We start from the raw sequence: 65,093 nt of genomic DNA, 5'->3' as shown, positions 1-65,093 counted from the left end.
TCCCTTCCCATCTCCCCAGGAAGGGGGAGGAGGAGGCCTGCCTTATCCTCTAGGGACATCAGGCCCCCAGATCATCTGGAAGTCACTCTATCCTGGCCTTTCCTGGAATGCAACAAGGAGAGCTGACCACCTTCCCACCCAGTCTCCAGGAAGTTGTAAAGGGTCTGGGAACTTCTCCAGCTGACTTCTCAGGAATTATCTTCCTCCCTGGAAGGAGACTTCAGATGAACTGTAACATGAAGGCATTCCCTTTTCTGAGATTGAGAGACTGGCAATAAAATTCTAGGAGAAACTGCCCAAAATGCACTGGATGCTGGGTCGGGACCTGGGTTCTGTTTCCAGCCCTACTACTAAAATCATTGTGCGACCCTAGGGAAATCACCTGAGTTCTATGGGCCTCAATTTCCTCACCAAGAAAATAAAGGGATTAGGCTAAGACCCCATCCAGACCTAAAATTTTACTGTTCCCCTCTGCACTCATTATCCTAAATGAATGGAAGTCCTATATTAGGAAAACAGCTTCTTTGGCCTCCCATCCAAGGTTCAATTGGCTAGGGGAAGGAAACCAACATTTAAAAATTTGTATGTGTTTTAGATCCTATACCACATTTACATAAATTGCCTCATTTAATCTTCACAATAACTCTTTGGAGAAGGTATTGTTGCTTTCATTTTACAGAGAAGGCACCTGAGGCTCAGAGAGCAAATTGCCCATAAACATCCAAGAAGTAACAAGTAAAGCCAGGATTTGAAGCCAGGTCCCATGAAATCTCAGAATCTCTGCTCTTTCCATCCTGGTGCCTCTAATGGTATAGAAAGAGAAGACAATCAAGAAGCAAACTATAGCGTGGCGACTCTAGTTAATAATACTGTATTGCATATTTGAAAGTTGCTAAGAGAGTAGATTTTTAAAGTTCTCATTACAAGAAAAAAATTTTGTAACTATATAAGGTGACAGATATTAGTTAGACTTACTGTGGTGATCTCACGATACTGGATCATTACATTGCACACCTGAAACTAATATAAATGTTATATGTCAATTATACCTAAATTAAGAAAAGAAACAAACATTTTCATAATCTGTTTCTCATTGTTAATTATTCAAATAGTATTTATTGAGCAACTGCTGTGACAGATCACGTTAGAGCCCACAGGACCCAAAAGGAATGCAAGATGTTGGGTTGGCCAAAAGGCTCATTCTGTTTTTTCCATAAGATGGCTCTAGTAGCACTTAGTTGTCTTTAACTTCATTTGAAACAATTTTGTTAGATTGTATGTGACAGCTGTCATGTCAGCGTGCATTTAAAAAAAAGACATCAAAATTGGTGAATTTTTGTGTAGCCATTTTAATATTGAAGATGGAAGGAAAAAAAGCAACATTTTTCAGCATATTATGCTTTATTATTTCAAGAAAGGTAAAAACGCAAAAAAAGATTTGTGTAGTGTATGGAGAAGGTGCTGTGATGGATTGAACGTGTCAAAAGTGGTTTGTGAAGTTCCATGCTGGAGATTTCTCGCTGGACAATGCTCCATGGTCAGGTAGACCAGCTGAAATTGATAGTGACAAAATGGAGACATTAATTAAGAACAATCAATGTTATACCACGCCGGAGATAACCAACATACTCAAAATATCCAAAGCAAGCACTGAAAATCATTTGCACCAGCCTGGTTATGTTAATGATGTTTGGGTTCCACATAAGTTAAGCGAAAAAAACCTTGACTATTTCCACACGTAATTCTCTACTGAAATGTAATGAAAATGTTCCGTTTTTAAAACAAATTGTGACAGGTGATGAAAAGTGGATACTGTACAATAATGTGGAATGGAAGAGATCGTGGGGCAAGCAAAATGAACCACCACCAACCACACCAAAGGCCAGTCTTTATCCAAAGACGGTGACATTGTATACATGGTGGGACTGGAAGGGAATCCTCTATTATGAGCTCCTTCCAGAAAACCAAACAATTAATTGTAACTATCAATTAATTAATTAATTGCAATTATCCAATTCCATTAGGATAATGGCAAGATCACATGTTTCTTTGATCACCAGGCAAAAATTGTTACAGCTTGGCTGGGAAGTTCTGATTCATCCTCCACATTCACCAGACATTGCACCTCTGGATTTCCATTTGTTTCAGTCTTTATAAAATTCTCTTAATGGAAAAAATTTCAATTCCCTGGAAGACTATAAAAGGCACCTGGAACAGTTCTTTGCTCAAAGAGATAAAAAATCTTGGGAAGGGGCTTCCCTGGTGGCGCAGTGGTTGAGAGTCCGCCTGCCGATGCAGGGGACGCGGGTTCGTGCCCCGGTCCGGGAGGATCCCACATGCCGCGGAGCGGCTGGGCCCGTGAGCCATGGCCGCTGAGCCTGCGCGTCTGGAGCCTGTGCTCCGCAATGGGAGAGGCCACAACAGTGAGAGGCCCGCGTAACGAAAAAAAAAAAAAAAAAAAAAATCTTGGGAAGACAGAATTATGAAGTTGCCTGAAAAATGGCAGAAGGTAGTGGAACAAAAGGGTGAATACGTTGTTCAATAAAGTTCTTAGTGAAAATGGAAAATGTGTCTTTTATGTTTACTTAAAAACCGGAGGCACTTTTTGGCCAACCCAATATATCCCAGCCCTCTGGGAGTGGAAAATTAGCCCAGCTCTGGGGAAAAAGTGCAGTAATTCATCACACTTGCAAGCACAGTGCTTGTTCAAGGTCCGTCTTTCCTGTTATGCTGTAAGCTTCTAGAGGGTGGGGCCTGGGCCCTTGCTGTTTCACTGTTGTTTCTCCACTGCCTAGCAGAGTGCCGGGCACAGAGCAGATTCTCGCGGGCTTTTTGGTGCATAAGTTACATTACACAATAAGTAATTGATCAAATGCCAAGATGAGTGGGTGAGCCGTGAGGGAGTTCAGGAAACGTCTCTGGAGGAAGGAGCTAAACCTTGAAGGATAAAGGTCAATTGTACAAACTCATCTCTGGGCTGGAGTCCACATTCTACTGGTCCAGACTTGAGCTATATTCCCCTTTCACAATCAGACCTTCCTAAAGATGGCATCTTCATAAGGAAAGAACATCTCTGAATTCCTATTACCTTCGGATCTGCTGACATCCAGTGTGATACGGCTACGTCATCAGTGTCAGTGACCCCAATGAAGGATTGTCACCTTATGACATCACTTTATAAGAAACAAGAGTCTTACCTGGTCTGGGTTTAGGAGAGGCTGACACTCTTGGAAGGCACAGACTTTTGAGGATGTGATGCAATGGCCCCCAGATGAGGAGGGGAGGCAGTTACGGCTGTTTTCTAGGGGACAGGAATGCCATTACCTGGAATGGCTGAAGGAGGGGGTCAGCAAACAAAGAAATGGAGTTCCCCTCTGAGTCAGGCCCAGGACTAGTTCCCTAATATGCTTTCTCACTTAATTCTCTCAGCAACCCTATGAGGAAGCCATAATCTGGATGTCCAAAGGGAAGGGAGTAGTTCAGTAAACTATATAACCAAATGGAATATGATCTGAAAGACTTAACTGAGGTCCTGTTTAACAGCATGAGGTCTCATTAAATGGTGTATCAGATACGATATCGTGAGAACCACTAGGAGAGTAAATAGGGAGGTTTGACAGGGTTTTTTCGACAGCTATATAATACCAAGGGCTGAGTAAGACTGGGGAGGAAACACTTAAATCCACAATTCTCTAAAGCAAGATTAAAATATAACTTAATTGTTCATAGAAATTAATAGCAGGAATGATAAAAAGCATTCTGTTAAAGGTTTTTAAGGTAAAAACCAGTTTTAAAAGCTAGAAAGATGAGGTAATGTTCTCCTCTGACCTAACTTAAAAGGATCCAGAAAACACAAAGTCCTCTACAGAAATCAAATATGGAGAATGGAAGCAAAAGAATTATGTAACCACGGCAGGTCCAAGGGATAACGAAAGACAGACACCATAATCAGAGGCATAAATGAGTACTAGCTGAATTCTTCTGAAAATGGAAAGGGCCTTGACTCGATTCAAAAATAGAACTCAGTGTCATGGAGTCCACAAAACACGGCTAAGACCAAAAGATGCAGGCATGCAGAACTAAAGGGAGGACTGCCAATGACTGCCCAGCTGTGAGAGGTTACTCCCCTAGTCATCAGATAAAGCACATGATTTACTTAAGAAGACCAAGAGATAGCTCAAGGATGCAAACAGCTCACTTCTCAGAGCCAGTGGTTCCACCCCATAGTCCTGAGACTTCACAAGTGATCCTTGGGCCCATGATGTAACAGATCACCCTGCCCAGGCTGCCGGGGGTCTTCTAGGGGTGAGGGTTGAGGTTGTAATTGAGCTTGGGTGGCTCCTTTCCTCTCCCTGCTCCTGGGAACTGGCTGCAGCCAAAGGATTTCTGGGAATGGAGAGTGTCCTCTGCCTTGGGAGCCTGTGCCACTGCTTATACACTTCTGCATTTGAGTCTGAAAGCTACAGTGAGTTTTGACATCCTTATTCATTTTCTTAAATTTCTTAAATGATAATGGTAAAAACTTTTTTCGATCAATAGAGGAATTTATACAGTAAAAAAATGAAAGTCCTCGGGTTCCCCTACCCTCAAACACCACAAAACCCCCAAATCCTCTCCTCCAGAGTTAACTACTATTAACAGTTTGGTGTCTATCCTACTAGACAATTTTCCCACACATACTCAAACATATGTATGTATGGGGGGGGGCATCTGGAGCAATTATTTAATCTCTGTACCTCAGTTTTCTCAGCTTTAAAATGGGGGAAATACTAATCCCATGGGGTTGTTGTGAGGGTGAAATGAGTTAAGATATCTAGCATTCTCAGAAAAGGGCCTGGTCCGTAGTTAGCACTCAGAGGTTAGCTGTTATGATTATTCCCTCATTCTTTTTCACAGCAGCTTAGTATCCTACTGTACAGATGACGTTACTGAGAGAGGTTTTACTGTCCCCATCACAGATGCCCAAGAACACACACAAATTAAATGGCTCTACTAAAATTAGTGGGGGGCTGGGCCCAGAACCTAGGATTCTGCCTGTGGCCCAGAGTTGTTCTTATCATACCACAGGGTCCCCCACAAGCCCCCTTAAAGCCAAAGAGGTCTGAAGGGGGCAGCTGGTCTCACTGCTTGTCCCCCAGTGAGATCCAGCTTGGTTGCCCCATCTTATTTGGACCCCAGGCTGTCTCTGACGGGTTTCCACAGTGAATCATGCTGAGCACTCCCAGCTGCTCTGGGGTTAGCTCAGGCTGATTGGCAAGAAGGCAATGGCTCAGAGCTGAGAGTAAGATCAGGCTGCTTATCAGGCTACAGACATTTCCAGAGCTCCCTCTGTGTATGCCAGGCACTGCACCAGCCACTGAGGGATACCTCCATAATGTAGGTGTGAGGCACAGCCATGGCCTCAGGGAGGCCCTGTCCAGCAGGGTCCAATCACTTACTTAGGGCTCCTGGGTGCAGGGGCTCCTCTGGGTGGTCACAGGGGCAGAGTAGTGCAGGCAGATAACAGGGAGCTCCTGAGAGCAATTACCTGGTCCCCACTTCTCCTACCTGCCTGGCCTCCACGTCTACCTCTAGTGCTACCTCCCTTGCCCTTACAGGTTTATGGAAAAGCAGAGGCTACTGAGTCATGGACAGGCTGAGCCTTTCCTGTCACCCTGAGAACTTCTTTGAAGCACCTTTGCAGACTCGAGGCTCAGAGCTAGAAAAGTCTTGGGGATCATCCACTCTGCTCACTTACCAGCTGAAGAGAGGTTTGGTGAGGAAGGGGCAGGGATACAAGCACTTACTGAGCATAATCACGGTGCTATTCACCATGCTAAAGACTTAAAAATCTCTTTATTCTGCCCCTGTGACAACACTGAGGTAGGTATTATCTTTCCCACTTAAAGAATGAGGAAGCTGACGCTTGAAGAATCTGAGTTGCTCAAAGTCATAAGAAAATGGAGTAGCCTAATGTGTACCTACCTCTTTCTTACTATAGGGAGCCCAAGATGTCCAAACACCCCACTGGCCTCTTCCTTTATTGCCTCTTCCAAATGCAGGAGAGCTTTTCCTCTAGTCAGGACAATGACAAGATGCATGTTGGATGGACAGAATACTCTTCCTCAGCCAACCACCTCAGCAATGTCTGTCTTACCCCTGGAAGATTCACTCCCTTTGGAACCCTATTCTGGGAAAGGCAGTATGGGTTTAGGGACCAGTAAACAGAGCAATGGTGTTCCTCAGGTCCTAGTTTTTTTGGGTGTACAGCAAGATGTGGGAATTTTGTATGTGGTAGCAGGGGAAGCCAAGTCCAGGGTGCTCAGGAGAGCTCTGACTAGAGCCTGTCTGTCCCTGTGCTGTACTGAAAGCTCAGCTCTTTTTCCCCAGAACAAGAAGCCCCAGTCTACAAAGGTCACAGCTGAGTCACTTTCTTCACCCTGCCCTAGATTACTAGTTCCTTCTTCTCTGAGCTTTTTCCTCATTCACTCCCTCTAAGGTCATATGTTATGCTTCATTCTGCTTACTGATAACAGTTTATCCAGAAGTCCCTTAGAATCATCAGTCCTTGAGACTATCAATGTTGGTAGTCCTATCTCATCCCATATAATGGGTAACAAGGGAGATGATTAACTTTCGTGTTCCTGAAAGCACATGGCACAAATATGCAAGCACAAGAGACCTTCAAGATGGTGGAGGAGTAAGACGTGGAGATCACCTTCCTCCCCACAAATAGATCAGAAATACATCTACATGTGGAACAACTCCTACAGAACACTTACTGAATGCTGGCAGACGATCTCAGACTTCCCAAAAGGCAAGAAACTCTCCACGTACCTAGCCGTGTAGCTGACAGGGTCTTGGTGCCCTGACCAGGTGTCAGGCCTGTGCCTCTGAGGTGGGAGAGCTGAGTTCAGGACACTTGTACACCAGAGACCTCCCAGCTCCACGTAATATCAAACGGTAAAAGCTCTCCCAGAGATCTCCATCTCAACACTAAGACCCAGCTCTACGCAACGACCAGCAAGCTACAGCGCTAGACACCCTATGCCAAACAACTAGCAAGACAGGAACACAACCCCACCCATTAGCAGAAAGGCTGCCTAAAATCATAAGGTCACAGACACCCCAAAACACACCACAAGACACTGTCCTGCCCACGAGGAAGACAAGATCCAGCCTCATCCAACAGAACACAGAAACCAGTTCCCTCCACCAGGAAGCCTACACAACCCACTGAACCAACCTTAGCCACTGGGGGCAGGCACCAAAAACAACCCGAACTATGAACCTGCAGCCTGCGAAAAGAGACCCCAAACACAGTAAGTTAAGCAAAATGAGAAGACAGAGAAACACACAGCAGATGAAGGAGCAAGATCAAAATGCACCAGACCTAACAAATGAAGAGGAAATAGGCAGTCTACCTGAAAGAGAATTCAGAGTAATGATAGTATAGATGGTCCAAAATCTTGGAAATAGAATGGAGAAGTACAAGAAACATTTAATAAGTACCTAGAAGAAATAAAGAGCAAACAAACAATGATGAAAAACACAATAAATGAAATCAAAAATTCTCTAGAAGGACTCAATAGAGAATAACTGAGGCAGAAGAATGGATAAGTGACCTGGAAGATAAAATAGTGCCAATAACTACCACAGAGCAGAATAAAGAAAAAAGAATGAAAAGAACTGAGGACAGTCTCAGAGACCTCTGGGACAACATTAAACAGACCAATATTTGAATTATAGGGGTCCCAGAAGAAGAAGAGAAAAAGAAAGGGACTGAGAAAATATTTGAAGAGATTATAGTTGAAAACTTCCCTAATATGGGAAAGGAAATAGTCAAGTCCAGGAAGCGCAGAGAGTCCCATACAGGATAAATCCAAGGAGAAACATGCCAAGACACATATTAATCAAACTGTCAAAAATTAGATATAAAGAAAACATATTAAAAGCAGCAAGGGAAAAACAACAAATAACATACAAGGGAATCCCCATAAGGTTAACAGCTGATCTTTCAGCAGAAACTCTGCAAGCCAGAAGGGAGTGGCAGGACATATTTAAGGTGATGAAAGGGAAAAACCTACAACCAAGATTACTCTACCCAGCAAGGATCTCATTCAGAATCGACAGAGAAATTAAAACCTTTACAGACAAGCAAAAGCTAAGAGAATTCAGCACCACCAAACCAGCTTTACAACAAATGCCAAAGGAACTTCTCTAGGCAGGAAACACAAGAGAAGGAAAAGACCTACAATAACAAACCCAAAACAATTAAGAAAATGGGAATAGGAACATACATATCAATAATTACCTTAAATGTAAATGGATTAAATGCTCTAACAAAAAGAAATAGACTGGCTGAATGGATACAAAAACAAGACCCGTATATATGCTGTCTACAAGAGACCCATTCAGACCTAGGGACACATACACACTGAAAGTGAGGGGATGGGAAAAGATATTCCATGCAAATGGAAATGAAAAGAAAGCTGGACTAGCAATTGTCATACCAGACACAATAGACTTTAAATAAAGACTATTACAAGAGACAAAGAAGGACAGTACCTAATGATCAAGGGATCAGTCCAAGAAGAAGATATAACAATTGTAAATATTTATGCATCCAACATAGGAGCACCTCAATATATAAGGCAAATAAATGCTAACAGTCATAAAAGGGGAAATCAACAGCAGCACAATAATAGTATGGGACTTTAACACCCCACTTTCACCAATGGACAGATCATCCAAAATGAAAATAAATAAGGAAACACAAGCTTTAAATGATGCATGAAACAAGATGGACTTAATTAATATTTCTAGGACATTCCATCCAAAAATAACAGAATACATTTTCTTCTCAAGTGCTCATGGAACATTGCCCAGAATAGGTCATATCTTGGGTCACAAATCAAGCCTTGGTAAATTTAAGGAAACTGAAATTATATCAAGTAACTTTTCTGACCACAACGCTATGAGACTAGATATCAATTACAGGAAATCAATTACAGGATATCAATTACAGGAAAAAAATCTGTAAAAAATACAAACACATGGAGGCTAAACAATACACTACTAAATAACCAAGAGATCACTGAAGAAATCAAAGAGGAAATCAAAAAATACCTAGAAACAGATGACAATGAAAACACGACAACCCAAAGCCTATGGGATGCAGCAAAATCAGTTCTAAGAGGGAAGTTTATAGCAATACAATCTTACCTCAAGAAACAAGAAACATCTCAAATAAACAACCTAACCTTATGCCTAAAGCAATTAGAGAAAGAAGAACAAACAAACAAACAAAACCCAGAGTTAGCAGAAGGAAAGAAATCATAAATATCAGATTAGAAATAATGAAAATGAAATGAAGGAAACAATACCAAAGATCAATAAGACTAAAACCTGGTTCTTTGAGAAGATAAACAAAATTGATAAACCATTATCCAGACTCATCAAGAAAAAAAGAGAGAAGACTCAAATCAATAGAATTAGAAATGAAAACGGAGAAGTAACAACTGACACTGCAGAAATACGAAGGATCATGAGAGATTACTACAAGCAACTCTATGCCAATAAAATGGACAACCTGGAAGAAATGGACAGATTCTTAGAAAAGCACAACCTTCCGAGACTAAACCAGGAAGAAATAGAAAATATAAACAGACCAATCACAAGCACTGAAATTGAGACTGTGATTAAAAATCTTCCAACAAACAAAAGCCCAGGACCAGATGGCTTCACAGGCTAATTCTATCAAACATTTAGAGAAGAGCTAACACCCATCCTTTTCAAACTCTTCCAAAATATAGCAGAGGGAGAAACACTCCCAAACTCATTCTATGAGGCCACCATCACCCTGATACCAAAACCAGACAAAGATGTCACAAAGAAAGAAAACTACAGGACAATATCACCGATGAACACAGATGCAAAAATCCTCAACAAAATAGTAGCAAACGCTATCAAACTACCACTGGCATTTTTCACAGAACTAGAACAAAAAATTTCACAATTTGCATGGAAACACAAAAGACCCCGAATAGCCAAAGCAATCTTGAGAAAGAAAAATGGAGCTGGAGGAATAAGGCTCCCTGACTTCAGACTATACTACAAAGCTACAGTAATCAAGACAGTATGGTACTGGCACAAAAACAGAAATATAGATCAATGGAACAGGATAGAAAGCCCAGAGATACACCCACACACATATGGTCACCTTATCTTTGATAAAGGGGGCAAGAATATACAGTGGAGAAAAGACAGCCTCTTCAATAAGTGGTGCTGGGAAAACTGGACAGCTACATGTAAAAGAATGAAATTAGAACACTCCGTAACACCATACACAAAAATAAACTCAAAATGGATTAAAGACCTAAATGTAAGGCCAGACACTATAAAACTGTTAGAGGAAAACATGGGCAGAACACTCTATGACATAAATCACAGCAAGATCCTTTTTGACCCACTTCCTAGAGAAATGGAAATAAAAACAAAAATAAACAAATGGGACCTAATGAAACTTAAAAGCTTTTGCACAGCAAAGGAAACCATAAACAAGGTGAAAAGACAACCCTCAGAATGGGAGAAAATATTTCCAAATGAAGCAACTGACAAAGGATTAATCTCCAAAATTTACAAGCACCTCATGTAGCTCAATATCAAAAAAACAAACAACCCAATCTAAAAATGGTCAGAAGACCTAAATAGACATTTCTCCAGAGAAGATATACAGATTGCCAACAAACACATGAAAGGATGCTCAACATCACGAATCATTAGAGAAATGCAAATCAAAACTACAATGAGGTATCACCTCACAGTGGTCAGATGGCCATCATCAAAAAATCTAGAAACAATAAATGCTGGAGAGGGTGTGGAGAAAAGGGAACCCTCTTGCACTGTTGGTGGGAATGTAAATTGATATAGCCACTATGGAGAACAGTATGGAGGTTCCTTAAAAAAACTAAAAATGAAACTACCATATGACCCAGCAATCCCACTACTGGCCATATACCCTGAGAAAACCATAATTCAAAAAGATACATGTACCACAATGTTCATTGCAGCACTATTTACAATAGCCAGGACATGGAAGCAACCTAAGTGTCCATTGACAGATGAATGGATAAAGAAGATGTGGTACATATATACAATGGAATATTACTCAGCCATAAAAAGAAGCAGAGCTGAGTTATTTGTAGTGAGGTTAATGGACCTAGAGTCTGTCATACAGAGTGAAGTAAGTCAGAGAGAGAAAAACAAATACCGTATGCTGACACATATATATGGAATCTAAAAGAAAAAAAGGTTCTGAAGAACCTAGGGGCAGGACAGGAATAAAGACGCAGATGTAGAGAATGGACTTGAGGACATGGGGAGTGGGATGGGTAAGCTGGGACGAAGTGAGAGAGTGGCATGGACATATATACACTACCAAATGTGAAATACATAACGAGTGGGAAGCAGCCGCATAGCACAGGGAGATCACCTAGAGGGGTGGGATAGGGAGGGTGGGAGGGAGACGCAAGAGGGAGGAGATATGGGGATATATGTATATGTATAGCTGATTCACTTTGTTATAAAGGAGAAACTAACACACCATTGTAAAGCAATTATTCTTCAATAAAAATGTTAAAAAAATATGCAAGCACACTTGAAAATCTACATTGTTAAGCTATATAAGCAGAGCATTAAATATATATGTGACAAGAGATTAAAATAGCAATATGACGATTGTATTTTAATCACTCGCTCAGAAATTCCTTAAGAGTATTACAAACTGTCCATCTCTAGGGTCTGAGAATCCAAGATTTGCATCTTATTAACTATTCCAATTCATTCTATACCACATTGATTTGAATATATAAGAGAAGCCAGAGGCAAAAAGGAACATTCTATATACACCACCCTCACTTCCTCCTAATGACTTCCAGTATAAGTTTTTTTTATGGGGTCCACTGCTCCACAGTAATCCAGCCACAGTTGCCCATGAATCCTATGCCAGCCCTTTACAGGGGCTGTTTGTTCTCATGTCCTACTAGAAGCAACCACTGAGTTTACTAATAAGAACACTAATGCCTGAAGAAATGGTGACCTGTCCAAGTTATAGATGGTGAGGCCAAAGCCTCCAGCTTTCCCAGGGTTGGCCTGAAGCCAGAGAGCCAGTGGCTTCATGGCCCCATCTCTGAAAGCTCTCCCACTCCCCAGCGTCCTCCCACATTGAACATGGACCGGGGCACACCCAATCTCAGATTTTCGTAGATAGTCTCAATATTTTGTTTTCTTGTCTAACCAAGTCACCTTTAAAATGTGTATACTCTTCAATCCAGCTATTGTCATTATAAAACATAACTTCATGAAAGAATAAGTCAGAAGTACAAAAATGCATGTACAAGGATAGTCATTGCAACTTTATCTTAAGCCCCAAACCCTGTAGACTACCCAAATATCCAAACTACTGTGATTTGCTTTATAAATAATGGTATATCCATACAGTGGGATATGGTGATATAAAATGATGATGTGTGACGTAGTTATGGGAGTGGCCAAGACGGTGGAGTAGGAAGACCCTGAGCTTACCTTCTCCCACAGGCACACCAAAATTACAAGTATTTACAGAGCAACTATTAATGAGAAAGACCTGAAGACTAGCAGAAAAGATCTACAACTAAAGATATAAAGAAGGAATCACAGCAAGATGGGTAGGAGGAGCAGAGATGCAGTATAGTCAAGTCCCATACCTCCCAATGGATGACCCACAAATGGGAGGATAATTACAATTGCAGAGGCTCTCCCCAAGAAGCAGGGGGAACCCCACATCAGGCTCCCCATCCTGGGGGTTCTGCATGGAAAAGACAAGTCCCTAGAACATTTGGCTTTGAAGGCCAGCAGGGCTTACTTTCAGGAAAGCTGGAGGAAATAGAGACTCCACTCTGAAAGGGCACACAAAAATCTCACATGCTCCAAGACCCAGGGCAAAAGCAGTAATTTGAAAGAAGCCTGGGTCAGACCCAACTGCTGATTTTGGAAAGAGCCTCCTAGAAAGGCAGGAGGCAACTGGGAACATATTGGCGGCAGCAATTTTGGGGAGCTCATTCTACCATGAGGACACTGGTGCTGGCAAGCGCCATTTTTGAATCCTCCCTCTAGCTTATTAGTGCCAGCCCCACACACCAGAGGGACTAGAACCTGGACCCACCCTCCAGTGCACTAGCACTAGACCTGGGACCACTGGGACCCTGCAGGAAGCCATTGGGATCAGGCCCCACCCACCAGTGAGCCAACACCAACTCTGGGACCTGCAGGGCCATGCAGTCAGGGACCGTGGGACCCAACTCTGCCCACCAGTGGACCCACACTAGCCCCAGGATAAACCTCACCCACCAGCAGGCTGACACCAGCTCTGAGACACCTTGGGCTACTCAGCCAGCCATTCCAGTATCCAGTCCCACTCACCAGTGGGCCAATATCAGCACTGGGACATCCCAGACCCTGCAGCTAGCCATGTCAGGAATTGGCCCTGCCCACCAGCAGGTTGACACTAGATCTGGGATACCTGGCCCTGCAACCAGCCACCACCTCAGGACCCGGCTCCTCCAATCAGTGGGCCAGCACTAGCCCTGGGACTCCCTGGGGCTCCACAGCCAGTTGATTCATGACCCGGATCCATTCACTAACAGTTGGCAGCCTCCGCACAAGGCAGGGCACAGTAGCCAACTGGACTAAAGGCCAGCAACACCTATCAGACCACCCATATTAGTTAGCCTAAGGACCCACAGAGTACAGCTAGAGAGTACAGCTCTGGTGACCAGAGGGGAGTGCACTGCTGGGACACCAAGGATGTCTCCTACAAAAGGCCACTTCTCCAAGATTGGGACACACAACCAACCTACCAAATACATAGAAATAAAAACAGTGAATTAGCCAAAATGAGGCAACAGAGGAATGTTTTCCAAATGAAGGAACAAGATAAAACCCCAGGATAAGAACTAAGTGAAGTGGAGATAAGCAACCTACCTGATAAAGAGTTCAAGGTCATACTTAAAAGATACTCCAAAGAAGTGAGGAGAAGAATGGATAAACACACTGAAAAGTTTAACAAAGAGTTAGAAAATATAAAGAAGAACCAGAGCTGAAGAATACAATAACTGAAATTTTAAAAATACAGTAGAAGAAATCAACAGTAGATTAGATGATATAGAGGGACAGATCAGCAAACTGGAAGACAAAGTAGTGGAAATCACTCAACCTGAACAGAAAAAGGAATCTTAAAGAGTAAGGACAGTTTTAAGAGACCTCTGGGACAACATAAAGCATACTAACATTCGCATTATAAGGGTCCAAGAAAGAGAAGAGTGAGAGAGGCAGAGAACATATTTGAAGATGTAATAGCTAAAAATTCCCCTAAACTAAAAAAGAAAACAGACAGCCAGGTCCAGGAATCACAGAGAGTCCCAAGTAGGATCAATGCAAAGAGGCCCAAGCCAAGACACATTATAACTAAAATGGCAACAATTAAATATAAAGAGAGAATCATAAAAGCAGCAAGGGAAAAACAATTAGTGACATACAAGGGAACTCTCATAGGATATCAGCTGACTTTTCAGCAGAAACTCTGTAGGCCAGAAGGGAGTGGCACCATATATTGAAAGTAATGAAAGGGAAAAACCTATAAGCAAGAATACTCTACACAGCAAAGCTATCATTCAGATTTGAAGGAGAGACCAAAAGTAAAGCTAAAAGAGTTCAGCACCATGGAACAAACTTTACAAGAAAAGTTAAAGGGACTTACCTAAGTGAAAAAGAAAAGGCCACAACTAGAAATATGAAAATTACAAAAGGAAAAAGCTCATTAGTAAAGGCAAATTTACAGTAAAGGTATTAGATCAATCACTTATAAAGTTAGTAGGATGGTTAAAAGACAAAAGTAGTAAAATTGTCTATATCCACAGAAGCAGTTAAGGGATACACAAAACAAAAAGATGTAAAATATGATGTCAAAAACAGTAAACATGAGGGGTGGAGAGTAATAATGCAGGATTGTTAAAAATGTGTGTGAACTTCAACTTAACAGATCAGTAACTTAAAAAAAATAATCAGGGCTTCCCTGGTGGCGCAGTGGTTGAGAGTCCACCTGCCGATGCAGGGCACATGGGTTCGTGCCCCAGTCCGGGAAGATCCCACATGCCGTGGAGCAGCTGGGCTGCTGAGCTTGGCCGCTGAGCTTGCACGTCCGGAGTCTGTGCTCCACAATGGGAGAGGCCACGACAGTTAGAGGCCCGCGTACCGCAAAAAAAAAAAAAAAAAAAAAAAAAAAAAAATCAGATAGACTGATAGATAGATGATAGATAGATAGATAGATAGAGATATATAGACTGTTAAATATAAATCCCTTGGTAACCATAAACCAAAAATCTACAATACATACACATACAAAAAAGAGAAAGGAATCCAAACATAATACTAAAGATAGTCATCAAATCAAAAGGGAAGAGAGTAAAAGAAGAAGAAAGGAACAAAAATGAATTACAAAAACAACCAGGAAACAATTAACAAAAGTGGCAACAAGTACATACCTATCAGTAATTACTTTAAATGTAAACGGACTAAACGATCCAATCAAAAGGCACAGAGTGGATGAATGGCTACAAAAGCATGACACATATATATATGTTTCATACAAAAGACTTAGTTCAGATCTAAAGACACACAGACTGAAAGTGAGGGGAAGGAAAAAGGTATTCCATGCAAATGGAAATGAAAAGAGCCAGGGTAGCAATACTTATATCAGAAAAAATAGACTTTAAAACAAAGACTGTACCAAACACAAAGAAGGATATTACATAATGATAAAGGATCAATCCATCAAGAAGATATAACAATTGTAAATACATATGCAACCAACATAGGAGTACCTAAATGCATAAAAGCAAATATTAAAAGATATAAAGGGAGAATTTGATAGTAACACCATCATAGGAGGGGACATTAACACCCCACTTACATAAATGGACAGATCATCCAGACAGAAAATCAACAAGGAAACCTTAAACAACACATTAGGCCAGATGAATGTAATAGATATACATAGAACATTCTATCCAAAAGCAGCACAACACACATCCTTTTCAAGTGCACATGGAACATTCTCCAGGAGGGATCACATGCTAGGTCACAAAACAAGTCTCAGTAAATTTTAGACTGAAATCTTATCAATCATCTTTTCTAACCAAAATGCTAAGAGACTACAACACAAAACAAATGAACAAACAAAAAACAACAACAAAAAACCCCAGAAAACCTCTGGGGAAGGGTGGAAGGAGGGATAAACTAGGAGTTTGGGATTAACATATACACACTACTATATATAAAATAGATAACCAACAAGGACCTACTGTATAGCACAGGGTACTAACTATACTCAGTATTTTATAATACCCTATAAGGGAAAAGAATTTGAAATATATATATATATATAATTGAATCACTTTGCTGTACACATGAAACAAACACATTTTAAATCAACTATACTTCAATTAAAAAAACAACTGCAGAAATATAGACACATAGAGGCTAAACAAAACAACCAATGAGAAAAAAACAACCAACTGAAAAAATCAAAGAGGAAATAAAAAAACTACCTGTAGACAAATGAAAATGAAAAAACAGTAATCCAAAATCTATGGGATTCAGCAAAAATAGTTTTAAGAGGGAAGAAGACAAGAAAAATTTCAAATAAACAACCAAACATTACACCAAAAGGAAGTAGGAAAAGCAGAACAAATAAAACCCATAGTCAGTAGAAGGAAGGAAATCATAAAGGTCAGAGCAGAAATAAATGAAATAGAGAATTTTAAAAATACAAAAGACCAATAAAACTAAGAGCTGATTCTTTGAAAAGATAACCCAAATTGATAAACTTTTGGCCAGACTCATCAAGAAAAAAAGAGGGCTCAAATAAATCAGAAATGAAAGAGAAGTTACAGCTGACACCACGGATATACAAAGGATCACAAGAGACTACTTCAAACAATTATATGCCAATATAATTGAACTCCCTAGAAGAAATGGATACATTCCTAGAAATGTAAAATTTTCCAAGACTGAATCAGGAAGAAATAGAAAACATGAGCAGACCAATTACCAGTAATGATATTGAATCAGTAATTTAAAAAAAAAAGAAAAGAAAACTCCCAACAAACAAAAGTCCAGGACCAGATGGCTTCATGGGTGAATTCTCCCAACATTTAGAAAATAGTTAACACCTATCCTCAAACTATTCCAAAAAATTGCAGAGGAAGGAATGGTTCTGAACTCAGGCCAGTATCACCTTGATACCAAAACCAGACAAAGATATCACAAAAAAGAAGATTATAGGCCAGTATCACTGATGAACATAGATGCAAAAGTCCTCAACAAAGTATTAGAAAACAAATTCAACAATACATTAAAAGGATCATACATCATGCCCAAGTGAGATTTATTCCAGGGATGCAAGGAGGATTCAACATCCACAAATCAATCAATGTGATACACCACATTAACATACTGAAGAATAAACATCATATAATCATCTCAACAGAGCAGAAAAAGCATTTGAAAAAACTTCAACATCATTTAATAAAACTCTCAAAAAAGTAGGTATAGAGGGAACATAACTCAACATAATAAAGGCCATATATGAGAAGCCCGCAGCTAATATCATACTCAACTGTGAAAAGTTGAAAAGTTTTCCTATAAATTAGGAAAAGATAAGGATGCCCATTTTTGCCACTTTTATTCAACATAGTATTGGAAGTCCTAGCCACAGCAATCAGACAAGAAAAAAATAAAAGGAATCCAAGTTGGAAAGGAAGAATTAAAACTGTCACTGTTTGCAGATGACATGATACTATACATAGAAAATCCTAAAGACACCACCAAAAAACTACTAGAACTCATCAATAAATTTGATAAAGTTGCAGGATACAAAATTAATATAAAGAAATCTGTTGTGTTTCTATATGCTAACAATGAACTATCATATACCCTGAGAAAACCAAAATTCAAAAAGAGTCAGGTACCAAAATGTTCATTGCAGCTCTATTTACAATAGCCCAGAGATGGAAACAACCTAAATGCCCATCATTGAATGAATGGATAAAGAAGATGTGGCACATATATACAATGGAATATTACTCAGCCATAAAAAGAAACGAAATTGAGCTATTTGTAATGAGGTGGATAGACCTAGAGTCTGTCATACAGAGTGAAGTAAGTCAGAAAGAAAAAGACAAATACCGTATGCTAACACATATATATTGAATTTAAGAAAAAAAATGTCATGAAGAACCTAGGGGTAAGACAGGAATAAAGACACAGACCTACTGGAGAACGGACTTGAGGATATGGGGAGGGGGAAGGGTGAGCTGTGACAGGGCGAGAGAGAGGCATGGACATATATACACTAACAAATGTAAGGTAGATAGCTAGTGGGAAGCAGCCGCATGGCACAGGGATATCGGCTCGGTGCTTTGTGACCGCCTGGAGGGGTGGGATAGGGAGGGTGGGAGGGAGGGAGACGCAAGAGGGAAGAGATATGGGAACATTTGTATATGTATAACTGATTCACTTTGTTATAAAGAAGAAACTAACACACCATTGTAAAACAATTATACCCCAATAAAGATGTAAAAAAAAAAACCACACACAAAAAAACAATGAACTATCAGAAAGAGAAATTACGAAGACAGGGACTTCCCCGGTGGCGCAGTGGTTAAGAATCTGCCTGCCAATGCAGGGGACATGGGTTCGATCCCTGGTCCGTGAGGATCCAACATGCCACAGAGCAGCTAAGCCCATGCACCACAACTACTGAGCCTGCGCTCTAGAGCCCACGAGTCACAACTGCTGAGCCCATGCGCCACAACTACTGAAGCCTGCATGCCTAAAGCCTGTGTTCCACAACAAGAGAAGCCACTGCAATGATAAACCCGTTCACTGCATCGAAGAGTAGCCCCTGCTTGCCGCAACTAGAGAAAGCCCTCATGCAGCAATGAAGACCCAACGTAGCCAAAAATTAAATAAATAAATACATTTATTTAAAAAAAGAATACAATCCCATTTATCATTGCATCAAAAATAATAAAATAACTAGGAATAAATCTAACCAAGGAAATAAAAGACCTGTACTCAGAAAACTGTAAGACAATGATGAAAGAAATTGAAGACAACACAGATGGAAAGATATACCATGCTCATGGATTGGAAGAAGTAATATTGTGAAAATGACCATACTACCCAAGGCAATCTACAGATTCAATGCAATCCCTATCAAAATACCAATGGCATTTTTCACAGAACTAGAACAAATTTAAAGTTTGTATGGAAACATGAGAGACCCTGAATAGCCAAAAGAATCTTGAGAAAGAAGAACAAATCTGGAGGTATTACACTCCCTGATTTCAAATTATACTGGAAAGCTATAGTCATCAAAACAGTATGGTGTCTTATGAAATATTTTCTGTTAATTTCTTTACTTGAGTCCTTATGCCTCAGTTTTTGTTGAATAATAAATTATCTGTCATTGTAAACAATTAAAAAATAAATAAAAAGTGATTTACTTCCTAGTGATAAAAAAAAGTTATATTGAAAACAAAATGTAAAAAAGTTCAACACTACTAACATTTAAAGAAACAGAAATTAAGTATTGGTCTGTTTAATTAGTGATATTTTTAAAGAATTATAATGCCTTAGGCTAAAAAAGAATAATGTTGTGAGTCTGATATACATTCTTACCTTGACACCAGTACTAACTGACAAAATGAATTTATCACAAGATCCCAAAAGCCATAAAAGTATTTATATCCTTTGATTAAATAATATAATTTCTATATATGTCAATTATATCTCAATTAAAAAAAATAATAAAAAAAATCTAAACAGTATGGTGGCACAAAAAAGGACACATAGATCAATGGAACAGTATAAAGAGCCCAGAAATGAACTTACTCTTATATGGGCAACTAATCTATGACAAAGGAGACAAGCATATAAAGTGGGGAAAAGGAAGCCTCTTCAATAAATGGTACTGGCAAAACTGGACAGCTGCATGCAAAATAATCATACTGGACTACTTTCTCACACTGTTCACAAAAATAAATTCAAAATGGATTAAAGACTTAAATGTAAAAATGAAACCATAAAACTTATAGAAGAAAATATAGGCAGTATGCTCTTTGACATCAATCTTAGTAATATTCTTTTTATGGATACAGCTCATCAGGCAAGGGAAGCAAAAGCAAAAATAAACAAATGGGGCTGCATCAAACTAAAAGGCTTTTGGACAGCAAAGGAAACCACCAACAAAATGAAAAAGCCACCTACTGAATGGGAGAAGATATTTGCAAACAATATATCTGATAAGGATCTAATATCCAAAATATATAAAGAACACATACAATTCATCATCAAAAAAAGAAACAACCTGATTTAAAATGGGCAGAGGATCTGAATAGACATTTTTCCCAAAGAAGACATATAGATGGCTAATAGACATATGAAAAAATACTCAACATCACTAATCATCAGAGAAATGCAAATGAAATCCACCATGAGATATTACCTCATATTTGTCAGAATGGGTATTAACAAAAAGGCAACAAATAACAAGTGCTGGGGAGGATGTGGAGAAAGGGGAACCTCTGTGAACTGTTGGTGGGAATGTAAATTGATACAGCAACTATGCAAAACAGTATGAAGATTCTCCCCAAAATTAAAAATAGAACTACCATGCAATCCAACAATTCCACTCCTGGGTACTTATTCCAAGAAAACAAACAAACAAAAACTAATTCGAAAAGATATATGCACCCTTATGTTCAATGCAGCATTGTTTTCAATATCCAAGATATGGAAGCAACCTAAGTGCCTATCCATAGTTAAATGGATAAAGAAGTTGTGGAATGTACATACAATGGAATATTACTTGGCCATAAAAAAGAATGAAATCTTGCCATTTGCAACAAAATGGATGGAACTAGAGGGTATTATGCTAAGTGAAATAAGTCAGACAGAGAAAGACAAATACTGTATGATTTCACTTATCTGTGGAATCTAAAAAAACAAAACAAATGAACAAACATAACAAAACAGAAACAGAGTCACAGATACAGAGAACAAACAGGTGGCTGCCAGAATGGAGGGTGGTGGGGGATGAAGAGAAATAGTTGAGAGAGATTAAGAGGTATACACTTTCAGTTGAAAAAATAAATGTGTCACGGTACGAAATGTACAGCAACTATCAATATAGTCAATAATTACTTAATATCTTTGTATGGTGATAGATCATACCTAGAAATCATGGTGATTATTTTGAAATGTATAGAAATATCGAAACACTATGCTGTGTAACGGGAACTAAAATAGTGTTGTAGATCAATTATACTTCAAAAACAAACTCATAGAAAAAGAGATGAGATTTGTGGTTACCAGAGGCAGGTGTTTGGGGGAGAGGGAGTTGGATAAGATAAAGGCAGTCAAAAGGTACAAACTTCCAGTTATCAGATAAATAAGTACCTTGGGATGTAAGGTACAACATGATAAATATAATTAACACTGCTGTATATTATATATGAAAGTTGTTAAGAAAGTAAATTTTGAGTTCTCATCACAAGGACAAAATAATTTCTTCTACTCCAATAAAGATGTTAAAAAAAAAGTAAAAAGGAATAGAAAAAATTTTTTTCCATTCCTTTTTTATCTATATGCAATGATGGATGTTCACTAAACTTATTCTGGTAACCATTTTATGAGGTATGTAAGTCAAATCATTATGCTGTACACCTTAAACTTATACGGTGCTGTATGTCAATTATATCTCAATAAAACTGGAAGAAAAAAAGAAAAAAAAGAAAATTATGATGTGTACAATTACTGACATAGAAGGAATTTAATAATTTATTAAGTGAAAAAAATTGATTAAATGAAAACAAATGCAAAACAGTATGGAGGACAAATGACCCACTTTTGTCAACATAATAATGGATGGTATTTAGGGAATTCCCTGGTGGTCCAGTGGTTAGGACTCGGTCCTCTCATTGCTTGGGCCCCAGGTTTGATCCCTGGTAGGGGAAATTAGGTCCTGCAAGCCACATGGTGTGGCCAAAAAAAGAAAAAACAATGGCATTTAAACAAAAATGGAGGGGGAACTATAAGAGATTAAGAGAGACTTACAAGACATATCTACAAAACAGAAATAGACTCAAAGACATGGAAAGCAAACTTATGGTTACCAGTGGGGATGGCAGGGTGTGGGGAGGTGAGATGAATTGCAAGCTTGAGACTGACATAAACACACCACTGTATATGGAGTAGATGGACAGCAGGGACGTACTGTATGGCACAGGGAACTATATTCAATATCTCTTTTTTTTTAGTAGTTTTTTTGGGACTTCCCTGGGGTCACAGTGGTTAAGAATCTGCCTGCCAATGCAGGGGATACGGGTTCGAGCCCTGGTCCGGGAAGACCCAACAAGCCACGGAGTAGCTAAGCCTGTGCGCCACAACTACTGAACCTGTGCTCTAGAGCCTGTAAGCCACAACTACTGAGCCCTTGTGCCACAACTACTGAAGCCCATGCACCTAGACCCCGTGCTCTGCAACAAGAGAAGCCACTGCAATGAGAAGCCCACGCACCCAATGAAGAGTAGCCCCCGTTTGCTGCAACTAGAGAAAGCCCGCACGCAGCAACGAAGACCCAAAGCAGCCCAAAATAAATTAAAATAAATAAAAAATTTTAAACCTTTAAAAATAATTTTTTAAATATTTATTTAATTTATTTATTTGGTTGTGCTGGGTCTTTGTTACGGCAGGCAGGCTCCTTAGTTGTGGTTCATGGGCTCCTTAGTGTGGAATGCTAACTCTTAGTTGCGGCATGCATGTGGGATCTAGTTCCCTGACCAGGGATCAAACCCGGGCCCCCTGCATTGGAAGCACAGAGTCTTAACCACTGCACCTCCAGGGAAGTCCCTCAATATCTTGTAATAACCTATAATGGAAAACAATCTGAAAAAGAATTTATATAAAACTGAATCACTTTGCTGTACACCTGGAACTAACACAACAATTGCAAATTAACTATACCTCAGTAAAAATAATGGTTGGACTTCCCTGGTGGTGCAGTGGTTAAGAATCCACCTGCCAATGCAGGGGACACAGGTTCAATCCCCCGTCCAGGAAGATCCCACGTGCCGCTGAGCAACCAAGCCCGTGCACCACAACTACTGAACCTGCTCTCTAGATCCCACAAGCCACAACTACTGAGCCTGCGTGCCACAACTACTGAAGCCCGCGTGCCTAGAGCCTGTGCTCCACAACAAGAGAAGCCACCACAATGAGAAGCCCGCACACCGCAACGAAGAGTAGCCCCCACTCGCCGCAACTAGAGAAAGCCCGCACACAGCAACGAAGACCCAGTGCAGCCAAAAAATAAAAAAAAATAAAAAAAAAAAGAGACCAACTCACTAAAAAAAACCCAAAAGTTAAAAAAAAAGACATATCAACCACGTGCAATGTGTCTGGATCCTGACTCAGGCAAACCAAGTGGAAAAGGTCTTTTTTTTTTTTTTAAATAACTAGGGAAAGTTGCACTTCGATTTATTGGGTGTTAGATGATTTGAAGAAATTGTTAATTTCATTAATGAGAATTGTGATGGTTAAAAAAGTCCTTGTCTGTTATGGGTGAAAATGGGAAAAAAAAGTAAGTAAAATATATTGCCATTTCTGATTATAAATACATGTACATGTTTTATATGTATAGAAATGCAGGGGGTGGGGAGTTGGAAGGAAGTACTCCAACTTATTAGCATCCTTGGAGAACACATATGGCTGGTTTTCTTTTTTTTTTACTTATCTGACTTTATTTTCTTATCAATGTACAACCTTGTGTGATAAGGGAAAGTTCAGTCACCGTCATCTCCTAGTGACTAGGGCACTGCAAACAGCTGACCCAAGGAGCCTCTTGGGATTCCTGCCAGGGAGGAGGAGCTGAGACAGGGCTGTGTGAGAGGTGCCCTGGACTGGAGAACCCAAGGGTGCCTGTAGCTGGCAGTCCAGTGCATACAGAGCTGTGAGGTCAGGGCAGGACCCACGGGACTTCAGCATCACCCACCTGAAGCCTGGAGCTGGCCCCAAGGGAGCTACTCCACCACTGTGCCTCAGTGGTGCTAGACCCAGAATAGGCCCACCTTTGGCCCAGGCCCACCTTCTTCCCACAGCTCCCTCCTCACTATGGATGAACTGCTGGGCTCCCCCACCCGCAGCCAGGCTGTGCCTCTGCTTGCAGTCCTACATGTACCACAGAAAGGCCAACTGGTGATCACACACAGGCAAGTCACTGATGGGGCCAGACCTCCCCAGGCCCAGCTCTGGGTGTGCAAACCCCCTGATGATCATACCTAAGAGCCCAGAGGACAGAGGCTTCTCTCCAACCCGTCACCCCCAAGAAGCTCCCACGGATGGTGAGATCCACTAAGAAACCTCTTGGCAGGAACACCTTGCATACATCCTGTACCACTTTCAGGTGCCCAAGGAAGGAACTCAGTATCTGACTCAGCCAAGGCTTTAAGAGAGGAAAGCCAGGAGTGAGAAGTGGAGGCCGTCGGAGTATTGATATGCTGCTTCACTACAGCAGTGGCTGCACCAGAGTACCTCTGGTGTCTTCGAGGCACTTCCCTTGGGTGATGAGCTCCTGGCCAAACCACTTCACTGCTGCCCTCCCTGAGCCCTCAAGGACCTCAGTGTGTGGAGGCAGACAGCGAAGTTGGAGACCTGCCTACTACCCAGGGATGTGGGTCCTATATTTTGGCTTCTGTACTCCAAACTCAGACTTAGATCATGTGCAGAGGACAGTTCTGGGAAAAGGCAAATATCCAATAAATCCTATCTGTCTCCCCCACTCCTAACCTCTGGCCCAACCAAGTTCCCATGGGCCTCCTTTGCTCTCCCAATGGGAGCAAAATAGGAACCAGGAAGGAAGAGGTAGGACTGTGCTACACAGAAATGAGACTGGGATGGCCTGAGGACCAGGGACTGGGGATCCAGAAGTGACTTCATATCAACATCCACTGTAGCCAAATGTGAATGGCAAGAGGAAGTGGCTGGAGCTGTGTCCCCTCTCTCCTTTGACATCTGTGGGGCAGCCTCCCCTCTGCCTGCAGGATTCTTCTTCCCAGCTCTCCACCCAAGCTGGGAGTGATGGCTGGGTGGGGTCCTCAGTACTGACTGCTGCCACACGTGAGTGACAGAGCACACAAAGGCCGGCAAAGCCACCCAAGCTTGTAGAGCTCGTGGGGAATTCATATTCTTGTTTCTGGAACTGATTCACTGAATCAACACTTACTGAACACTCAGTGGAGGTAGCAAGAGAACTGAATTATTGGGCTTCCTGCAGCCCCTTCCAAACAGTGGAGGGAACATTTCAACAAGGATGCAGAGGTGGGGGAGCCGCAGGGCCGGCTCAGTGCCACAGACTTGGGCCCTCTCACCACCTGGAGGACTTGCTGGCAGCTCACCCACACCACTCCCTCTTCCACCAACCATGCTCTCTGCCCGTGCTTGGGAAGCTGTGAAACATCACAGTAGGTTGAGAGCGTGGAGGGATTTGGAAATGGAGTGTTCCCTGAACTGCTGTTTTCAATCAGCCCATTCACTCTTTGTAATTGCCCTCATGGAGGTATCATGAAGCCCATTTAACAGGCCAGGGAGTGGAAGCTCCAAGACACTGACTTAGAAGATCCAATCACCATTGTGAAATCTGTCACATGTTTTTTGTCCTTGATAGCCCTACCTTTCCAGGAGTCCCCACTGCAACTCCTCTTTTTCAGGCTCAGTGGCTTCCTCGCTCCACCAAATCACAATCAGAGGGAGAGTGGCTACTTGTGAATTTAACATAGTGAGTCCACCTCCTTCAGGGGCATTTCTATTGGAAGACTTCCAATCTAGAAAGGGAAGAGTCTTTCTCATTCCACATTCAAGGAACTTTGGGCATCACTGAGCTGGAAAGAGTTTCAAGAAAAGGGAGCTGGCAAGTTTGGCCCTACCTAAACAGGACTCAGAGAAGGAAGCAGTGTGGCTCCTGAGTGTGTATTTGTGTTGTGTGTGGACTCAAGATCCCACCCTCCTCCAAAGATAACATGAGAAAAGAAAAGCAGTGTGTGACCTTGAGCAAGTTACTTGATTTCTCTATTTCCTTAGTGGTAAAATAATTATATTTGGCTTGCTGTGAGGATTAGAGATCATTAAAGTAAAATTTCAACAGTCAGTGAAAATTGTACTTGATGCAGAAAATGCATCACTCTCAAAAATCCCAGATGCTTCCTTTTGTGAAATGGGTAACCTAAGTGATTCCTCCCTAAACAGGGCCACAAATGGTGGCAGCAGTCGAGTACTACAAGCAGAATTTGTTACCCAAACCAATTTGAGGAATCCCAGGCACTGGTTACAGCCTTCCCTGGTCACAAGAAAACCAGAACCTCTTCAAACTCACCCTCCACCCCCGGCAGAAATGAGGGATTAGACTGTAGCCCAAGTCATGTCACAGCTACTATATCCTCATTCTTGACTAGTAATCTCAAAGTCACAAATGGCATGATGTGATTTGGATCCAAATCTTACCCAGGAAAACCCCATGATTAAAATAGACAAGGTTGGAACTATCATTCAAACGACAGAAAGGTACAAAGACCCTTAACTGGCTCTGAGAAGGGAAAAGGTTTTTCGCTCATAATGACTAGAACTAAACAGATTGTCTAATAATCATCAGTGAGCTTTGAGCCTAGGAGGGCATGCTAACCCTGTGGGGTGGGTAAGACAGATATACTGACCAAAACCTCCTGGGCTAGTCAGAAGCGTGATTTAAGGTCTCCCATGGGGATTCCCCGTGGCTGTCCTTATGTAGGCGCCTCCTGGTTGCCTAGTGACAAAGGAGCCTGCAGTGGCTGCCTCTGAATGTGCAGAAGAGTGGGGGTGTGGCGCGTTAGGAAGGCAATTCTTCACCTTGCAAAATAAGTCACATAGAATTCTCAAGAGTTGAAGAGGCAATTCTTCAAGCAGCGCTGAAAAGTTCCTTGTCTACTTCTACATTTGAGGGATCCAAGCTAGCTGTATCTCACATGGGATTTCAGTTTTATTTGCTTGGTTTTTAAATTATCCTAGAGTCCCTTATTCTTTTATCATCATACCAAATAGCACTTATGTCTAGAAGCACTGTATCCTAAAGTAAAACTGTTCACAACCTTTCATCCCCAACCCTGAGCTGCAGATTTTTGTGAAAATCAGGTTCTGGGCCAGTTAAGTCTTGATAAAGTTGCAAATGGTCTCTTCATAACTGAGCCCTCATCCCCCATCTGGCCACAGTCACAGTAGAACCAGGAACCCAATGGGCAGATTTCTCTCCTTACACAACTTCCAGGCACTCCAGGAAGAAGGGGAGTCCTGGCACCTACCTGCCAAGCTCTGCTCTACTTGCCGAACTTTGATCAGCACGAACAGGTCATTTTGGCTACAAGTTCTCCCAAATTCTCCCTACCTGCGTGTTTCTTTTTTAAAGTAATAATTTATTTATTTATTTATTTTGGCTGCACTGGGTCTCTGTTGCTGCACACGGGCTTTTCTCTAGTTGCGGTGAGTGGGGGCTACTCTTTGTTGCAGTGCATGGGCTTCTCATTGCAGTGGCTTCTCTTGTTGTGGAGCACGGGCTCTAGGCACATGGGCTTCAGTAGTTGCAGCACATGGGCTCAGTAGTTGTAGTTTGTGGGCTCTAGAGCACAGGCTCAGTAGTTGCGGTGCACGGGCTTAGTTGCTCTGCAGCATGTGGGATCTTCCCAGACCAGGGATTGAACCCATGTCCCCTACACTGGCAGGCGGATTCTTAACCACTGTGCTGCCAGGGAAGTCCCTCCCTACTTGTGGGTTTTTTGTTTTGTTTTGTTTTGTTTTTATTTATTTTTTGGCTGCGTTGGGTCTTCGCTGCTGTGCGCAGGCTTTCTCTAGTTGTGGAGAGTGGGGGCTACTCTTCATTGTGGTGCGCGGGCTTCTCATTGCGGTGGCTTCTCTTGTTGCGGAGCATGGGCTCTAGGTGCGTGGGCTTCAGTAGTTGTGGCATGCGGGCTCAATAGTTGTGGCTCGTGGGCTCTAGAGCGCAGGCTCAGTAGTTGCGGTGCACGGGCTTAGTTGCTCTGCAGCATGTGGGATCTTCCCGGACCAGGGCTTGAACCCCTGTCCCCTGCACTGGCAGGCAGATTCTTAACTAGTGCGCCACCAGGGAAGTCCCCCTACTTGTGTTTTTAAGGCACACCAACTCCTCTGTGTAAGCCTCTCTTTTTATAATGAATTATTTTAATTATTCTTACTACTCAAAAGAAACTTCCACCACTGCCCAGCCAACCACTCAACCCCAAGATGCTGAGAGTGGGGACAAGGACAGAGCCCAATTCATATCATGGATTCTGGTCCTTGGGGTCGCACTTGATCATGACTTTCAACCCCAATCCCTTTTTGGATGTTTCAAAGGCCTCCAGAGCTTTCTCCAGAGGAAACCGATGGGTTACCAACGGCTTTACATTCACAGACTTGGATGCAAGCATTGAAATCGCCATCGGCCACCTGGAAAAAATCACAAGCATCACACTCAACCTTCAGGAGGAAAGAAGGAGGTCCCCAAAACTACCCAGCACAAGATAAGTTTGGCCACATTTGTTTGTAGCTCTGTGGTTCTGCAAGGTCACTTCTACAGGCCAACAATGGAGAAAGGATCTTATGACTTATAATTCAGGAGTACAGAGTCTGTTCCCAAATGTCCCCTGTCCGTCTGCAATGTCTGCCATGAAGCCTAGAATTCCTTTGGCATGAAGGCATAAGGCATATGGAAGCCACTGTGAAAAGGCAGATAAGCCTCCAGTGGGGAAACCCAGGATGATCCAATCATACCCTTTAGCAGCTTGGCTTGGCAGAGTTTATTGGAAAACTAGCACTCTGCTGAGGGAATGGTTACAGACTCTAAAGATTGGAGAAAGGGCCACTGGTGGGGAAGGTGGTCCTGGACAGAGTGCCCCAGCAGGGGAGAGGATGGACCCACAGAACATGAGGTGGGATTTATGAAGACCCTCTCACTTCCCAGGGTGGGACCTGGGGATCTGGAGTGAGAACCAAGGAACTTGAGTTCTTGCGGTTGTCCTGTTTCTCTCCTTCTTCCCTTTAAAGGGGGAAAATGGAGATCTGGCCACTTAAAGAAATGGAAAAGAGAGGGCCTAGACAATGAGTGGCAGACACCCAAGAAGAGCATGTTTCAAAATCCCGCTCCCTCCCTCTTTCCCTACAGCCCTCTCAGCTCTGCCCTCCCATTCTTTAACCACAAGTGAGTGCTCTATCTTTGGATCCTTATCATAACACACGGATGTCAGTGTGGCTAGGGAGTGCCCCTCATGAATAAACAGGCAGAGACTCTTGGTCCCAGAGGCCACCTAGGGCCTTCCCTGGACTTGCTGGCCACTCGCCACCCTGGCTCACCCACAACATACTCACGTGTTGCAGTATCGAAACACACCCTTGATGTCCACCTCCCTGGTAGCTGCGTGCACTAGGGGCACACTGGTCATCTCAGAGCCCAGCCCCACAAGCACCAGCGTCCCACCAGATTGAGTGGCCTGAAGAAGAGGTAAGAACAAGAAAACCAAGAAGATGAGAAAACGCAGACCCCACTCACAGTAGCACTGTTGCCATACAAACAGGTAAGTATCCAAAAAGTTCAGAGTATGACTCTTTCTATACTGCTGGACTCTTCAGCATGTTAACCAAACTCAACAGAGCAGCAGAGTAGACAATGTCTCCTTTAAAGATCCTGAAACAATACACTTACCAGTGGAGGCACAGTGGGAGCATCTTCTGCTGTCCACAACATCCCAGGAAACAGCAAAGGTTCTCCAGAGAGCAATGAGAATCTCCCCTACAACCATCGCTGACCCTTCAGCAGCCACTGAGCATCTTTCAAATGTTTACTAATTCAGGGGGCATCTCTGGTGGCACAGTGGTTAAGAATCTGCCTGCCAATGCAGGGGACACGGGTTCGAGCCCTGGTCCGGGAAGATCCCACATGCCGCGGAGCAAATAAGCCCATGCGCCACAACTACTGAGCCTGTGATCTAGAGCCTGTGAGCCACAACTACTGAGCCCAAGTGCCACAACAACTGAAGCCCACGTGCCTAGAGCCCGTACTCCACAACAAGAGAAGCCACCGCAATGAGAAGCCCGCACACCGCAACGAAGAGTAGCCCCGTCTCGCCGCAACCAGAGAGAAGCGCGCATGAGACAACAAAGACGCAACGCAGCAAAAATAAAATAAATAATAATTAAGAAAAAAAAAAAAGCTTTACTAATTCAGTACCAGACGTTGGTGTCAGCCACTTCCTCCTCCAGAGTGCTCCCCACAAGACAGAGTGCCAAACCTCTAACGGACCACCTTCTTGGTTAAAAAAAAAACAACTACCAAGCACTATACCAATGGGGAGGGCTATAGGACTTCTGTGGTTTAAAAACTGCCTTATATGTGCACGCTGGCAATTAGAAATTTTTGTTCCAGAGACATTCTCCCAATGGTATCAGTCATAATGGATTCATCAGTTTCCTCTTTGAGTGGGCAGAGAGCAAAATTTTCCCCAACAATCTTCACATAACTTCACATGAGTGCTAGGCCTGCTCCAGAGATTTTGGGCGGTCATTGTGCTCGATGATGTGAGGGACAGAAAAATGGGCAATTCATTCATGCTAAGTTTTCATTACAGTTAACAGCAGAAAGCACTTACTGGGACCATTCTAAGTGCTGAGCAATGGAGCAGTAAGACAGCAAACATCACAGCTTCTACCTCCAAGGGGAAGGATACACCCTGGAGAGAGGGCTGTAGTGTGGAGGTGACTCCCAGCATTTGTACTTTTGAGCTCTGGGACCCTAGACGGTGCTCTGTCAGCCATGGGTTCCTCATGTGTGAGAACAGGACGATGCCTCCCCCTCAGCAGGGCTCTTAGGGGTGACAGTCACAGTGGCTGGCACTAGGATGGGTTCAACGTTTTTATTGAAGCACAGTCACTTACAAATCACCTGTGACATATAAACACTGTCAGTAAGGGGGAGGGTATCTCACAACTGAAAAACGTTGCTGTCCTCATTGGAAAAGTGTTGGGGGAGGTGTTCAGAATCGTGAGGGAGCCACAGAATACACTAAGAAATTTTCCAGGAAAACTGTTGCCCATTCAGCACTTCCTCTCCACCTGGTAAGGAGGAAGAGGAACCTCTTACAAACTGGTCATCCCAGGCTGCCAGGAGGCCAGTAGCTTATTGACCACAGGCAAAGGAAATCTCAGACCACTGTTTTGTTGTTGTGACTTCCACACCAAGGAGATGACATCAATTCTACCCTAAGCATTTGCTATGTCTCCTCACGAACATTATCTAGACATCACATGGCAGAAAGGTGACTCTCAGGTATGTCCATAAGGTGCCTCTGCCTAACCTGCCCCTTGGCAGAGTGAACTGTAGCATTCTACAGCACCTGTCATGCATGATGCTCCACTCCCCACTCAGGACAGGCACCGGCTTCAGGCTGGTGAAGGCCCTTGTGTCACATTTACCTCCACGCCCACCTCAGGTAGCCTGGCAACTGGGCCCCCACCATCAATAGTTGGAGATATCAACTTGTTCTCAGATGCCCTCCAGCCAGGGCACAAGAAGAAGGAAGAACTTGTACTAGGAAGCCATGTCTTTTACTGCCTCTCTCTTGAGTGGGGGTCACTGACCTGCTGACAACTTGAAAACAGTAGACACACCTTACTGGTCAAGCCCTCAAGGTGTCTGGCACAAAGCCAGGCACGAGGCAGGAACCCAAGACCTGCCATGGGTTGAACATAGCTCCACTGATCACACACACATCCATCGCCCTCTGGGTTTTGGTTTCTCTTTGCCCCTTCCCACGTGGTGACCACTGACTGTCTCGGACAGTGGAGCAGAGAGCTGGCTGATTCCAGCTGGAACAAGGTTAGGGCAAAAGTGGCACCTGCTCCTGCCTCTCCTGCTGCTTCCTTGGCCCCGGGTGCCATATGCATCTTGGTAGGAGGAGGGGAAGGCAGCTCTGCCTGGGTGTGCCAGGCTTAAGGGCCGTGCCACACAGCTCGAGGGATCAGGTTTTCCCAGAATGTCTTGCACGGTGGACAGTGCCCTTGTGTGTGACTGGCTGTGACTCAGAAGGAAGGAAGAAGCATGTGCTGCTGTGGGAAAGCAGTTTGGGAGACAGGGCAGGAGTGCCCAGCAGTGGCAGCTACCGATGCTCTCCCCAGCCCAGCCCCTCCCACCCTAGCACTGGTTCCTTGTCCCCTCTATCCCTTCCTCTCCAGAGGAGCCAGATGGAGTAAGGAAAGCCCAGGCACTGGAGCAGTGCGCTCAAGGTGAGTCACTGGGCCGCTCTCCTTGTAAAATGTGGAAAACGAGAACTCATTTTCAGGGCTATTATACAGATTAAGCATCATGTTTATAAAGCACACAGCAGAGGACACGGCCCACGGTAGAGCTTGGAATCTAGTTCTTATTCTTTTCTTCCTTCTTTTCCTCATACTTTGATTTCTCAATTTTATTCCTCCCTGCCCCTCCCCCTTCAACATCCCATAAATTACTGGTGGGTTGCTGAGGGGTAACTCAGGTATTGGCAGCTTATCTGTTCCTAATTCTGGGAAAGGACAGTAGTAGACAACCGTGATACTGAAATATCACCTCACCTTTGTGACTAGCTGAATTAACGACTGTTAGTTTGTATCAATGACTCAAAGACTACTGTTTTCCTCAATAAAGCAAGATAGGGATTTCCCACACTCAACTAAGGCATGCTTCCTTGTTCCTTCTGTTGATTTTTTTTTTACCAGGAGCACTATTTTCATGATCACAGATGTGATCATAACAGAAATCCCATCCTAAAGATATGGGTCACTTAACATCTTTCAAGGCCCATGTATATCTGTTACCTAGTTCGAAGTTCACAATAACCCAATGAAGGTGTTAGGGAAATGTCACTACCTCCACAAGAGAGATAAGAAAGCAGTTATCAAGGAATTACCTGGTGGGGGGAGGGGTGGTCAACACAGCAAATCACTGGAGAAGCTTGATCCTAGGAATCTTACTTGGTTCACTACCCTGGGCTGATTCCCTGAAGCTGCCTACCAGCTTAGCTACCCTTATTCCACTCACGTATATGCCCGCCTGGATGGAGGTCTCCACCCCTGTGCACTCGATGGTAACTTCTGGCTTGCACCCCAGCAGGCCTTCCACTTTATTGGCAATTTCCTGCGGGCTCTCGTTGGAGATCTGGAGGAGGAAATCAGCTCCAACTTCCTTGGCTTTAGACAACCGAGAGGCTGACAGATCTAAAGTTGAACAAAAGTTTCTTTCAAACTGAGAAACTGGATGGTGGATTAGGGAGAAAAAATGAAGGTGCAGATTCCAATGGCAAGGAAGCTCTGGTGTAGTGATGGTGTCGCTGAGCCCAACACACACACTCTCTAAACACACCCTCACACATAATCTCTTAGATAACTTCTCAAACATCCACAACCTTCTACAACCCCATACACCCCCATACATACCACACAGCTCTACACAGCTACACACATACTCTCTCACCTTTTCACACAAAACACGCAATGACACCCTTCTGCATCCCCACTCCCCTCATATATCCCCAACACCCCATACACCACACAACTCTACATGCTCACTCATACACTCTCACATATAACCTCTCCTCATACATACAAACACTCTCAGATACATTATACACACACACATTCTCTCTCACAGATACCTTCTCCACACACACACACCCTTCTATACCCCACACGCTTCCATCATACCATGCTGCTCCACACACACATACCCACATGTCCTGTCAGAGAACCTCTCCTCACACACACATGAGTGTCTCACTCATACCACATACCTCACACATAAACATCCTCTTATAAACACATCACATACCTCACTAACACCACATCACACACACACACCACACACACCCTCTGAGCTTGGTCAAACAACCCAAGGGCTGAAACTCTTCTTAGGACCAGGTGGGCAGTATAAGCATCTGAGGTCCACACATAAAGAGCCAGGTCCTCTTCTCTGCAGCAGCCACCCTCTCCCAGGAGCTTCAAAAGAGTCTCCTCCTCAGCCCTGACTTGGTCATCTCCTGGGTGGGCTTTTCAACCCTGGAACCCAGAAGAAAAGAGCAGGAGCCTCATTAGACACCCACTACACCAGGAAGGGAACAGGTCTCATGCCCCTGCTCCAAAACTGTAGGCCCAGCTGCTTCTATTCCAAGGAGATTTAAAAAGAAGAAAACCTTACCAGTCACCACCACTTGAGATGCACCCATTGCTTTGGCCACGAGCAAACTGACCAGTCCAATTGGCCCTAAATAAAGCAAGAAATAGGAGACATTTGTGAAATATCAAACACCAGCTCTCCCCCTTGTCTAGGCCATGGACAGGAACTGTATCTTTTGAGTACCTCTAGCATCTATCCCAGTGCCTAACATATAGTGAGACCTTAACAACTGTTTGTTGAATGCATGAGTAAATGAGTGCATGAGGGATTGTCCTCTACCTGGAATCTGCTCCCAGTGCTGGGCTCCTGTACTCTCTTTGACCCCCTACCTTCTTAGAACCCAACATGCCTCCCCAAGGTGAGACGTGTCCTTTCAGGTGCCCTCTGAGGACCACCTTGGAGGGTGTCCTAGGTTGACCCAGCTGCTCAGGCAGCTCCAGGATGTCCAGGTGCCTGAGAATCAGCCCAAAGACCACCTGCTTCCCCACTTTATAGGCACACTAGATGGTTTTAACACAAAAACCAGACCACAAATAAGGCTATGCAGAATATCTTTGAGGACTTGCTTTTCGGACACTCCCCTTGAGAATAATTTAGTGAGTTCGCCCAGAAAGCAAAACACTGAGAAATACCTGAAATAACCAACAAAGGGCTGATTAGTTAAGTAAACTACAGAAGGATACCAAACAGCTATTAAAAATTATGTGTCTAACTCTTTTACCTAATGACATAGAAAAATGTTCACAGTATATTAATTTTTTGAAAGAGTAGGTAAAATGAAGCATATTCAGGATGATCTCATGAATTAAACGAACAAAAACAGAAACCAAACTGAAATATTCTACACCAAAATGTTAACAGTGGTTCTCTCAGGCTGATGGGTTGTGTGAGTGCACATGCGTGCAGGTGTGGTATGTATGTGGTATGTATGATTTAACTTCTTTTTCTATAGCAAAAAAGTATTACTTATGCAGAGGTTTTTTTTAAAAAAATCTGTCACGTGAATCCTACAGTCTGCTGGCTCATTGAGGCAAATCTTCTATACCCATCACCCTGCTTAGGAAGCCCTGTAGTCACTTATTTGGCCCTGCCAAAGAAAATCAGTCACAAAGTGTATGAGGATTAACTCAAAATGGATTAATGACTTGAATATAAGACCTGAAACCATAAAACTCCTAGAAGAAAACATAGGCAGTAAGCTCCTTGACATCAGTCTTGAGTTTTTGGATTTGACACCAAAAGCAAAGGCAATAAAAGCAAAAATAAACAAGTGGGACTGTATCAAACTAAAAAGCTTCTGCACAGCAAAGGAAACATCAACAAAATGAAAAAGGCAACATGTTGAGTAGGAGAAAAATATTTGCAAATCATATATTTGATATGGGTTAATATCCAAAATATATATAAGAACTTGCACAACTCAATAGCAAAAAGCAATCTGATTGAAAATTGAGCAGAGGACATGACTAGACATTTTTCCAAAGAATATATACAGATTGCCAAAATAAACATGAAAGGATGCTTGACACCACTAATCAGAGAAATGTAAATCAATACCACAAAGAGATATCACTGTACACCTGTTAGCATGGCTATTATCAAAAAGACAACAAGTAACAATTATTGGTGAGGATGCAGAGAAAAGGAAACCCCTATGCACTGTTGGTGGGAATGTAAATTGGTACAGACACTACAGAAAACAGTGTGGAGATTCCTCAAAAATGATCCAGTAATTCTACTTCTATTCAGAAGTGGAATTTTATCCAAAGAAAATAAAAACTTACTCAAAATGTTATCTCCACCCCCATATTCACTGCAGCATTATTTACAATAGCCCAGACATGGAAGCCACCTAAGTGTTCACCAATGGATGAATAGGCAGAGAAAATGTGGTGTGTGTGTGTTTGTGTGTGTGTGTGTGTATAAAATATTCCATAGATATGAAGAATAGATATGGAGCTGAGCTCATAGATATGGAGAATAGATTGATTGCCAGAGGTGGTGGTGGCAGCAGTGAAATGGATGAAGAGGGTCAAAAGGTACAAACTTCCAGTTATAAAATACATAAGTCCTGGTTATCTAATGTACAGCATGGTGACTATAGTTAATACTGTATTGCATATATGAAAGTTGCTAAGAGAATAGATCTTAAAAGTTCTTATCATAAGAAAAAAATTTTATAACTGTGTGATGACATGTTAGCTAGATTTACTGTGGTGATCATTTTGCAATATATACAAATATCAAATCATTATGTTGTACACCTGAAACTAATATAATGTTATACGTCAGTTATACCTCCATAAAAAAATAAAAGTGTATGAGGAATACCAGATCACACCCACAAGGAGTGAAGCATGTTGTTTGGGTCACCAGAAGCAGTTAGAAGCCTAGATGATTCAGTCTGAGGCTGCTAGGCTTGTTCAAGCGACTGGAAGCAGGGGAGGAAGAAGGCAGCTAGCTGCAAGCCAATGTGGGCAGAGTGCTGACTCACAGTGGACTGGACCCCACTCCTTCTGCTGGTCATAAGCATGGGCCGCCTCATTCTGGAAGGACCAGGAGACCAGTTCTCCAGGATGATTTGAAAGTCCAAAAGTTGCCCTTCCCTTTACTACCAAAAATATTTCCCTAGTTTCCTGTCAAGGGTTGAAAAATAATCCCAAATTGCATTCTTTAAGTGAACAAAAGGGTTATGTTGCCTAGGAAATAACATTGGTTACTACCATGCCTGCAGATATTTATCTAGCAAAGTGCGTGTCATTGAAGGAATGGGACACTGTGATCCTCCCTAACCCGGAAAGATTCTATGACCAATTTCAGCCCTTGGAGGGAGAATGAAATGGGCAGAGGGATCCCCACATTCCCCTTTAATGAACTCACAACCAGGGTGTCATCTGTTTCTTACCAGCTCCGCACACAAAGACCTTGTGCCCCAGGGTGACTCCAGCTCGCCGGCAGGCATGGATCCCCACAGACAGTGGCTCAATCAGGGCCCCTTCCTCAAAGGTGACATTGTCAGGAAGTCTGAGGAGTCATTCAACATACTTAGTTAGTCCCTCTGGGTTAACAGCAATAACAATAGCTAATATTTATTGAGCTTTAATTTATGTGCTGGGCAATGTGCTAAGCAATTTATATACATTCACTCATGTAAATCCTCAGAATAGTTCTGTGGTAGATATTATTATTCCCATTTTACAGACGAGGAAACCAAGCCTTGGAGGATTAAATGACTTGCTCCAAAAATTCAAAACCAGTGAGTACTGAGAGGCTTAAAGGGTTTGAACTGGAGGCCAGATATGTCTGACTCCAGAGCCCATATCATACTGCTCCCCCCTGAAAATGCTATCCAAGATAAAGTGTGGTGTGGCTGTCATTCATAAATGAAAAGTTCATTTCACAAGGGTTTAACTTAACACCATTCCAGCATTTCATCTGCTTCTCAAATTTATAACCTTTCTGGTTTCGTTTAAGCAAACAATCCAGACTATCAGCAGCTTTGCAAAACAGTGATTAGAAGCTGACTTCACCCTGTACGTTGTCTCCCATAGTACACACTTCAGAAGAACCATATCTGATAGCAGCAGCTGCCTGGCTGTCCCTAGATTGGTTAAGCAGATTAAATGCTGTGTTACCTTTGCCACTGGGTTCTTGGTTTTCACTTCCCTGTCCACTGGCACCTTGACCCTCTTAACCATCCCACTGATGAAGGCAGCAAATATTTGCATAATGCTTTACAGATTTAGAGAGCTTTCTCCTCCATATCTCATTTAATCATCACCATGAACTTGTCAGGCAGGAAGGGCAGGCTTTGTTGTTGGTGGTGGGTTTTTTTTTTTTTTTTTTTTTGGCCACAAGGCTTGCAGAATCGTAGTTCCCAGACCAGGGATTGAACCCAGGCCCTTGGCAGTGAAAGTCCAGAGTCCTAACCACTGGACTACCAGGGAATTCCCGGACAGGCTTTGTTTTAACCTTTATTCTACAGAAGCAGAACTGAAGCTGAAGACATTGAGCGACCTGCCCAAGGTTACAAGGCTAGTGAGCAGAAGAGCAAGACTTAAACCCAGATCTCCTGATTCCATATCCTCTGCCTGTCCCGCATCAGCTGCCTCTCGGTACAAGCAGCTCCGTAGTTAATATCTAACTTCTGCTACCTCCCCACTGCCCAGTATTTATTCAGTACATCCACAACCTCCACATGCAAGAACGTGAAAACCCTCAAGTTCCAAAAAGAGAAAAAAGTGGCAGCCAAACCATGTGCTGATCCCCATGATCCTTCTGTTCCTGATCCTCCACAGAATAAATAACAAGGCCTGCATTCGGCCTGACTGGTGCCCACCACCCCTTTTATCTCCCCTCCCCTCTGCTTCTCTCATTTCCCACACGCCAATCCACTCTCTTGCTCTGACTGTTGTCGTCATCCCTTCTACCCACCAAACCTACCCCATCAATTCCAAATAAGGGGGAAGAGTTTGAAGTGAAATAATGAAGATTCCCAAACTCTCTCAAGGACCCCCAGTCACACACACTCTCTCCAACAGCCCTGCCTCTTCACATTTGGGCCTCCCCCAAAGCTGGTGCTGGGGCTAAACAGAGGGTGGCCTGTGGTCAGGAACTGTGTGCTCCTCTCATCTTCTGCTCTGACTTCCCTTTGGAATAAGAATACCAGGGAGAAATGGGATTGGGGATGGTGATGAGAGAGGATTGTTACGTGGGAGATTATTCCACTGATTAGGCAGATGCTGCCTTATCACACATGCAGCCGTTGCCAGAGTCCTGGGGTCCAGCCCTTTTGCCACTGACCTGGGGAGAGTTACTGGGTCCTCCTTCCCCAACCTTGTTCAGTGGAGGTTAAGGGAAAGGGGATGAGTTTCTTCCCGGCCCTAATTGTTCATGATTTTATAAACACCAGAAAATGACAAAGCAACTTGGTGGTTTTCACAATGGGATCCAGGAAATAGGAAAAAGGGTTAAAGAATGATCAAGGGCTTCCCTGGTGGCACAGTGGTTGAGAGTCCACCTGCCGATGCAGGGGACATGGGTTCGTGCCCCGGTCCGAGAAGATCCCACATGTCATGGAGCGGCTGGGCCTGTGAGCCATGGCCGCTGAGCCTGTGCTCCGCAACGGGAGAGAGGCCCGCGTACCACAAAAAAAAAAAAAAAAAAAAAAAAAAAGAATGATCAAGAAGCCAAGGGGGAAGAAGGAAGACAGAAAGAAAATAAGGTGGGTCGGAAAATAAAGAAGGTGTGGCAGTGTACAAATCTGCACGAAGAGAAACCAGAGAGAAGGGTGTAGATCCAGGGCTGGGCTGAGGACATAGATACAAAGTACCCCAGGAGAAGAGGAAAGGTAGGGGTCGCATGTCCCCTAGAGGCCCTCCACAGCCCTCCCCTTGCCATTGCCAACCAGAACACTTCCTCCCACACCATTCCCTGCAAACCACTTGCGCCCCCGCCCCCCGACCCCGATTCCCAGTGCAAGGCTCCTTTTCAGGCCTATCCCGGTAACATCCACCAGATACAAGGCCATAGCTATGACACATCATGGTACTGTTTACTGAGCTCCTCTTCAGTGCCAGGCATCGTGCTGAGTACTCGATATGCTTTTCCCACTGAATCACATCACTAATTCTACGCATTTCATCATGGCGATGCTATTATTTCCATTGCACAGGAGACGGAGGTTACAAAGTTTAAGTATCTTGTTCAAGGTCACACAGTTGGCAAATGGGAGAGACCAGTGGTTAGTCTCAAGTTTTACCGCCATGCTCTTCTGCCTTCCACGAAACACTTGTTTGCCACTTTGAGTTGGAAAGGACCCAGAAAAAGTGGGAAGATTCAAGAACCACTTGCCCAAAGGTGGACTCTGCGTAGGTAAACTGCTCACTCCTAGAGTGCTGACTTAAACTCATCACGAGGTCCCTGGCCTGTGACTCCTCTCAAGGCTTCCAGTAGACACTAGAAAACTCAGATCTGTCAGACTGCCCCTGTGACTGGCACCTGGACTTCAAAGACAAGCCCCATCCTAGCCAAAAGAGTCACTGCCGGGGCCAGGCTGGGGTAGGAGGAAAATGTGCCTGGTCGGTTCAGAAGGAAAGCAGCATCCCAGAGCTCCATGGGCTGGGGCCCATGCAGAAGGTATAGCCCTCTGCTTCTGCCAGACACAACTTCCCCAAATCACTTTGAGAGTTGAGGTAGGGTAGTGAGCACAGGGCAGGAGCTTGAGAATCACAGCCACCCCAGCTTGACTCCTGGTTCTGTTCTGTGTTCAAGCCAATTAGCCAGTTAGCCTTCTCCTGCCTCTGCTGACTCTCACACAATACCGTAATACTGGTGCCCACCTCGCCATTACAGTTATGAAAGTTAAATAAGACACGCAAAGCACTTATTAGCACAAGACCAGGCACGTAGTAACAATAATTGTGGGGACATCCCTGGTGGCACAGTGGTTAGGAATCCATCTGCCAATGCAGGGGACAAGGGTTCGAGCCCTGGTCCGGGAAGATCCCACATGCCGCAGAACAACTAAGTCCGTGTGCCACAACTACTGAGCCTGCGTGCCACAACTACTGAAGCCCATGCGCCTAGAGCCAGTGCTCCACAACAAGAGAAGCCACCACAATGAGAAGCCCATGCACTGCAACGAAGAGTGGTTCCCGCTCGACACAACTAGAGAAAGCCCACGCACAGCAACGAAGATCCAACGCAACCAAAAATAAATAAAAAAACAAACAATAATTGTGACTTTATGTGCATTGCCTTATTTAATCTCCAAGTGATTAAAAGAGACTGAAGCAGGGCTTCCCTGGTGGCGCAGTGGTTGAGAGTCCACCTGCCGATGCAGGGGACACAGGTTCATGCCCCAGTCCGGGGGAAGATCCCACATGCCGCGGAGTGGCTGGGCCCGTGAGCCATGGCCGCTGAGCCTGTGCGTCCAGAGCCTGTGCTCTGCAACGGGAGAGGCCACAACATTGAGAGGGGCCCGCATACCGCAAAAAAAAAAAAAAAAAGAGACTGAAGCAGAAGAAGGTTAAGTCATTTCCTCAAAGTCACTCACTAGGAGGCAGTGGATCCAGGGTCCCAAAGCTCAAATTGCCCTGGCTCCACGCCACAGTAAATCCTAGTTGTTGCCGAGGTTTCTACTGTTACAAGATCTCTTTCTCGTCGCTGCAGTGGAAACCAATAATGGAGGACAACTACAATAAACTATCTCCAAGATGGCTGGAGAGGAGTGAGTGATTTCAGCAATGGTTTTCTATTATGGCTCTAGGTGAGGGAAAGTTAGAGTGAAAGACTAAAAAGCAAGCACTGTGAGTCAGTCTTAGCCCTAGTCAGGCTACCCTCCCTCAATGCCTCCAAGAAGGGCAGGCCTGCCAAGGGATGCCTCATGTTTAGAATTACGAGCTAAAAAGAATGAAGAAACCACTATAGGAAACTAGAAGAGCACCAAACAAACATTGGAGAAGAGGTCCCAGGTGGCACAGCTGGGCCATGGGCACTAACTTGTAGCAGAAGTTAGCATTGTGCTTGTAGAACCGGCAGAGGTTCCCGTCATCAGGGGGCGTGGCACAGAAGAAGATGGTTGGTGACAGATTGTATCGGCCAATCTTGCAGAATTCATCAGCTTCTCGGGGAGCACCAGGCTCGATGGCAACACGATCACCTGGGGGAAAAAAACACACAGGCAGGGGCACAGGCAGATGCTGTGAAGAGACACGTGCTCATGGACAGATGCCAGCAGGGGAATCTGGCCGAATGAGCCTCCCTCCCCACTGGGGACCCAGGGTACGCCAGGCAAGCCCAGCCCATTAGTGCCTGCAAAGGAAATACCAAACGCAGCACATACACTCTGGAAGAAAATGACCAGTCCGCCTCTTCACAGGCTAGTTTGGCCTGCCTGCTCTTTTATTGGCTCATGGAACAAGCCAACTTGCCCCTCCAGCTCCACAGCCACCTCCCAGCTTGGGAAACACACAACCAGTCCCATCAAGCCAGGTTTAGTTCCCATTTCAAACTGCTGTGAAAGAGGTGGCTAGTGTGTGGAATTTGCAGGCATTTTTTTCTTCACCTGTTTTGATAATATGCTGAAGGGAGTCATAATGATGGCATGTTTTATGTTCAGTCTCCTAGACAATAACTGATTCCTGGTTAGCAGAACCACTAAGGCAAATGACCCACAGAGGCCTCAGACTCGGGTACAGCAGAGTAACTTTCAGGTTTGTGAATGGCCAGCTCTATTGTACTTCTATTCTGTGTCTCACTACGCCCACTTGGAAACCCAGCTTTAGAATTGGCTCTTGCATCTTCTTAGTATGAAAATTTTCAAATGTACAGCAAAGTTGAAAGAACTGTATGGTGAGCACCCAGATGTTCTCAACTTGGTTTCTTCAATTAACATTTAGCTACAAATTAATCTGAAACTTAACCTTCAAGGTAACTGGGACAATATGCTTGTAGAAGTGTTTGCTCCCCTTTGCTTTTATCATCATCAGTGTACCTCCTTAATCCCTTCTAGCCTGATTCACTTATCTTGTTATGAGAATAATGTGTAACTTTGTGGCTGAAGACTTGCAAAGAATGAAGATAACGAGAAATTTTATTCTCAAAATAGTGACATATTACCTGCAACCACAGATTCAATATCAGCCCTGCGAATAAAGATCCTTGGTACTTAAAAAAAAAAAAAATTAGCTACATTCACTTTATCACATATCCATCCCATCTATCCATCTCTCTTCCATCCATCAATTCATCTTCTTTTCTAATGCATTTCAAAGTAGGTTGCACACATGGGTACACATCACTCAGCTTCCTATCATTATACTTCAGCTTGCATATCATTAGACTTCAAAACTTGTTTATGGTTCCTTATTAAGGTAAAGTTTAGATGCTGACAAAATGCACAAATATTAAGTAGATCATTAGACGAAGCTGATAAAGGCATTCACTTGTGTAATGTAAACTCCCATCAAGACAAAGAACATTAACACTACCTCACAAATTTCATTCCTTCTAGTCCCTTCCCAGCCAATCCCCAGCCCACCCCAGAGGGCGTACTAACAGAGTTAGGGCCCACCTGTGCCTGAGGACTGTGTTAGGAGCCTGAGAAGAACCTGTGAGAGGTCTGCCCTTCACCAAGCAGAGACATGTTAAGCTATTTTTATAAGTCTTTTGTGTTCAAAGGACTTACTGGATAGTGTAGTCCTGGTATGTAGTAAGTACACATTAAAAGTACCAGTAGTGATGGTGATTGTAGTAGTAGTAATATATAGTAGCATTAATAACAATCTTTATTGAATTTATCATTGTTATAATTATCTGAGCTGGTACTATCACAGAGGAAATTCAAACAGTAAGATAAAAAGGCAGGAGGATGTGACCAAGATGGCAGAGTAAGAAGAACCTAAGCTCACCTTCTCCCATAGGCACACCAAAATTACATTTACAGAGTAACTATCAATGAGAACTAGCAGAAAAGATTTTCCACAACTAAAGATATGAAGAAGGAGCTACAACAGATGGGTAGGAGGGGCAGAGATACAGTATAGTCAAGACCCACACCTCTGGGTAGGCAATCCACAAACAGGAGAATAATTACAAATGCAGAGGTTCTCCTCCAAGAGAATCCAAGGTCAGAGCCCCACATCGGGCTCCCCAGCCCAGGGGTCATACACTGGGAAGACGAATCCCCAAAACATCTGCTTTGATGGCCAACAAGACTTTTGTACAAGAGAGCCAGAGGGGGCTGTAGGAAACAGAGACTTCACTATTAAAGGGCACTCACAAAATCTCACACACTGAGACCCAGCACAGAAGCAGTAATTTTTTTTTTTTTTTTGTGGTACGCGGGCCTCTCACTGTTGTGGCCTCTCCCGTTGCGGAGCACAGGCTCCGGACGTGCAGGCTCAGCGGCCATGGCTCACAGGCCCAGGTGCTCCGCGGCATGTGGGATCTTCCTGGACCGGGGCACGAACCCATGTCCCCTGCATCGGCAGGCGGACTCTCAACCGCTGCGCCACCAGGGAAGCCCAGAGGCAGTAATTTAAAAGGCAGCTGGGTCAGAACCACTTGCTAATCTTGGAGAGCTTCCCAGAGAGGCAGGAGGTAAATGGGACTCCTTCTGGGAGCATAGGTGGTGGCGGCAGCAATTTGGGGGAGCCTGTTCTACCACAAGAACACTGGTGCTAACAAGTGCCATTTTGGAGTTCTCCCTCTTGCCTATTAGTGCAAAGGGCTTACGTACCCACCAACCAGTCAGAACCAGTCCCAGGACCCCACAGGCTGCACAGCCAGCCATGCCAGGACTCAGCCTCAGCTACCAGTGGCTGGCAGCCTCGGCACAAAGCAGGGCATGGCTGCCAACTAGGCCAGGAACCAGACCCACCAACCCACAGTAGTCAGCATGCCACAACAGAAGGCCCCATGCTGCCCACAAAGGTGACACCCCTCTGGTGACCAGAGGGAGCGTGCTGCTGGCCCCACAGTATATCTCCTACATCAGTCTAATTCTCTAAGATTGGGAAATGAAACTGATCTAACTAATGTATAGGAATAAAAACAGAATTGGGCAAAATGAGGCGATAGAAGATTATGTTCTAAACAAAGGAACAAGATAAAACCTCAGAAGAACTAAGTGAAGTGGAGATAAGCATCTACCCAATAAAGAGTTAGCTCAAGGTAATGATCATAAAGTTGCTCAATGAACTTGGGAGACGAATGGATGAACACAGTGAGAAGTTTAACAAAGAGTTAGAAAATATAAAGAAGAACCAAACAGAGCTGAAGAATACAATAACTGAAATTAAAAATAAATACACTAGAGACTCTGGTGGGGCTAATGGCGGACTCTGGGAGGGCTCACGCCAAGGAGTACTTTCCAGAACTTCTGCTGCCAGTGTCCTTGTCCCCGCGGTGAGCCACAGCCGCCCCCTGCCTCTGCAGGAGACTCTCCAACACTAGCAGGGTAATATGGAAAATCAAAAACTGTGCTGTACCCCTACAATCTTCCCTTGAGCTCCCTTCCAAATTTCCTTATAATAGTTTTAGAAGATTTGCCTTTCTGAATAAAGTTATTTACTACTCCATCTGACTTTTATTTTCATGTAGGATACGAGGTGGAAGTATACATCACTGAGTTGGGACTTTTCTTATTTTTAATATAAGAATTGAATGCTATAAACTTCCCCCAGACACTACTTTAGTCACATCCCACAACTGTCATTGTTTTTTTATTATCTTTAATTTCAAAAAAATTTCTTTTAGTTTACTTAGTGACTTCTTCTTAGACATGTGGTTTATTTAGATGAGTGTCATTTAACTTCCACATATTTGGGAGTTTTCCAGATATCCTTCTGTTATTGATTTCTAGTTTAATTCCATTATGATCAGAAAATGTATTTTGTATGACTTAAATTCTTCTAAATTTGTTGAGGTTTTATTTCCCAAAACATGTTCTATCATGGTGAATGTTCTATGTGTACTTGAAAAAAAATGTGCATTCTGTTGCTTTTAGGTGGTATGTTCTAAAAATGGCAATTAGGTCAAGTTGACTTTAGTATTATTCAGGTGTTCCGTATCCTTTCTGATTTTTCCATCTTCCTGTTTTATCAGTTTTTTAGAGAGGAATACTGAAGTCTCCAACTATAAATATAGACGTGTCTATTTCTCCTTTCATTCTGTAGGTTTTTCCTTGGTATATTTTGAAGTTTTACTGTTAGGTACATCAATATAGAATTATTATGTCTTTCTGGTGAATTTTTGTAGCACTTCTCTTTATCCTTTGTAATATTCTTTGCTCTGAATTACATGTTTTATGATATTAATATAGTCACTGGCTTTCTCTTGAGTAGTGTGTGCATGCTAACGTTTTATATATTTTTATTTGTAATCTATTTAAATATTTATATTTTAAAAGGGGTTCCCTATAGACAACATTTTTTAATATGATCTGACAATGTTGAAACAGAGCAGGACCCTACTATGGTCCTTCTCCCCATGTCCTCAGCCTGCCTTTTGTCTGTGGAAAAACTTCAGCCAAAGAATAAGTTTAATGAGAGAAGTGAGAAAATGCAGAAACAAAGGAAAACAGTCAAAGGAGAACAAATAATAATAATTTAGTCATTAAGCATACTCAAGGAACTTTAGTTCCTTCTCAAGGGCTATAGGTAATATTCTAAGACATATCCTGTGAGCTGTCTTATAGATACTGAAACCCCCTTCCAGGTGGAAAATATTAACTACATGATGACCAGACTGAAGCCATGACATAAGCTGCCACAACTCCGAGAACTGGCTTCAAGGAAATGGGAACAAACCGACCCTGGAACTGAAGCCTAAATGTACTTAAATCAAGATGACCCTGATCAGACCACCTCATGATTAGTTTCAAGATGACTGTCAGAGCCGACTGTGCTGTTTTTGCATGTAGCCCCCTCCCTCTGTCTATAAAAGCTGTAGCCAACTGATTGTCAGAGGGAGGAGTCGGCCTTTGGACAGGCGTCCGCCCCCCCCCCGCCCCCCCCCCGCACCTTGGTTGCCCGCATCCAAAATAAAGCAAGCTTTCCTTTCCACCAAAAACAAAACAAAACAAAACAAAAAAACACTAGAAGTAATCAACAAATTAGATGATACAGAGGAATGGATCAGTGAGCTGGAAGACAGAGTAGTAGAAGAAAAAAAAATTCTTTAAAACAAGGATAGTTTGGGACTTTCCAGGTGGCACAGTGGTTAAGAATCTGCCTTCCAATGCAGGGGACACAGGTTCGAGCCCTGGTCCGGGAAGATCCCACATGCTGTGGAGCAACTAAGCCCGTGTGCCACAGCTACTGGGCCTGCGCTCTAGAGCCCACGAGCCACAACTACTGAGCCTGCATGCCTAGAGGCTGTGCTCTGCAACAAGAGAAACCACTGCAATGAGAAGCCCATGCACCGCAACAAAGAGTAGCCCCCACTCGCCACAACTAGACAAAGCCCCTGTGCATCAACGAAGACCCAATGCAGCCCAAAATAAATAAATTTATTTATTTATTTTAAAAAACAAGGATAGTTTAAGAGATCTCTGGAACATCAAGCATACTAACATTCACATTATAAAGGTCCTAGAAAAAGAAGAGAGAGAGAAAAAGGCAGAGAACTTATTTGAATAAATGATAGCTGAAAACTTCCTTAACATGGGAAAGGAAACAGATATGCAGGTCCAGAAAGTACAGACTCTCAAACAAGATCAACCCAAAGCAAAACTTAAAGAGAAAAGGAACTAGTGACATACAAGGGAACTCCTATGAAACTATCAGCTAGCTGACTTTTCAGCAGAAACTCTGCAGACCAGAGAGGAGTGACATGATATATTGAAAGTAATGAAAGGGAAAAATCTACAACCAGGAATAAGAATATTCTACCTGGCAAGACTATCATTCAGATTTGAAACAGAGATCAAGAGTCTTCCAAACAAGCAAAAGCTAAAAGAGTTCAGCACTACTAAAATGGCTTTACAAGAAATGTTAAAGGGACTTCATTAAGTGGAAAATAAAACCACAACTAGAAATTTGAAAATTATGAAAGGAAAAATGTTATTGTTAAAGGCAAATATACAGTAAAGATAGTAGATCAATCACTCATAAAGATAGGAGGAAGGTTAAAAGACAAAAGTAGTAAAATCATCTATATCTATAATGAGAAATTAAGGGATACACAAAACAAAAATATGTAAAATATGATGTTGAAAACATTGAACATTGGATTGGGGGAGTAAAAATGAAGGATTGTTAAAATGCATTTAAACTTAAGAGATCAGCAACTTAAAATAATCACATGTATATATATATATAGGTTTTTATGTATATAAGTATTTATGTATATCCTGATATCTGGTCTCCTCAACTAAACTGAAGCATCCAGGGATCATACCTTCTCAATTTTCTATATCCTCCAAAGCACTGGGCACAAGGCTGGACCCATTGTAGATGCTGATTAAGCGCTTGTTATAACTTAAATTTAGAGAAGCCCACTTCCTATTACGACTTATATTTAGAGACCTTGTCCCACAGGTAAGAACCAATCAGTGGCTGTTGGAAGCTATGAACCTTCCATTTTGGGATAACCCTGCAAAACTTCAGGGGCTTTCTCGACTTCACTGATGACAAATGAAGGGCCTGACTTAACATTCCCAAATGAGACACATGTCTAGCTTCTTCAGAGCTAGTGGATCCCTCACCATGCAGCCAGGCTCAGAGAGCCTTATAACACAGGACGGCACCTCCTGAGAACTCCCTCCTTCCCCTAAATAATCCATCATCCCCAGGCTATTAAGTGGCCTCATCAGGAAAGGAAGGTTAAAGTCAACAGCTGGCTATTCTAAGACAGCTTGGATTTAATTCACTGAGTTGGGGAACATCACAATCTGCCACAGCTGAGAATTCCTCCCTGAATTAAGCAAATCTAGAAAAATATTGGTGGTTTCCCAGTCATCCAATAAGATCAATGCTGCATAGAAGGCCCTGGTTCTTAGCATGTAGAGGCATTCTGTCGTTCCTGTGGCTGGAACGTTTTTCCCCTCCCCTTTACTTGGCTTATTTCTTACTTGCCTTCAGGTGTTGAACTAATTGTCCTTCCTCAGACAAGCCAGGGGTCTGGAGGGTAGTATACACTGATCGCACCCTGTATTCTCCTCTGCTGCCCTCAACACAATTTTGATTAATTTACTGTCTGTCCCAGTTGCCTTCTCCTGCGGAACATAAGATCCATGTGTGTAGGAACTGAGACTGTCTTGTTCACTGCTGTATCCCCAGTGTTTAACAGAGGGCCTGACCCTGAGAAATCACGTACAGATATTTGTGTTGAATGAATAAACAAATCCACTGGCTGAAGGGCTTTGCTGACCTGGTTTTAGGTGTCTGACCAATGATCCCACTTTTACGACTGTTCCTGAGGCTTCATGCCCCAGCACCATTGGCTTTTTCACAACAAAATCTCCAATTCGACCATGCTGCCAGTAGTGGACATCTGAGCCGCAGATTCCAACAGAATGCATCTTCAGCAGCACCTCTGATAAGATAAAGGAGAAGGAAAAAACAAGTGAGGGAGGGAAGGACCTCTCTGCCCCTCTGAGGCACCCTGGAGTTTTTCCTCTGGATGAAGGAGAGGGCTTGGTTTCAAAGGCCAGGTACAAGATTTAGATCACAGAGAAAAACAAGCTAAACAGCAACCTTGATTAAGTCTTGTAAGGCAAGAAAGCTTCCACAGAGCAAAATAATTGCATGTGAGGGCAAATTCTATGCATCAGCTTGGCTTGGATACGGTGCCCAGTTGTTTGGTCAAATGCTAGATGTTGCTGTGAAGGTGCTTTTTAGATGTGATTAACATTTAAGCACATCCATGTTCATTGCAGCTTTACAATAGTCAAGATATGGAAACAATCTAAGGGTCCACTGATGGATGAATGGACAAAGTAAATGTGGCGTATATACACAATGGACTATTAGTCATAAGAAAAGGAAATCTTGGGACTTCCCTGGTGGTGCAGTGGTTAAGAATCCACCTGCCAATGCAGGGGACACAGGTTCGAGTGCTGGTCTGGGAAGATCCCACATGCTGCGGAGCAACTAAGCCTGTGTGCCACAACTACTGAGCCTGCACTCTACAGCCCGCGAGCCACAACTACTGAAGCCCACGCACCTAGAGCCCATGCTCCTCAACAAGAGAAGCCACCGCAATGAGAAGCCCGCGCACCGCAACGAAGAGTAGCCCCTGCTTGCTGCAACTAGAGAAAGCCCATGCACAGCAACTAAGACCCAATGCAGCCAAAAATAAATAAATAAATAAATAAATTTTTTTTAAAAAAAGGAAAAAAAAAGCAACAACATGGATGGACCTTGAGAGCATTATGCTAAGTGAGTAAGTCAGAGAAAGACAAATACCTTATGATCTCACTTATATGCGGAATCTAAAACCAAAACCAAAACCAAAACAAAACAAAAACGTACCAAGCTCCATAGATACAGAAAACGGTGGTTGCCAGAGGCAGGGAGTGGAGGGTGGGTGAAATGGGTGAAGGAGGTCAAAGGGAACAAACTTCCAGTTATAAAATAAATCAGTCATAGGGAGGTAATATACAGCATAGTGACTATAGTTAATAATACTGTGTTGCATATTTGAAAGTTGCTAAGAGAATAGATCTTAAAAGTTCTCGTCGGGACTTCCCTGGCGGTCCAATGGTTAAGACTCTGCACTCCCAGTGCAGGGGGCACGGGTTCAACCCTGGTCGGGGAACTAAAATCCCACATGCCACACAATGCAGCCAAACAAAAAAAGTCCTCATCACAGGTAAAGAAATTTGTAACTATTTGTGATGACAAATGTTAACTAGACATTGTGGTGATCACGTCACAATATATACAGATATCAAATCATTATGTTGTGCACCTGAAGCTAATATAACGTTATATGTCAATTATACCTCAATAAAACAAACATTTAGACCAGTAGATTTTGAGTAAAGCAGATTACTCTCCACACTGTGGATAAGCCTCCTCCAATCAGTTGAAGGGCTTAAAAGAATTCTGAGGTTTCCTGAAGGAGATGGAATTCTCCACAAGACTTACCTGAAGTTTCAACCTGCTGGTTATCTCTACAAATTTCAGACTAGGCAGCTTCCCCCACCCTGTCTCTCTCTATATCAAAGTAAATCTATATATAAATAAATATAAATAATAACTTTTCTCTCAGTTCTGTTTCTCTGGAGAACTCTGATTAGTACCGAATGAAAGATATTATTAGTAGGAAGAAGTGTGTCAACTACCTAAGAGAAAAAAACTGTTTTCTAGGAGATAACTGTTTCCAGACAATTAATATGCTATGCTTGATTCTTAACCATTCATGAGAGGTTGGCACAATCTAGGCTTGCCAATACTTTGTGTGCTATCAGGCTGAGTTCTTCATGCCTGTTATTTTGTTCAAAAGTGCACCTTTAATTTAAACCATCCAAAGATTTCAACTGGCATTTCTCCTTCACAGCTTTGAATACAGTGAGATTTGGTGATATTGTTTTTGTCAGTTTTCCAAGTTTACAATAATGATGCTACTGAGCCCCTTTGCTGAATTAAATCCCAAAGGATTACTGGTCTAGTCTGACTGAGTTTACCACATTACAAAATATCTCCCTGAGAAAAAGTTCTGCCTTAGAAAGACAAAGATACCCAAAGCTCTGCTCTGCACTCAGATGTCTTACACACTGCCCTTGCCACAAACCATGGGAGATCCAACAGGTGTGGCTCTGTAGAACTTCCTTCATCCTTGGCTTTGGTGAACAGAGTAAGAAGTGGCAGGGTGGATCCTGAGTTCAAAGGTAGGGAAAAGTCATCCAAGTCAGGAAAATTACCTCAGAGTTTCCTCTTGTGAAGTTACCAATTTATAATAAGAGATTAAATTCGAGTTGCTAGAACTCTAGCTGAAATTTACCATCATTTCCCCTTCCAATTCAAGGACGGCAAGAAAGAGAGAAGAATGCTGCTCCAGAGAGAGAAACAGTAAAGGATCCTTTGGATCCAAAACAGCCACACACACCCCTTTTTTTTTGCCACCTCTGGAATCCACACCAACTTTTCAGAACACAATGAAGTGTCTCTTTCACTTCTCTGAATGTAATATCTCAGTAAAAACACTGAGCCTTAAATATACATTACTTGGTAAACACTGATAGAAACAGCTATTGTCTGTATTCTTATTGCTATAGATCAGTAACCCAACTGGTCTTTGAGTAGCAAAGCTCTAGAGGCTCTAAGAAAGCTGCCTTCAATCTGATGTTCACACAGAAGCCACAGTTCTGGGGTAAGGTGGGACAAGGTGGGGAAGCACACCCCCAACTCATCAAGGACAGAAAGAGAACCGAGTGGCTGGGTGTGGGATGAGCTATCTTTAGACACTTTGCCCCTTACCACCAGCCTCACTTCCTGCTGTGGGACTCCAGAGATGGAAGGAATTAGAGAACTGTCAGTTGTGATCTGCCATAGCTAAGAGGGTGGCATGACCTCCAAAAGTACAGGAAACGTGCATGTCAGCTCAGCTCAGCAGGTTCGGCCAGAAGGAGTGGAGCAAAGGTGAAGGGAACCCTGCCCCAGTGTGCTCACCCGATTTCTGCTCCTGGTTGATTAGGGTAGTAGGGTAGGGCTGCATGGAGCCCCTCCCATCCCCACTGGACAGAAGGTCCTGGTCTTCCTGGACCTTCCTGGGTGTTCCCTTTTGTAATTAAAAGATTAAGATCTATAGACTCACTCCATTTCAAAGTTTGGATTAGGGTTAGGACATGATTCAGCCACCCAAATATAAGCCACACAAATATAAGCCAACCTCTGGCTTAAAGAGGACAGAGTAACTCTGTCATTAGTTCAAAACAGGAACAATTCTGCCTTTGGTCCATAAATTGAAGAATTTTATGTCAAAAACTCTTTGGGAGAAGTCAGCAGTTTGATACGGTAACTCTCTTGGTTCTACCACTGTTTCTTTTATTTCATGTAGCAGCCAGATTGAATCTATCCAGTCACGCTGGGGACAATGGACTACGTTGAAAGCCTAACAAAAGCATAGTTTTTTTTTTGTTTTTGTTTTTTGCAGTATCCGGGCCTCTCACTGTTGTGGCCTCTCCTGTTGCGGAGCACAGGTTCCAGACGTGCAGGCTCAGCAGCCATGACTCACGGGCCCAGCCGCTCCGCGGCATGTGGGATCTTCCCGGACCGGGGCACGAACCTGTGTCCCCTGCATCGGCAGACGGACTCTCAACCACTGCGTCACCAGGGAAGCCCAAAAGCATAGTTTTTAATGGAGGCTTTTAAGTAATAAACAGTAGAAAAAGAGGGCTAAATGAGCAATGCACATGTGTCTCCAGGGTAAACAATAAGGAACAATAAAATATAAGGCAAGTATTCCCAGGACCTACCATTTGGGCCTGGTTCAGGGATAGGATAGTTCTCCTAAAGGAAACAAAATAGAAAAACCATTTAGTATGCACAACAACTTTACCTTATGAACATTTTCATTCTTTTTTTATATTAAAGTTTCATTCAAATAATTCTTCTTATAATTAACACAGACTCAGACCATACTGCTGCTGGGTGGATGCCTGAGGGGCTACCCTGAATACTGCTGACTCTAACTTCTGACCTCATCCCACCCACTGGTGCAATTTGCCGTGGACCAAGAAAAAGTATACTACTTGCACACCCTGGGAGAAAGGATGCTTCTGGGTCTCTAATATGGAATATGGAAAATACATCCTTAAATACAGATCTGTTTGGTCTGGCAAACTCATACAGGGCAAGGATGAGGTGTTTCTGGCAGTTGCACAGGAGGGTTTTTGTCTCTAGACAGGTTGGAGAAAGTGTGTGTGCTCCGCTCATTCACATCAGCGCACGACCAATAGTTGTTACTTACTCTCTTCCAAAACCTCCCATGTGGTGTTTTAGAGGCCCCTTGGGAACACATAGGACCTGCATTTTGCCCACTCTCACCGAGTTAAAAAGCAATCTAGTGTTCACAGCTATTTATGATGAGGATGATGATAATTTACCAAGCTTTTTTCCCACTGCCAACTGGCTAGGAAATTCCTGGTGACAGGGAGGAAGGGCAGTGAGTAGCCAAATCCAAGTGTTCATTTTATTAATTCTTTGAAGGCAGCCAAGCAAGAAGAGGGAGAAGGGATGTAAAAAAGTGTTCACTGTACATACTGTGCCAGACAGTCTACTGGGCTTTACATACATCATGGCACATGGCCACCATTTGTAGATGAGAAACCTGAGGCTAGGAAGTTAAATAACTTGGTCAAGGTCATATGGCCAGAGTGGATAAACCAGGTCTAATCCCAGGTGTGTCTGACTCCCAAGTCTGCCTCACTGCATCCCACTGCACCCCCAAGGTAGAATCTGCCTTTTCTCCTTCAGTGGTGATGTAAGGAAAGTCAATCAGGGGATGAGTATTTTGGAACTGGGCCTAATGCACAGTGCTCTGGGAGGAAGCACTGCTCAAACCTTGCCTCCTTCAGAAGGCCTCCCCCAGATACTTTTATGGGTAGCAATAAATAATCCTAGGGCTGGGAAGGGATAGTTAGGGAGTTTGAGATCGACATGTACACTAAAATGGTTAACCAACAAGGACCTACTGTATAGCACAGGGAACTCTGCTCAGTGTTATGTGGCAGCCTGGATGGGATGGGAGTTTGGGGGAGAATGGATACATCTGTAGGTATGGCTGAGTCGCTCTGCTGTGCACCTGAAACTATCACAACATGTCAATCGGCTATACTCCAATATAAAAAAATAATAATAATCCTAGGGCTATTTTGCTAGCAAGATAAGTACCTAGTTGCCAAAGACTATGCCTTCCATCTCTGGCACCAGGTACAGTGCCCTGCTCCAAACCTGGGGGGCTTGCACTGGTTAAATAATCACCCTCCATAACAGTATTTCCACAGGAAGTCTAAGGTTCTTGCTCATTGGAGATTACCAGCCCTTTCTGTTGTAACAGCTCAATGCTTATCTGAACTCCCTGTCTCCAGTGAAACAAAGGTCAAAGGGATAATGCTAATGCTGATTAGCTAACACTGACCAACTTCCTTTTGTCAGGTCCTGTGCTAAGTGCTGTGTATGCATCACCTCAGCTCATCCGTAGGACAATCCTATGTAGTGCCTTTATTATTACCCCATTTTTTGTATGATGAGGCTGAGGAATGGGGAGATTTAGCAATTTGTCTATAGTAACACTAAGGTAGTAAATGATGGAGCTGCATCCAAAGCAGCATCACGTGGGGTCAAGAGGCAGCTTTTTCATCTCTTAATAAATTTGGAAGGCAGAGAGGAAAGAAGGAAGGAAGGAAAGGAGGGAGGGAAGGAGGGAATCCATCTAGGACCGGCAACTCCGGATAGCTGGCTGTCACCAAAACCTTTCTCAAAATTGCTGGTTCCACATCTGGCATTACACAGTATCAGGGACTGCTGTGTAAAGTTCTGCTTCTGTTACACAGAGTAAAATTTTAAATTGCAGGTTAAATTGAAACTAAAGAGTAAGTAAGGCCTTTTGTTTCAAACATGGAACTGTACTCTCCCCCACCCTCATAGCCCCCTAAAGACACTAGTAGGAAGCTTCCCGGGCACTGGGAATTCCACAGCATACTCTTCACATCCTTGGCTACAACCAGGCCAGGCCCAAACACCCCATTTGGGGTGGAAAGGTGGTAAGATCCAAACTCAAAGCCACAGTTGGGGACACCAAGTTGCCCTTGGGTCACTAGAGATTACTACTGTAAATGTCTGTTGGAATTAACGGAGCTGACCAACTTTGCCCTTACCACCTGGGCAAAGCTGCAGCGTCTCTCCTGGACACCAGAGGGTGCTGTGCCGATAACCTGGTTTTTTCCTTAGTAGCAGAACACACATTATGGAGAACTTAAATACCTCTCCCTGAAAACCAACTTTTTTTTCTCTTTCTTGTTGATTCTAATCACCCTTACAGCTCAGCTTGGCTCCTGTCTCCCTTCTCTGCAGGAGACATGCCACCTAAGCACTAGACCATGTTAAGACCAGTCTCTAAGTTTGTAAATATTATCCTAAGCGTGGCTGCAGGGCTCACAAGGTCTTCAAAAGTTATTACAGCATGGTTACTAAAAAAACCCTGCTTTTCATTTATGGTTCCTTGGTATGATGTTGGCTAAATCCTGTTTACTTAATCTCCTTTTCTGTCTCAGATTACGGTGGTGATATTCTTTCATTTATCCTATTTTTCATGTATCAAAATTTCTTAGCTCCTCTGAGATCGGGAACTTTCACTTTTAACCCCCTGCCCCCTTTCTTCATTCCCAAAGGTTTTGTAATCAGGCATATTCATAGTTTCCTGAACAGGATTTCTTATCTTTCTGTGAGTGATAGTGACAAGGGGATAAAGAGGAGTTGAGTAACCGTTCCTTACTGAGTTATGTAAGTTTTACAGCATTTTTCACTGAAATACTTAACTTACATATTCTCCTTTCCATGACCTTCAGGTCTCCCCACCACTGGCACCACCACCACAAATAAATCACGGAAATACTTCAGGAAGAACTCTCTGTGGGAACACAGAATCATCTCAAGTGCCTCTCACATCCTAAATGTTATCTTGCCTTTCCTAAATATATTTTCTCCAATTAGCTTAAATATATATTTCCTGAATATACACTATTGGTCCCCTTTCCTCAACTTCCAGCTGCACATCTGAGTTCACACCCTCAGTACATCTCGCCTGGATTGCAGCAATGGCCTCAACATGAGGAGAAATTAGAAGATGCCCTTTCCCTCCTCCAGACAACATAGCTGGTACAGTGGTAAAGAACTCAGACTCTGGAATCGCTGTCTGTGCTGAAACCCAGGCTCCCCTCCAGGAGCTGTGTGACCTCGGGGCAGTTACATAACCTCTTTGTGCCTTCAATTTCCTCCCCTGTATAATGAAGATAATCATAAAATAGAGTGCCCTTGGGAATTCCCCACCAGTCCACTGGTTAGGATTCCTCGCGCTCACTGCCAAGGGCCAGGGTTCAATACCTGGTCAGGGAACTAAGATCCCACAATCCATGCAGCACGGCCAAAACAAAATAAAAACAGTGCCCGACTCACAGTAAATAAATTAGCTCTTATTATAAAAGAAATAAAATCAAAATCCTTTCTGTATAATCAGCTCACAATACGGTTGAACCAGCTCTGGACAACCCTGTCCGTTTCCTCTTGAAAAGGGTAGTTTTTAAAAATTGTTTTGGGGAAAAGCTGTATTTCTCTTGTTTTCACGTCTATATTAAGAGAACTTGACTGCTCCTTAAAAGGCTGGAATTCAGAAGAAAGTCAAGTAGGATTCCAGCAGTGTTTTTAGGCTTGATTCTATCAGTTGAGTGTAAAAGCCGTACTCCCTGCCTTAGAGTAAGGGACAACAGGCAGGGCTAGGAGAAAGCGGCCAGTTTTGCCCTAGGTCCTTGCAGCCCACCTTTGCCACCTGCTCTGCCTGCCAGGTCTCCTGTCAACCTGTTGGCTGGCTGCCCTACACCCTTAAGGAGAGCGGAGCAGACAATCTTACTTTTGCTTCCCTCCCTCCTCAACTTTCCCCCTCCCTTCAGGGCTTGAAGGGTGTTTTGAGGGTGGGAGGAAAATCCAAAGGTTTCCCATTTGGCCACTTTATCCTAAAAGGCTTTGTTCTAGCCGCATTGGTCCTGTCCTGGCAAACTCGGGGTCAAAGTAGAAGGGTCAGACACTCTCCCAAAGTTCACTGAGCCAGTCTCCAGCCTCCAGCCCAGGCTCTCTGGGCTCCAACCAGCCTCCTGCTGATAACAATCTTTCTAAAATGCAAATTCATTTAAAGTGCCCAGTGGCCCTGCAAAATCCTAAACCCCTCATTTTGCGGGCTACCTGCCTCCTTGCAAACCTCCTGCAATTCCCAAACCACCGCACACTCACTCCCTCACCTCAAGGGGGCCATTTCTCCACTGGCCAATTCCCCTCCTTCTTCACTGAGATCGCACAGGAGGTGGGAAGTGAGGGGAAGGGAGACATCTAGAATGACTTTCTAATTCCTGTGGGAACTCAGGGAGATTTTAGGTTTGGGTGTGTTGGGATTGTGGTGTCGGGGGACATCCAGGTGGGGTTGTCCAATAGGTCGCTGTACTCCTGGGACTGGGGATCAGGCATGGGTCAGGGACAGAGACTCATGAACATGAATCATGAACATGGAGAGAAACAATGACTTCCTGAAAAAAGTCTTCCCTATCCTCACCATCCTTCCTCTCCTGAGTTTCCCCAGCACCTACAATTGAATCCATATGGGATGGTTAAAGGATTATTTCTCAGCTGTGATAAATAAACTATAAAAAAATTCCTCCTAATTCAAAATGTATGAACATAACTATACATGAACCTATTAGATGCTTCTTTATTTAAAGCGAAAATATGAAGACTCTGAGCTTGGTTGGATGCTCTAGCCTATTAGTATCACTGATTAAGTGCTCATTGTGTTCAGGTCTATGTAACTGAACATTCACATTTCTAAAACATTATTGAGCTGAATATCACTTCACAAAATCCAACCATATTTTCTCCAACAATTAATGTTCTTCTTGTAAATCTGGTTTGGGGAAAACTGCCAGCTTTAACAGCCACACTAAAAGACTTAACAAGTGGACGCCAATACGGTATACATGAGTACGTATTTTTCCTCCGTAATTTCTCTATCATGCAATTTTAAAAGAAATTTTCCCCACATCCATCCATAATTCTAGTTTTCGCCACAGAACAGGGTTACTTTTACCAGGTCTCTTAGTAGTGCTGGGACTTATTACATAAAATGTTAAAATCCTATTTGTGGTATTGTTTACTGTTCCTCCTGCTTTTAGGGGAAAATGTCAGCTTTCTACTTCTTGGCCTTTTGCAGACAAAGGCACTGCCCTTCCATAGGAGTTGGCAGAGATGGCAGTATTTGCTGGATTTAACTGCCTATTGTTTATCTGGTTGGGTTTTGTTTTATTGTTGAAACATAATTAAGATGAAAGTGAAAGGAGGCATTTCTTTAGGCTATTTGCTACTACCTAGTTTTCTCTTTTTCTGAAGGAGTTTTAGATTCTGTTTTCAGCCTCAACTGCCTCTGACTTATAAGTCTAGCTCAGGTATTAAAGGGTTAAGTGGCCTGCATTTCCTCACTCACAGTAATCTCCCAGTTTAACCCAGCTTTTCCTTGAAGACTTTCAGGGCCCTTTAATTTGATTCTATAGAAGCAAGCAGCTCTGTCTACTAGTAGCAAAACCAGGGAGAGACCTGACATTTAGGACCATTCCTCTTTCTACAATCCCCTCCTCCTCACCCAAAATCTTAACAGCAATGTGTATATGCAAGGAGGGGATGCCTTGAATGTGCTGTATTACAGATACAGAATTATCTTACTTTTTGAAATATCATTACAGATTCAAAGCAATTCTTTTGACACCTGGCATAATACATTTCCTCACAGAGCAAAACCTCTAAGAAATATCTTCATGGTACTCTGATTAATGTTTAAACTTGATGCACTATTTTCTCTGCCCTTTGTAATTAAACAACATTAACCCATCACTCTGAAATGATTCTTTTCCCTTTAACTTGTTCTCTTCTCATGCAGCTAATCATAAAACAAAAATGTGACTACATCCCCTGCATGGTGTCCACCTCGCTGCTCCTGTTCTCCCTGTCCAGATGCCTGGAATCGGATAGAGCTGGCCATCAAGAATAAGGGAGATAATGTGTACTCAGTATGCTCCATGGACTGGCCCTGATAGGTGATGCAATATGCACAGAAATTGATAGGAGCATTTAGAAATGTTTACAGCATTCTGACATTGCTGCAGCATCCAAATGTTGGTACAAACATATTGGTCCATGGCCAACAGGAAATAAAAATAAAATTGGTCCTTCATCTCTGATACTTTGTGAAGCACAAACTATCCCATCAAACAGCTTCTTCAAAGAAAAACTAATTTGACTATTTGATATCCCAACTCTATGAACTAGTAATTCAGAGAGAGAATTCTGTAGGGGAGCAGAATTTGCCATCCCAAAATATGTCTCTAGGGCATATTAATTATTTTAAGCTGGCTATTTTTTTTAAGAAACAGCAGATTTGGGAAAAGCTCGGAAAACCCAAGTGACACATTTGTAAGGGAAATCTCCACTTATAAGGGTGTCTCCCTCAAAGTACCAAAAAGAGGAGTATGACCTAATCTCTAGAAACTCATCACTGGAGAAGGCAATGACTTAAAACTGTATAACAACCTTATCCTTGTTTTCTGTGCTTTTCCTGGCAACCTCCCATAAGTGACTCTCCCCGCCCTCAACATCTTCTTTTCTCTTTAGCTGAGGATGGTATTTAGGGTGAGGGCTTTGGCCATTTTGGCAACTTTCTCAGTTTTCCTGGGCCTCTCCCATGTATACATGTTAATAAATTTTTGTTTTTCCCCTGTCTCATGTCAATTTAATTCTTAGACCTGCCAGAAGAACCTAGAAGGGTAGAGGAAAATTTCTTACTCCCCGATACTATCTAATCCTCACACAACCCAGAGGTGAGTACTACTACCATCCCCATCATACAGACAGAAAACTGAAGCAGAAAGTAATTTGGCAAGTCATACAACCAGAAGCAGTAGAGCTGGGTCTAAACTCCACTCTGGCCCCAACCTGGCTTGTGACCTCGTTACTGTTTCCATTTGAAGAGATCTCAGCCAGCTGACACTGTTTGCTGATAGGCTGTTCGTCTCTATGCATCAGCTTGGTCGCCTCTTCCACTGCTCCTTAAAAGTCCACACGTTCTCTATTTAAAATGGTGTGTGTGTGGGGAAGAGGGGATATAGGAGTCTTAAGTCCTCATGATAAGGAATGATATAAAGAAACGGACAGTCTCCCAGTATATACATGTGTATATACACTCCCACCCTCTCTGATTTACCACCCAACTTATAAATGCCCCAAGGCCCAAACCACTGTGCAGGCCCAAGTCCCCAGGCCACGGGGCACTGCCTCCGCCCTTGCTGGGACTGTGGTGATCACTAGCTACCTAGTAGTGAAGGAGTTTAATTTTTCCTTCCCTGCAGCCACAGCTTGGAGAAAGAAAAGGGAATCCTGCCTTCTCCACAGGCAGGTAGGAGGAAGGCTGGGTGTCAGGTTTCCTTCCTGGTAGGTAGGGGACAAGTTTCAAGTGGCCCATTTCAACCCCAAACCACTTAACCTATTTGCTTTAAGGAAGGGGGTGCAAGGGCAGAGATACCCTACCAGGGAGTTCCCTATGGAGGCGCTGGGGGACGACCATGCTCAGGAAGGAGTGGTGAGGGCCAGAAGGGTCTGTGTTGGGTTGCAAGTGTCTCCAGATCCCTAGAACCAAGGTAATTTCTCAGAGACCCCAAAATGTCCTGTCCCAGAGACATCTTAAATTCAAGCCTGATCTCATCATTTTAATCTACTCTCCTTTGTCTAGTAAATGAACCCCATCACCTCCAACAGAGCTGGGGTCCTCCTGAATCCACCCTGAATGAACCCTTTCACCCAGTTAGCGTACACATCCCACAACCATAAGCTACATTCTCCAGCCTATCACATTCTCATCTCTTTAGGATACACTCACCCCAACCCAGCCCCTAATTCAGTCAGGAGGGGATTCTAAGGCACAGCTGATAAGACCAACTGTAGGTGAGCCTCCCCACCCTCCCTCTTCTTTATTCAAGGCTTTGTTCTACTGAGCCACATAAACAGTGGCTGAGCAGTGGGAGAGCCTGAGTTTAGGAATTAAGGTAAAGCAGATACTGGGGTTGTAATTACAGTTCTGCTCATTATTAGGTACATGACTTTCAGGCAGGCCCTGAGCAGATGGAGAGGCAGGGCCTATCTACCTCTCCAGCTTCACCACCGGTGCATTCAGTGCATCACACTATTTACAGGACCGGTAAACAAGACTTGCGATTTTGTACTTCACTTAGTTTGCACTTGCTCTTCCACTTACATGAATGACCCCCAGTTTCCATCCAAGAAACAGCTAAGTAGCATCCATCTCTTCCAGAGCCTCTACCCTGGGCCAAGGGCACCCTGTGAGGCCTTTACTCTCTATGCTCCATCAAAGCCCTCACACAGTTTTATTGTTTACAGCATCTGTCTGACTCCCTAGAGCAGCTTGGGGGTAGGGGCTCTGTCCTCCTCCTCCTCTCTGGACCCCCAGCCCAGTGCTTGGCACATGGCAGGCACCCTCTCATCTAGTAAATGTTTGTAGAATGCAGGACTGAGCTTGAAATCACTCTGTAAGCTGTGTAGAGCTGTACCACTTTCCTTTCTTCATAATACCATCTGGCATTTGCAGCAATGAAAACTAATAGTGTCACTTTAATTCAGGACCTTGGGTGGAAGCTCCAAGGGGAGTAGAAAGAACACTGGAATGGGAGTCTGAACTTCTGGGTTCTTTTCTGGGCTCTGTTAACTAATGAAGCCTGTCAGCTTGGAGATGGCACTTTCCTCAGCTGAGGAAATGATGAGTTGGCTCTGGGCAGGAGTTCTTAGTCTGGGGTTCACAGACCTCTAGAGGGTCTATGAAGGAGAGGCTTAAAGGAAGTCCATGAACTCTCTGAAACTGCTGCCAAACTCCATCTGTTTGCATTCTGTGGGGAGAGAGACCACAGATTCTCAAACAGTCAAGAACTGCTAATCTGGATACTTTTCTGAGTCTCTCCAATCTAGACCCTGGCGCATGTTCTCTGTGAGGGGGAAGGAAGTGCTAGGGAACAGCAGAGATGGCCGGCACTGGTCCCACATACCCACTGCCCAGGCCCGCCTGCGAAGGGCTCTGTCAAGGGAGCCCTGGCACAACCACAGGGCTGACTCTGCAGCTCCCAGAACTTTGGCCCCATGAGCCACTGAGCAGAGGCAGGATCTGGAGTGGAGAAGACACACACATAATGCTCTTAAAGGGACAGGGGAGCAGCATCAGGAAGGAAAATGGCTGGAACATGAACCAGATGTGGACTACGGAAGGTAAGGAGGAAAGGAGCTTTAGAACATGAAGACTATCAAGATCCAGAAATCTGGAACAGGCATGGCGAACACCAAGAGTCTTGGAGATGGAGGCCTGTGCTGGCAGGAAAGTGGAAGGAGCTCGCACTTTCTGAGTATCTATTAAGTGCTAGGTACTCCGCTGATCATAATAATCCTGCAAAGGAGGTTTTATCAGTCCCAAGCATGAAAGATTAAATACGAGTTCCACAGCTTTTAAATGTCCCTATGGCCCCCCTTTCTGCCCTGCACTGTCTACTCAGAGAAGTTCAGTACGTGTCCTCTAAACCAGGCAGCCTCTCTGGTATCTCTTCTGCAAAGTGCAATGACAAGAGGCTGGACTATGAATCTGCAGCTGGCAAAGGAGGGAGAAGGCTTCAATCATTTTGCAACCTTCCTGGGTTCTGGCCACGTGCCGGCCACTGGGCTCGGTTCCAGAAGGCCACGCGACAAGAACCCTGCTCTTAGCACCTTAAAACTAACCGCCTACCGTGCCCCTCCCCCCAACATGGTAACCAGATCCTATCTGGGCGGCCTGGGCGCGCAGTGTGGGGCCCGCACCGCGCTGGAATTGGCCAGCTCAGACCGCGGCTGCGCTTGGAAGTGAATAGGGCAGGAACGGGCAAGACTTCCCACTCCCATTCCAGTTTTACCAAGCGCAGGTCTCCGGGTCCGTGTACCACCAGGGAGAGGTTCTCGGGCTTGGCCGCCGCCATGTCGCTCTCTACCTCTTGGGTCCGCCGAGGCTGCAATCCGCAGCTCTTGAGGTGGTTCGGTTGGCGACCCCGTGCACAGCTGGGGATAAGGGGCGGTAGGCTGGGCTTTGCCTGGGAGCGCGCGCCCGGCCCGGGGCGGGGTTTCCTAGTCCCTGACAGCCGGGGCGGGGCTTGCGTGGAGGGGCGGGGCGGGGCGGGACTGCCCTGCTCCCTCCCCATGGCAAGCCAGGGAAGGGCGTGGGGTGGGGGATTGGGGGTAGGGGATTGGGAGAGGGGGGCCGGGGGCTGGGGAGGAGGGGGTAAGGAGGGGTAGAGAGTGTAGGGAGGGAGTAGGGAGTGGGTGGGGAGGGGTAGGGAGGGGTGGCAAAGGCCAACCCAGATCCACCTGCACTGTTTGTCTGTCTCACATCCAAGGGGTCCAATCTGCCCTGAAGGTAGTCTGCAGAGGCAACCCCCCCCAGACCAGAGTTTTGAAACTTTAGCTGCAGAATAAGGGGAATGGGCAATGTGGGGCAGTTTCTCAGGACCAGCACTGAGATTTTGATGCAGTAAAGTCTAGTCGCAGCTGAGGCCTGAGGGTCAGTATTATTAGCATTGATAATGCTGAGGCTGCAGGTGGGGCACGGTCTACAAGTGGGAAACAGGCCCTGCATTGATGCAGTGTCCATGTTGGCCCCATGTCCCCAGCATCCACAAAGTGCCTGGCACCAGAAGTGAATGAACGAGTTGGTGCGTCATCCCACGGGCCTGACACATCAGTGTAAAGGAGCTGTGAAATGAAATCTGTGAGCCACTTTCTCTTAACCAGCTCTGCTTCCTATATTAGAAGCAGGATTTCTGCCCAGATTTTTTCTTGAAGCCTCTCTCCCCTTCAACAAATAGTGAAGTTTTACTCTAAGGGGAGTGAGCTGCCCTCTGGAAAGGCCTAAGTCTGCAAAGGCCCCACCCTCCTTTTCAGACTTTGAAGACAGTGTAGGGATTTCATTCCCTACAGCCTTTCCTCCTCCTCCAGACACTCTACCAGATCCTCTGACCTCCTCCTGGACACATTCCCCAGCACCTCATTCCTTGAAGATGTCTCAGTGCGGCACCTACTGCAGGCCTCACATATGGGACACAGCCTGTATTTTCACCAGTACTCATCCCTTCCGAAGATGCACTGGAAGACCACTGAGGCTAAGGCCTCATATCTTTCTTTCTTTTCTTTTTTTTAATATTTTATTTATTTATTTACTTATTTGGCTGCCCTGGGTCTTAGTTTCAGCATGTGGGATCTTTAGTCACAGTATGTGAACTCTTAGTTGCAGCATATGGGATCTAGTTTCCTGACCAGGTATCGAAACCGGGACCCCCGCACTGGAAGCACAGAGTCTTAGCCACTGGACCACCAGGGAAGTCCCAGGCCTCATTTCTTAAACAGAACCTGGTAAAGTGTTCTGTACAGTGTAG

At 43.7% G+C, this 65,093-nt stretch overlaps 1 protein-coding gene across 1 annotated transcript; it reads right to left on the bottom strand.

Annotated features, from left to right (window-relative positions):
* Positions 1–26,899: 26,899 nt before the first annotated feature.
* On the bottom strand, positions 26,900–63,769 carry SORD (sorbitol dehydrogenase). The gene is made up of 9 exons (XM_082845305.1): positions 63,582–63,769; positions 53,307–53,340; positions 49,256–49,420; positions 41,882–42,041; positions 37,284–37,402; positions 34,400–34,465; positions 33,248–33,423; positions 29,545–29,666; positions 26,900–28,626 (listed from the first exon to the last, which is right to left on the bottom strand). Exons 1-9 carry the CDS (start codon positions 63,642–63,644, stop codon positions 28,461–28,463), a joined length of 1,071 nt encoding a protein of 356 aa, XP_082701431.1. The 5' UTR covers positions 63,645–63,769; the 3' UTR covers positions 26,900–28,460.
* Between the last annotated feature and the right edge of the window lie 1,324 nt (positions 63,770–65,093).

This window comes from Leucopleurus acutus, assembly GCF_964270905.1.
Source record: "Leucopleurus acutus genome assembly, chromosome: 1".
Taxonomy (NCBI): Eukaryota; Metazoa; Chordata; class Mammalia; order Artiodactyla; family Delphinidae; genus Leucopleurus; species Leucopleurus acutus.
The sequence above is the reverse complement of the archived record's forward strand: the minus strand, read 5'-3'. Positions and strand labels throughout refer to the sequence as shown.

What these genes read in the sequence shown, in the direction of transcription:
- SORD (XM_082845305.1), bottom strand. Translation starts at nt 63,644, where the DNA reads ATGGCGGCGGCCAAGCCCGAGAACCTCTCCCTGGTGGTACACGGACCC. An exon ending in CCCTGAACCAGGCCCAAATG is followed by an intron (nt 49,421 to 53,306) that starts GTAGGTCCTGGG and finishes TTATCTTATCAG; the next exon opens with AGGTGCTGCTGAAGATGCAT. An exon ending in GTGTTTCGATACTGCAACAC is followed by an intron (nt 28,627 to 29,544) that starts GTGAGTATGTTG and finishes GATTTTTTCCAG; the next exon opens with GTGGCCGATGGCGATTTCAA.